This window comes from Polypterus senegalus, chromosome 1 (genome assembly GCF_016835505.1).
Source record: "Polypterus senegalus isolate Bchr_013 chromosome 1, ASM1683550v1, whole genome shotgun sequence".
NCBI classification, from domain to species: Eukaryota; Metazoa; Chordata; class Cladistia; order Polypteriformes; family Polypteridae; genus Polypterus; species Polypterus senegalus.
This window is the reverse complement of record NC_053154.1, coordinates 309,311,257-309,383,345: the sequence shown is the minus strand read 5'-3', so window position 1 is coordinate 309,383,345 and position 72,089 is coordinate 309,311,257. Positions and strand designations below refer to the sequence as shown.

Here is a 72,089-nt window from a genome sequence, read left to right as displayed (position 1 = left end):
AGATATGACATCAATACTTAGTTGAGCCTCCTTTTGCTCCTTTGATCCTCTAGATGCTGTCCTCCTATAGCCTGTGACGAGTGTTTGGATTCTGGATGGAGGTATTTCTGACCATTCTTCATACAAAATCTCTAAATTCAATTTGATGGCTGCCGAGCATGGACAGCCTGCTTGAAATTATCACATAGATTTTTGATGATATTCAAGTCAAGGGACTGTGACGGCCATTCCAGAACATTGCACGTCTCCCTCTGCATGAATGCCTTTGTAGATTTCAAACTGTGTTTTGGGTCAATGTCTTGTTGGAATATCCAACCCCAGCGTAACTTCAACTTCGTGACTGATGCTTGAACATTATCCTGAAGAATTTTTTGATATCGGGTTGAATTCATCTGACCCTCGACTTTAACAAGGGCCCCAGTCCCTGAACTAGCCACACAGCCCCACAGCATGATGGAAGCTCCACCAAATTTGACAGGAGGTAGCAGGTGTTTTTCTTGGAATGCGGTGTTCTTCTTCCACCATGCAAAGTGCCTTTTGTTCTGACCAAATAACTACATTTTTGTCTCATCAGTCCAAAGCACTTTGTTCCCAAATTAATCTGGCTCGTCTAAATGAGCATTGGCATACAGCAAACGACTCTGTTTGTGGTGTGAGTGCAGAAAGGGCTTCTTTCTCATCACCCTGCCATACTGATGTTCTTTGTGCAAATTGCGCTCAACTGTGGAATGATGCACAGACATACCATCTGCAGCGAGATGTTCTTGCAGGTCTTTGGAGGTGATCTGTGAATTGTCTGTAACCATTCTCACAATCCTCTGCATATGCCACTCCTGGATTTTTCTTGGCCTGCCAGACCTGAGGTTGGTTTAACAGCAACTGTGCCTGTGGCCTTCCATTTCCTGATTCCTTTCCTTACAGTTGAAACTGACAGTTTAAACCTCTGAGATGGCTTTTTGTAGCCTTCCTCTAAACCATGAGACTGAACAATCTTTGTTTTCAGATCCATGGAGAGTTGCTTTGAGGATCCCATGCTGTCTGTCACTCTTCAGAGGAGAGTCAAAGGGAAGGAAGCACAACTTGTAATTGACCACCTTAAATACCTTTTACCACTCATGATTGGACACTCCTGTCTGTGAAGATCAAGGCTTAACGAGATAATCCAACCAATTTGGTGTTGCAAGTAATCAGCATTGAGCAGTGACAGGCAGACCAAACATTTGTGCACAGCCAGTTTTTCACATTTGATTTAATTTCATACAACTAAATACTGCTTCACTAAAAATCTTTGTTCAGAAAACACAGCAGTACTCAGATATTCCTAGGAAATGAAAGACATACCACGGTTATCTTTTTTTGTTGAAAGTAGAGTCAATTATTATGCAGGCTGAGAGGGGTTCCCAAACTTTTTCATATAACTGCATAACATAAAGCACCTAGCCGTGTAGTCTCCAATTTCAAACCTTTGTCAAACCAAATGGGTCATTCTGAAGAGCTCATTGACGTCAAGTATGGTGCTGTGATAGGCTGGCACCTTTGCAATAAGACAATTTGTGAAATTTTACCCCTGTTGAATATTCCATGGTCAACGGTACGTGGTATTATTGAAAAGTAGAAGTGTTTAGGAAGCTCAGCCATAAAGCAGAAGACCACATAAAGTCACAGAGCAGGGTCAACGACTGCTGAGGTGCATGCTGCATAAAAGTGAGCAACGCTCTTCTGCTGATTCCATAGTTGAAGAATTCCAAACGTCCACTGACATTAATGTAAACACAAAAAAACTTCATGGAATGGGTTTCCATGGCCAAACAGCTGTATTGCAGCCTCACATCACCAAGTCCAGTGCCAAGTGTCGAATGGCGTGGTGTAAAGCACAACACCACTGGACTGGATTGGAAACGTGTTCAAGGGTGTGATGAATCAGGCTTATCTGTTTGATAGTCAGATGGGTGAGTCTGGATTTGGCGATGCTGGGAGAATGTTACCTACCTACCTGGCTGCATTGTGCCAACTGTGAAGGTTGGTGGAGGAGGAATAATGGTGTGGTGATGTTTGTCAGGGTTTGGGCTAGGCCTTGCAGTTTCAGTGAAAGGCAATCTTAATGCTTCAGCATACCAAGACATTTTGGACAACAACTTTGTGGAAACAGTTTGGCAAAGGCCCTTTTCTAATCCAGCATGACTGTGTCAAAGTGCACAAAGACATGGTGGGATAAGTTTGGTGTGGAAAAACTTGACTGACCCACACACAGCCCTGACCTTAACCCCACCAAACACCTTTGGGATGAACTGGAATGAAGATTGCGTGCCAGACCTTCTCGTCTAGCATCTGCACTTTACCTCATAAATTCTCTACAGACTGATTGGGCACAAATTCCCACAGGAATGCTCCAAAATCTTGTGGAACGCCTTCACAGAAGAGTGGAATCTGTAAAAGGGAATATTCTAGCTCCATATTAAAGTCTATGTATCTGAATACAATGTCTATCTAATCCTGTCAACTATGCTAAAATTATCTATCTATCTATCTATCTATCTATCTATCTATCTATCTATCTATCTATCTATCTATCTATCTATCTATCTATCTATCTATCTACACTAAACAGTGAAAAACCCTTTACGTAACATTTTTAGTCTGTTAATCTTTTCAGTTACAGTGACCCCAACCCCACCTATCCTGGAAGTTACATTCCAGACCCATCAGCGAGAGGTGAAAATCCGTGATTTAGAAAGACCATATAAATAAACATTTTGTTTATAGTGCCTTAAAATACCCTCCTTGTATACATAATGGAATATGTAAAAATAAAAACATTTTAAGCTCAGTATGGGTACTCACCAGTAAAGATACACTCCATAACTTGAATGATGATGATGATGAATTAGCTGTGCAGTAGACAATGAAGTACTTATGTAGGTGATGAAGGGTGATGAGTACATACTGCACAGCAAAGCAGAGCATTTACAGCTCTTCTGAAGGCTTGCCTTCAGGAAGTTTAGTAGGGGTAATTTCCGCTGAAGACGTAGGCGTGTCTTCTTTGTTTGTTGGGGTAAGGAACATTGTTATAGGCAGTTGGTGGTGTTGTTTCTTCTTTTGGGTGAGGAGGTTTTTATAGACTTCAATGGCTGCATCAATAGCATTGTGAAACTGCAACGCCCGAAGTATTTTGGGATCCCAATCATCGATCATTGCCTGCAGTTGTTTGGCCACTCTCACAACTACTGCCAGATGTTCAAGTGATAGGCCTTCGTTTTCTTCCTTCCATGGACCCATAAAAAACGATCACTATAAAACTGCAGATTTCCGTGATATAACGGGATTTCTGCGACAGAAAATTAGATATGGTCCACAAAAAAATCTGCAATATAGTGAGGGTAAGGGGGATCACTGTATATCGCCTTTTGTCTAAGTGCTCTAAGTAGGATGACCTCATCCAAGTATGCAGCCCCTTTAGCAAGTACTCTGGAGGCATTAGGTACCTCGGTGTACCCTAATACAGAATGATCTAATGTCCCATACACAGGATGCACCTACGTCTGTTAGATTAAAACAAATCAAGTCACTTTATTGTCATACCATTCATACAGCGTATTGCAGCTTATAGTGGCACAAAATAACTGGACCACCACTGTGCAACATACACAGAAACATAGGACAAGGGCAAGACTGATAAAGAGCTATATAATGCTATAACAGATAAATAAATGATTAAAAATAAAGAATAGGTAAGTGAATAGTAATAATTTGAGATTGATAGTAAAGAATAAATATTGCAAATTATAATTGCAAAACTGATAATAAAAACAATAACAGTGGCAAGTGTAACAAATGTTCTACACATAGTTCAGAGTCCGGACCACCAAGGGGTAGAAGCTGTTGTAGTACCTGACAGAACTAGTTCAGATGCTTCAGTACTTTCTGCCAGATGAGATAAAGAGTCTGTGAGTATGGAGCGAGTGGTCCTCCATAATGCTGTAAGCTTGGCAGATACAATGCTTTACAAAGTTGTTTTCATTGGAGGTTAAAATGGACCCAACAATCTTTTCTGCAGTGTGCCCTATCCATTGTAGGACTTTACAGTCAGTGGCATTGTGATTCTCAAACCAGACGATGACACAGCAGGTGAGAACATCCTCTGTGGTGCCCCTGTAGAATGTGCTGACAATGGCGGCAGGTAGGATTGCTTTCTTCAGCCCCTGATGGAAGTGGAGACACACACTGAACACTGGGATTGGTTATATGATGAACTACACACCAAATCGTTTACAAAAGTGTTTGATGGTGTTCAGATTTCCAACAGCCCATATCTATCCTGCATTAATTATCCATCCATCCATTTTCCAACCCACTGAATCTGAACACAGGGTCACGGGGGTCCGCTGGAGCCAATCCCAGCCAACACAGGGCAGGAACCAATCCTGGGCAGGGTGCCAACCCACCACAGGACACACACAAACACCAAGCACACACTAGGGCCAATTTAGAATCGCCAATTCACCTAACCGGCATGTCTTTGGACTGTGGGAGGAAACCGGAGCGCCCAGAAGAAAACCCACACAGACACGGGGCGAACATGCAAACTCCACGCAGGGAAGACCCGGGAAGCGAACCCAGGTCCCCTAACTGCGAGGCAGCAGCGCCACCACTGTGCCACCGTGCTGCCTGCATTAATTAGCAGGTTATTATTTATCCCTTTTGTACGATTATGTCAATATGTATATTCTGCTCTATCGTTCTTTGGCTGTTCAAATGTTTTAACAGCCCATCTTGGTCATGCTTATCATTCTTGGTGCAACAAGTGGTGCAAGAGGAATCACTCAAACAGCGAGCCTAAACCTCACAAGCAGTGCCGATGCTAGGCTAGTTAGTGCCCTAGGCCAAGCTTATTATAGTGTGCACCTTGTTTTACAAATAAGTTACTTTTTTTTTACTTGAAATTATAGAAAAAGGAAACAAAAATTTAAATTGACATGTTTATTACACAAAGAAATTACGCACAGATTACAGAAGTCAGTCAGTCATTGTCCAACCCGCTATATCTTAACACAGGGTGGAAGACTGGGGAGAACATGCAAACTCCACGCAGGGAGGACCCGGGAAGTGAACCCAGGTCTTCGCAGATTACATAGTCATCCATCCATCCATTATCCAACACGCTATATCCTAAGTCAGGGGTTCTCAAACTTCGGGCACTGAAGCTGCACAAGGTGGGGCGTCGAATAAATGAACAAGACATCAAAATGAATTTTTTACATTTTTATTTCAAATTTAAATTTGCAAGCATATAATCACAACAAATGCATTAAAATTAATATTAAATTAAAACATTTCGAAGGCATAGATCATGACTAACTAACGAGCGCCGCTGCTGCTGCTGCTTTTATAGTCACGTATTTTCAATCCAGAAAGTTCGAGACATATCGGTATCTGTCGCGAACATTTGGGTAACAGTAGATCAGGTGATAATGCGGCGCGACTGCACCACACTGGCAGCGTAACCAATATTGCCAAATTGAGTTAAATAATTTACTGTGTATTGGGTTATTTTCATGATACAACTAACAGTGGTATAATATTTGTCGGCCGAAAATACGTTCGTGTCACGTAGATTGAGTTCATCGGTGTCCTCGTTTATGATATTTTTAAAAATTAAAACATATTTAATCGTATCTTTACATAAAAAAAAAATTAAATAAGAATAAATAGTTTATTCTTTATTTTTGGGATTAGAATTACTACCAAAAACCACACAAGGCATTTTAACAGTTATTAAAGCACTTTAAAAAATGTAAATTGCAAATATTTCATCGAAGTTAGCTGAACACACGCAAATCTTATGGAAGTAAAAATGATAGGATACTGCGACACCGCACGAGTATCATACCTTTGTTAGTTGTATCAGGGGTTATTCTCATTTATCTTATATTATGGAGGGGGCAGATAATTATTCCAGGTAGAAAAGGGGTGAGCAAAATACAAAAGTTTGAGAACCGCTGTCCTAACTACAGGGTACCGGGGGTCTGTTGGAGCCAATCCTAGCCTACACAGGGCGCAAGGCAGGAAACAAACCCTGGGCAGGCGCCAGCCCACCACAGGGCACACACACACCCACCCACCAAGCACACACACTTGGGACAATTTAGAAACACCAATGGACCTAAACTGCATAGTCTTTGGACTTTGAGAGGAAATCAGAGTACCTAGAGGAAACCCATGCAGACATGAGGAGAACATGCAAACTCCACGCAGAGAGGACCTGGGAAGCAAACCCGAGTCTCCTTACTGCAAGGCAGCAGCACTACAACAGCGCCACCATCCTGCCCGATAAAATAATCCGAATTTTTTTTTTTTGTCTTCTGCTTTGCAAGCTTTTTCACTAAAACCTTCAAATCCAGTGTGGAAGCTATAGGTCAAATTTAACTGAAGTCTGTTTTGCAACACTGTTGGGTGCAAGTAAATTTTGATAAGTTTCAACTGTAAGAAACGACGTTCACCAGTTGCCTCTGAAACTGGAAGTGTTTAGCAGTATTTGTAGGACAAACAAAACATCAGGTACACAGTGGACCAGGCGGGACAGACGGACAAGACATCTGTGCAATCTGATTGCACAGAAAAGATAAGAAGACGGAGACACAAAGCCTTTAAAATGTTTTGAATGGTAGCTGCCATATCTGTAATATAAATCGGGAATGTATACCTTTCTCACCCTGTCACATTTTATTTTATTTTATTATTTTTGAATGTTTGGTTTATAAATAAATATAAATACATACCACTGCAGATGTCTATCGAAAAATGACACTGAAGTCTAACCTGTACGGCTGTGTTTTTCACCCCCTTATGCTCTGCAGCCTTGGCAGATGCCTAATTCACCTTAATGGTGGCCCTGGCCCCGTTCACAGGTTTACATCAAAGCCAGCCAATGGTATGTCTTTTGAACTTCTAGTGGAAACCAAAGAGGACAAGAGGAGAACATACAGACTTCACAGATTAGGCATCCTAGCTGAGAATAGAGCAGGGCTCAAATGCCAAAAAGCAACAAGGCGTGAAGAGCCATTTAGGGGGAAATTAAATAAGAAGAGCACATGCAGAATTCAGTAGATAAGATAGGAAGCCTGGAGGCTCTGTAGCCTCTTAATGAAAAACAAGGAAAATAAAGGGAATGGTTAAATACGAGAGATTTCATAAACACACACCCATTCACTATATACATTTGCTTATTTCTTATAGTGACTGTTAAGTAAGTAATGGTACACACTGGAAACTGAGCCCAGATTTCCCTTCTACTCAGTTTGCTCACTGGACTCTTCTTCCACTCGTCTGTGCAGCTCTCTTTTGTTTCATCTTACTGGTCACCTTTCTTCCCCATATCTGCCTCTTTGGAGCGCACATCATAATCTTCAGCGTCTTTACAAGACAGCAGCTATAAAACAAAATCAAGATGATGAGATTTAGAATAATGGCACAGCCAGTAGTTCACTGCCTTCCTGCCTATATAAATTGCCCATACTTTATTCTGTACTTTATTGTTTTCAATCAATCAGTTTTCTTTTTTCTTTATTATGATCAACTTTTTATTAAGCAAAATCAAATTGACAGGAATAAACGGACATAACATACAATGTAACCCAAGCCTGAGCCAAGTGACTATTTAAAAAAAAAATTAAACAATTGAGTCACAGCAGATCAGGATTCAATTGCATTACTGTAAACACCGTTAATCCACACCACAGACAACTCCAAATGTATTAAGTTGTACAGTAAATGGAGGACTGCCAGTTGTCAATAGTGACACATTCAGGGTTCTTCTAGTGGGAGGCGATAATGAGTTTTGGTACCCAGACAGAATAACATGAATTCAGAGAGTCCAAGTGGAAGCCTAGAAAGGCCTAAAAGAAGAAACATTTGAAGTAACAAAGGAATACTGCAGGAAAGAAAAGAAGACAGTCGGTGACATAAGTGTGTCCAAAACGAAAAGGCAGGAGTTTGGGGGCACAGCGGCAGAACACGAAGAGAAAAGTGCCAGGTAAACCAACGGTCGCATAACTGACAGAGAGGATCAGCAGTGAGGCCCATCAGGAGTAGGCATCAATCAATTTTTTGCACTCAATTCATCCACCAGAGGATCATGGGAATGCCAGGATAAAAATCAGGAATCAACATAGGAAGTGATACCAGTCCAGCTAAGGACAATGCAGAGTGGGACATTAATATCGATGTGACTGCTAGATATGGAGCAGTGTTTCTGATTAAAGTTAAATAGATGTATAATGTGATATGTAAAAATAAAAACATAATAAAATCTTCTTTTGGCTTCTCCCATTAGGAGTCGGCACAGCAGATCATCTTCTTCCATATCTTTCTGTCCTCTGCATCTTGTTCTGTCACATTCATCACCTGTATGTCCTCCCTCACCACATCCATAAACCTTCTCTTAGGCATTCCTCTTTTCCTCTTCCCTGGCAGCTCTATCCTTAGCATCCTTCTCCCAATATACTCAGCATCTCTCCTCTGCACATGTCCAAACCAACGCAATCTCGCCTCTCTTACTTTGTCTCCCAACCGTCCAACTTGAGCTGACCCTCTAATGTCCTCATTTCTAATCCTGTCCATCCTCATCACAGCCAATACAAATCTCAGCATCTTTAACTCTGCCACCTCCAGGTCTGTCTCCTGTTTTCTGGTCAGTGCCACCATCTCCAGCCCATATAAAATAGCTGGTCTCACTACCATCCTGTAGACCTTCCATTTCACTCTTGCTGATACCCGTCTGTCACAAATCACTCCTGACACCCTTCTCCACCCATTCCACCCTGCCTGCACTCTCTTCTTCACCTCTCTTCCACACTCCCCATTACTTTGTACATTTTGATCCCAAGTATTTAAACTCATCCACCTTTGCCTTCTGTTCTCCCTACATCCTCACCATTCCACTGACCTTTCTCTCATTTACACAAATGTATTCTGTCTTGTTCCTTCATTCCTCTTCTCTCTAGAGCATATCTCCAGCTCTCCAGGATCTCCTCAACCTGCTCCCTACTATCTACAGATCACAATGTCATCAGCAAACATTACAGTCCACGGGGACTCCTGTCTAATCTTGTCTGTCAACCTGTCCATCAGCATTGCAAATAAGAAAGGGATCAGAGCCGATCCCTGATGTAATCCTACCTCCACCTTGAATGCATCTGTCACTCATACCGCAGACCTCACCACGGTCACACTTCCCTCATACATATCCTGTACAACTCTTACATACTTCTCTGCCACTCCCAACTTCCTCATACAATACCACAGCTCCTCTCGAGGCACCCTGTCATATGCCTTCTCCAGGTCCACAAAGACGCAATGCAACTCCTTCTGGCATTCTCTATACATTTCCATCAACATCCTCAGTGCAAACATCTTATCTGTGGTGCTCTTTTTTGGCATATGTGACCATAAATTAATGTTGTGTATTTCTTCATGTATTTGTTTGTTTCTTTATTTACTTGTTTAATTGTCACCATGGATCGGTCCCCTCCTCCTTAACTATCCATTGTCTGCACTAACACGGCTGTGGCCAATGCGCATACACCACCTACCTGGAAACTGCTCTGTACTGATGACTTCTCGCTCTCATTCTATGATCTTGAGTATCGCAAGTGTACATGAGAGACACATTTGTAAAAAAACAAAAAAACAGAAGGTATCCATTTTTGGGTTTTCACATTTGTTTTTCAGATTTCTGCTTGCTAGTGATCTTTTTCTTCTGCTTTAAGGTGCAGTACGATTTTGCTCTTCAATTGATTTTGTTTTCTTCTGTTGGTCTTCTACTTTTGCTTCCTTTGGTTTACTTGTAAATCCTCAATGAATCCATAACTATTTAAAATACTTTGCTTTGTTTTTTCTGGGCCTGAGGTTTTACAGTTTCTCTCTCTTCCCAATTTTGTGAACTGTTTAGATTTTTAAACCTTTACCCCACTTCTTTGCTTGTATTGTCTAGGCTGCATGGAGTGGTGAGGCCTACACTCTTAATCCAGGCTTATGTTGCAGTGTAGGCCTGATTTTTCTTTTCGAGGCCTGAACCCTTTTTGAGAGTTTTTTTTTCTTTGGTGCAGATAAATCAGAACAAAAATGCCCTAAAATGCATGATGCTTATTTTTCCTGTGTCTATGCTTGCAAAATGTGCAGCGTGCCTCATTTTAAAATGATACATATGTTATGAGCAGGGTCTAGAGAACATGATTGATTTTACTGTTTTACTGAACATTAGTTGTGTTATGCTAAAGTGGAAATAATACAAGGGGAATACAATAAAAGCCTTTATCTTTATTCATTTTTCATAAGTTGTACTGGACCAATTTTCAATATGCATGGGGGTTTTGAACTAGTGATGGGCAATTTGCGAACAATTTGTTCTTTTTAAGGAATCTTTTGAACCAATTCATGAACACGGACAAATCAAATGAGGGAAGCTCAGCGAGGGGTGCTAAAAGACATGTGTGTCCTGTTTCATGTTGTCATTTTGGTGTTACAAGTGCATGTGTAAGGCCTGTCAGAATCACCAGTCTTAACACATTTGATTCACAAACAAATCACTACCTGGGAACCAGTCTTGTTCATTTCATTTGCAAATGAATCGTTACAATTTGAACAATTCTCATCTGCTTGTGATTCAGTAACGAAACATCTTAATTATCCATTCTAAATATGCTGGCATGCTTTTGTGGATGGAAATGGGACAATTGTTTATGAGATACAGTGGAACCTCGAGATACAAGTTTAATTTGTTCCAGCACTGAGCTTCTCGTATCTAGAACAAACTTCCCCATTGAAAATAATGGAAATCCTGTTAATCTGTTCCGCACCCCCAAAAATATCAACATAATAATCAATTTTCCTAACAAATAACACTAATAATATATACAAGTGGAACCATGGTTTACGAGTGTTTTGCAAGACGAGCTAATTTTTTTAATTAATTTTGACTTGATAAAACGAGCGATGTCTTGCAATACAAGTAGTATGGATACACTTTGTCTGCCTCTCTTTCTCCTTATCTCTTTCACTCGTGCGCACGCCTCTCTCTCTCTCTCCTCTTGAATGCAATTGTCTCTTATTCTCCGTCTGCATGTCCGCGATATTTTTGGATACAATATTATAAAGCGAACAGCTACAGCGAAACAATGAAATCACAAGTGCAGAAACACGTAGATCCTCAAGCTACGGGAGAACAAGGAACACTGAGTGAGCTTGGGTGAATCCCCGAGTCGAGGCGGATTGGGAAACGCGTCACGCATAACCAAGGCCTGGCTAATGGCTCGTTACGCGAGCCAATGCTCGTATTTAGATCCAAATTTTTCGCTCATACTTCCCTCTTATCTTGAATTACTCGTATGCAGAGGTGATCGTATCTAGATGTTCCACTGTATATATAAATTAATAAATAATTATTTGTTACCTACTCACACGCGCACACACACATATACTGTATACATACCAAAATAATGTCTCTATATATAAAATCCAGCATCTGTTTATTTGTATGTCTGTCCACATTTTATGAAAGAACTACTTTTTTTCTATAATTTGCTTGAACATTCCAGTTGATTTTATGAACTCTATCATCGTGCTTTATCATAGTTCGCTTGCACTACCAATTTATTTGTGCAAATCGAAGAGAGAGGCAGTGGGCCGAGGCCCTCCTCACTCACGTTTCAGCCTCAGCGTGTATCTTACATCTACTTAGCTAGCGAATGAGAGAACTACTTAACGGATTTAGATCATTTTTTTTTCAAGAATTTGCTTGAACATTCTGGTTGATTTTGTGACTTCTCTCATTGCGCTATGTATCATAATAAGTTTGTAGTACCGATTTATTTCCGCAAATTGAAGAGAGAGGCAGCGGGCTGATGCCCTCCTCACTCACGTTTCAGCCTCGGCGTGTATCTTACATCTACTTAGCTAACGAATGAGAGAACTACTTAATGGATTTAGATCATTTTTTTTTCAAGGATTTGCTTGAACATTCTCGTTGATTTTGTGAACTCTTTCATCATGCTTATCATAGTTCATTTGTAGTACCGATTTATTTGCGCAAATTGAAGAGAGAGGCAGCGGGCTGAGGGACAGGGCCCTCCTCACTCACGTTTCAGCCTCGGCGTGTATCTTACCTCTACTTAGCTAGTGGATGAGAGAACTACTTAACGGATTTAGATCTTTTTTTTTTTCAAGAATTTGCTTGAACATTCTGGTTGATTTTGTGAATTTTCTCATTGTGCTGTGTATCATAGTTCATTTGCAGTACCGATTTATTTCCACAAATCGAAGAAAGAGGCAGCGGGCCGAGGCCCTCCTCACTCACGTTTCAGCCTTGGGATGTATCTTACATCTACTTAGCTAGCGAATGAGAGAACTACTTAACGGATTTAGATCTTTTTTTTTTTCAAGAATTTGCTTGAACATTCTGGTCGTTTTTAACCATAACAGTCTCCATAATACCAAAGAGGGACAAAACAATGGTAGACACAGAAACAAAGAGAAAAATTATTAACACATAGAAAATGGGCAAATGGACACAGAGTAAGTAGAGAATATCATTGAGGTTTCACAGCAGCAGAAATACAGGATGACACAGAAAAACGGGAACTTTTGAAATGCGTAGTGGCAGCCATGTACAGTTGGCAGCACTGCAGAACAGGGACATTGAGCTGTAAACAATCTTGCCATTTAGTAATTTAGTAATCAATTGAAAGGCAATCAATGGCAGCTGTGTGAGAATTGTTCGGTAACTGTGTCACCTCAAGATTCAGTGACATTCCCTGGCCCTCAAGGTCACCGGATTTGTCCGTTTGTGATTTTTTCTTGTGGGGCTATCTTAAGAGTCGGGTCTACACGACTCGGCCAAGGACACTGAATAAATTGAAACAACGAATTCAAGACGAAATTCATGGTATCCCAGCTGAGATGTTGCAGCGATCAATGGGGAACCTCAACAGCAGATTGGAAGAATGCATACATACAGGAGGACGCCATCTACAGGACGTATTTTTCAGACATTGATAATTTGGATTACTGTCTCTTAAAAGGCAAGTTGTAGTTGGTTCAACTGCTGTCAATAACATTTTTTGTTGGATTTCTTCTATTTTTATTGGGTTTTTCAAAAGTTCCCATTTTTCTGTGTCACCCTGTATCATGGTGGGTAAAATTAGAAGTTGAATTGTTATTGATTCTTGGACACCAGAAGAGACAGAGAAGCCGTGCTGTTTGGCCAATCAAGAAAGGCAGTCCTAAGCACATAGAACTCACACCCCTAGATCTGACTGAGAAGCCCCCCCAGTGACGACAACCACCATCATCTATACCTGAGGATTGCCTTCTGGATCCATCGTACCAGGGTCATCCTGAAATGAAAATAAGACCATGTTAGCCATTTTGGTCGTGTCCTGCTAGTTTATCCAACACAGAGCTTTGACCAGAAAACAAACTAATTTTCAAATGATATTATCAAGCAGTTATTCCAAAATGAATGGAAAAAAAATGTAACTATCTGTAAAGCCCATTTGATCCTTGATTTCCTTGTCATCCATCACAATATTCCATGTTCACCCTGCCCAGAGAGCAACTTGTCGGCCTCTACAGCTTCAGTGCTGTACATTACGAATGGAGAAACCGCCACGCCATTCCATTCATTTGGCTTTAGCGAGGATAGCATGAGGTCAAGTGAAGTCAATTTGTGTTAGTACAGGTCGTGCTCAGGAGCGGACTGGGTGTCAAAACCGGCCCAGGCATCCTTCAATGAGTGAGGTGACGAGTTTGGCCCACTTGGCCCATTTATAAAATGTGTGATGAGTAGGCAGCTCACTACTTGCCATGAGCCTATGATATGAACTCTATCTAAACTGTTGTCAAACTTAATCTGTACACTGTTGTTTAAACACAACTTAAAATTTGACGCCATGCTAAGAAATAAAATTTAATGAAAAATAAAAATGTAGTAACACGGCTTACATGTTATTAGAGCACATGTCAAATGTCAATGTCATGTCCACTTTTCTCCACCAACATCAACATGAACACCTTAAGATGTTCTTGCGTCATTGTGCTTCTCAGGTGGCTTTTGATTCTCTTCAATGCAGAGAATGATCTTTCACACTGCACTTGCGACACAGCCTTCTGAGCCCCACATTTTCTCCTCGTCTGTTTTGCTTCATCCATATTTGGAAAAAGACGCTGAATGGATGAAATGAACGACAATGATACGAGGTCAAATGAGGACGAGGTCATGAGTGGCTGTTAATAGAATTTTACTTCATTCAGTGCCAAAAAATTACCCATATAGGCAGTTAGGCTGCCTAAAGCAAAGTTTTTGATTACAGGTATGAAACAATTATTTTCAATTCAATAATCAAACTGCTCATTTACAATGAAATAAATTATAACTGAGGTTATAATGAAAACCTCACATGATTGAAATGTTCCATTAACTTAACGATAAACTAGAAATGTTCCGTCCTAATAGGAAAAATTCCTATGCTGTGCTTTATAACTTTAAATTCATCATACTAATAATCACAGCTGAAAACCACTAATTATCACTCACACCGACGACCAGAGAACAATAAAATGCAATAAAACATAATCTAAAGTAATTATTAGTACCGAAGAATTTAAATACTAGATATGAGATCAAATAAATTGCAATAATGTATATGCAAACCGAAACGTACCGGTATCGAAACAGAAATCGGCAAAAGGCATCATAACATGATGTACTTTAGGTCACATAACTCAGTTGAGGGTCATGAATGGAAAATGCCTACTGTGGAGATTTTGGGCACCATCCCATGACAAGCCACCAGGTCATGTACAGTGCGTCCAGAAAGTATTCACAGCGCATCACTTTTTCCACAATTTGTTATTTTACAGCCTTATTCCAAAAATTGATTAAATTCATTTTTGCCACAGAATTCTACACACAACACCCCATAATGACAAAGTGAAAAAAGTTTACTTGAGGTTTTTGCAAATTAATTAAAAATAAAAAAATGGAGAAAGCACATGTACATAAGTATTCACAGCCTTTGCCATGAAGCTCATCCTGTTTCCCCTGATCATCCTTGAGATGTTTCTGCAGCTTAATTGGAGTCCACCTGTGGTCAATTCAGTTGATTGGACATGATTTGGAAAGGCACACACCTGTCTATAGAAGGTCCCACAGTCGACATTTCATGTCAGAGCACAAACCAAGCATGAAGTCAAAGGAATTGTCTGTAGACCTCCGAGACAGGATTGTCTCGAGGCACAAATCTGGGGAAGGTTACAGAAAAATTTCTGCTGCTTTGATGGTCCCAATGAGCACAGTGGCCTCTATCATCCGTAAGTGGAAGAAGTTCGAAACCACCAGGAATATTCCTAGAGCTGGCCGGTCATCTAAACTGAGCGAATGAGGGATAAGGGCCTTAGTCAGGGAGGTAACCAAGAACCCGATGGTCACTCTGTCAGAGCTCCAGAGGTCCTCTGTGGAGAGAGGAGAACCTTCCAGAATGACAACCATCTCTGCAGCGATCCACCAATCAGGCCAGTATGGTAGAGTGGCCAGATGGAAGCCACCCCTTAGTAAAAGGCACATGGCAGCCCACCTGGAGTTTGCCAAAAGTCACCCGAAGGACTCTCAGACCATGAGAAATAAAATTCTCTGGTCTAAAGAGACAAAGATTGAACTCTTTGGTGTGAATGCCAGGCATCACGTTTGGAGGAAACCAGGCACCGCTCATCACCAGGCCAATACCATCTCTACAGTGAAGCATGGTGGTGGCAGCATCATGCTGTGGGGGGCAGGAACTGGGAGACATCCTGGATGAAAACCTGCTCCAGAGCACTGTTGACCTCAGACTGGGGCGACTGTTCATCTTTTACCAGGACAACGACCCTAAGCACACAGCCAAGATATCAAAGGAGTGGCTTCAGGACAATTCTGTGAATGTCCTTGAGTGGCCCAGCCAGAGCCCAGACTTGAATCCGATTGAACATCTCTGGAGAGATCTTAAAATGGCTGTGCAGCGACGCTTCCCATCCAAACTGATGGAGCTTGAGAGGTGCTGCAAAGAGGAATGGGCGAAACTGGCCAAGCATAGGTGTGCCAAGCTTGTGGCATCATATTCAGAAAGACTTGAGGCTGGAATTGCTGCCAAAGGTGCATCAACAAGGTATTGAGCAAAGGCTGTGAATACTTATGTATATGTGCTTTCTCAGCTTTTTTATTTTTAATAAATATGTAAAAATCTCAAGTAAACTTTTTTCACATTTTCATTATGGGGTGTTGTTTTAGAATTCTGAGGAGAAAAATGAATTTAATCCATTTTGGAATAAGGCTGTAACATAAAAAATGTGGAAAAAGTGATGAGCTGTGAATACTTTCCGGATGCACTGTAAGGACAAGCACCTACACCACTCATAAATTACTCTTAAGAATGTGGCAAAAAAACAGAATACCTGAGAAAAACTCATTCAGACACAGGGATGATGAGAGAACAGTATATACGCATTGGCCAGGCCAGGGCTTGAAGTGTTAGACACCGCACCCATTAGGCAGCAGCAGTAAGCAATGAGCTATCATGCTGAAAATATGGAAAGAATAAAATCTGAAGGCCACAAAGTGTAACATGGCATCTGAAAGGTGCAAGTCTTTCACCGTGAAATTAGTAGGATGACTTTGTGGCGCAGATGACTTTGTATCAGTTTAGGTCTGCAGACTTCTGAAAGGAACCATAGAGTATCCATAAAGCAGGAAGTCAAAGGGAGTGACAAGGAGCATGAAGAAGCCTGCCTTATGGCCGCATCACCAGGCACGAGGGTTTAGGTCTTCTCATCTTACAAACATTCAGCCAAATTGTAAAGAGAACCCAGCGACTGTCATGGTAGCCTCCATACAGAGCTGCCCACAGGACCAGAATGCCAAGCATTCTGATCGGTCTTTGCATCTGCCAATCCCATGCATGTGGTCTGGCCTCTGAAGCAGTTCCTCTTCCATTATTAAACAAGAAGAAGCTCTGAGAGCAAACGAGGTAAAGCAGAAATGAAGTTGTGACAGTAAAAGATCAGCAACTACTCAGCCACTTTAAAATGGTGATCCTCTGGTATTAGTGAACAGAATATCCAGGAAGGAATGCAGCCACGGTGACTCCCAGATTTATGCTCTTCATTCATGTACCCTCACTATTAATGGTACTATATCAAATGCAGGTTGACTTGCCACAGTGAACTGTTACTACTCACCTCCAGCTGTTTCTTACTATCTGTTAGGAGACATTAAACATATTATCATCAGTGTCCAACTGCACTTAACTTGTAGACTTTTAACCTTCATGAAGATGGTGGTGGTCTGCACCAACATACCTTTACTCTTCAGGACGTATGCTGTATAAATAAGGGCATGGCTGAGCATCAAAAGAAGAAGACCTAGTGCAATGGAAACCATGACTGGCAGTGTGCAGCTGCATCTCTCAGGTAAGGCTGAAATGAAAGGGAAATCAACATTCAGAACCTGGGGATGGAATATAGCACCTCTCACAGTACAGGACAATGCTAGTACAATACATTCATTCAAATGGTGTCCAGCCACTCCACGGGCTTTTTTTGTCTTTTAAATTAAAGATCTCTACTCTGAACTTAAGGAAAGTTGTCTGGTAAAGTGAGCTTTTGGAAAATCTGCTAGGGTTCCATGTTTGGGAGTTGGTGCAGTCAGGATGTGGGTTGTGCAGGTCTCATCTCAATCCTGGAATGTCAGATATCATCACACGGAAGGACTAAAGGTCTGAAAGACAACATAAAAATGGAGTCACCTCTGATGTTGGGGTCAGCATCCATTGTGGTATCTGAAAATAAGAGACACATTTACTACTTTTAGACCCAAAGAAGGACTGACAAACTCAGTAGTTTCTATCTATTTTATAGTACCTTTGTGGTGATGCCCTGAATTTGTACTCATTTTTATTGCTTTTGCGTTAGCTTACTTTTCTTAAAAGGACTGCTTGTGCTAAGATGGTGACATTGTGGTCCTTGTGGGTTTGTCTTCTTGTAGGCACAGCACCATGGCTGATGGTGAAGCTGCTTATCTGAATGATGGTCTGCCAGATCAAACCACCGTCTCTTCTGGCCTTGACACTGCTTCCATTGTCATGTCTTCTTCCAATTACAATTGTGCCCCTCTTAACTATCTATCTAGTATATAGTGCCTTTCCTTTTATACTGTATAGCACCTTTCACATGTTTCTCTCAGTTTACTGCGGCCTTTTCCATCCATCATATAGTGCCATGGATATCTACCTTTCACTCTGCAATAGAGTGGCTTTATAATCTCTTGCTGCATCGTACAGCAACTTTTCTATCGATTAAGTAATGCATTTCATATCTACCAATCAATCGCCCCAAAGACAGAGGAGATCGTTCCTCCCCAACACTATGCGACTCTTCAATTTCACCCTTTAGGGAGTGTGGGTAAACGTTAACATTATATAAAGTTATTATGCCTTGCATTCTCCACCCTGCATTTTTTAACTTGCGCTGCATTTTTATCACTATTTAATTAATATAATTTTTATCAGTATGCTGCTGCTTGAGTATGTGAATTTCCCCTTGGGATTAATAAAGTATCTATCTATCTATCTATCTATCTATCTATCTATCTATCTATCTATCTATCTATCTATCTATCTACTGTATCTATCTATCTATCTATCTATCTATCTATCTATCTATCTATCTATACCACATTATTTAAAGTGTAACTTAACTCCTGCTTGTCTTTTACTACACCTAATTGACTGAGGTTATAAACGTAGAAGGGAAGGTGAGGAGAAGTAATATGGTACAATACCTTATAAACAGTGGTAAGTCTGTGAGATTTGAGGGTTTCTGACAAAGGCTACATATTAATAATACAAAAGGGGAAAGTAGAGTAATATATTACCGTACCAAGACAAAACAGTGATGAAAGATATATAGCCTTGTTTGAGACACTAATTATCCATATAGCCAATTTAAGAATGAATGATTTAAACCATGAAAGGAACATCATCACCTTATGAAAGCTGAACCCCACCATCTTATCATAACATTTGACAAAACAGAAAGTGATGACTGTGTGACAGTGTGAACCTTGTTACTGCAATTTGATCTTCTTTCAGGACATATGTTTGTAAAGTGTTACTTTTTATCGTGCCGTGTACAGTAGATGCTTTTTGAGTTCTCATACTGTTTTCTTTACTTCCACAAGGGCAGATATCTCTGTGTCAGCAGAACCATGTGAATATTTTTCAAACTGAGATTTCATTTTATGTACATTCCTGTCTGTAGTTTTTCTTTATTGTTTTCTGATCTACTTAAGCAATTTATGATACTCCATTTGAATGTGTACTAGAACATGTAACACAAGTCATTTTGAGAGACTTTTTTCAATTTTCAAATAAAGCAAAACAAAAATAAAACGTTTTGGGCTGAGTACATAGCCCTGGGGGGAAACCAGTGCTCAGCATGATGGTGCTGGAGATGGCATTTCCGACATGGTATGTCTGGGGTCACCCTGTCAGGAGATCCAGGATCCTGTTGAACAGGGAAGTGTTGTAGTCTAGCAGACCCAACTCCCTTCTGAGCTTCTGAATAGTTTAAAGCAGTTTCCTTAAATAAGGTGCAGCATTCAAATGAGACACAAAGAGAGAGAGAGAGATTGAGAGCGTACGCTGACAACACATTGCTGCACCCACCACACGATGAACCGCCTGGATTGGGACCCAATTGCAGTGGGTGACACCAAACACAGCCCTGCACCAAAGCAAAACTGTCTGCATTCAGAAGGTGACACGATCAAACAGAAAACAGAGTGAGGCACAGTTCACAAACCTCACAAAACTGTCAACAATCACTCGTGATTACGTAACCCACATTAAATGCAATTACAAAAAAAAATGCAGTAGGAGGAGAGCAGATTAGGTGTGTCAAACTGACCTCCGGCTCCTATCAAGTGAGATCGGTGTAAAACAGGGGTGTTGAAATCCGGGGCCCGGAGGGCCGCAGTGGCTGCAGGTTTTCATTCTAACCCTTCTCCTAATCAGTGATCAGTTTTCACTGCTAATTAAATCCTTTACCCTTCATTTTAATAGCCCTGTGTTTAAGGATTCAGTGCTCTGAATTGATTCTTTTCTTTATGAAATGGCAGCCAAACAGAAATAAGACGTGAAACGAGCCCAACAGATGACCAACTAAATTGGAACATCAAACTCCAGCCAATTTCACTACAATCACTTTCTTAATGAGAAACTGGTACTTGCTGTTAATTAAACAGAGGACGTCAATTCCGGTTCTGGCCCCGAGGACGTCACTTCTGGCTCCTACCTGATGACATCATTTCCCGTCTGCCACATATATAACCACCATGTGTGAGATATTGTTTGTTCTTGTGCTATGTACTAAAATGTACCAACTTGAAGCACCTTTGCAACTATTTGGCAGCCAAATTCAAGTATACAGGTGACTGCCCCCAAACCACTTTCCTCTGTTTGCTGAATCATTTCACAATGGAGTAGTCGGCAGGAACCGGAAATGTCATCTTGATACTAGACCCGGAAGTGACGTCATCAAACCCAAGTGGAATTTCCCGTGACCGTTTTTTCCTCTGGCGAGGAATTACTGTCTTTTAGTCTCCCATGCGCACGTGAGTGACAATGAGTAGTCATGTCTGTGTGTGGATTAGTGGTGTGTGTGCAGAAATCCACATCCTGCTGCTCTGTAATGTCCTGTAAAACCTCATTAAATGGCTGCTGTGTGGAGTTCTCTGAATTCTCTACTAGCATTCTGACTAGAAATGTGCAGTGAACACCGAAATCCTTTACAGTCCTACAGTTCGTCCTTTAGCAGAGGGTGGGAATCAGTCCTGAATGGGACACTAGTACTCTACTGGGCACACTCACTCCAATTTAAAGTTGTAGGTAAGTTAGTATCAAATTACACTTAACATGACTAGAAATGCATTACAAGCAAGGATGGCCCAGATGTCATATTCATAACCCCTTTCAGAGCTCAGATGAAAGTTAAAATTTAAAAGAAACATCATAAATGAAACACAAGCCTTACCTTTCCGTTTAGGTTTACTAACGTTTCTAAATAAGATCTCGCCTGCTTGGTCTTTCGCCGCACAGTAATAGTAAAAGTTCTCGTCCTCCTCACTCGCATTCCTAATGACCAGCGTGCCCTCTGATGTCACTGAGACTCTGTCTGAGGTCCCGGGGTAGCGGAAGGCCGAGTCGTCTCCCGGTCCATAGGTGTGTAGAAGGGGCACTGGGACCTCTCCAGGGTGCTGCTGTCTGAACCAGTAGAGTTGGTAGGATTGGTGATTACAGGACACCGACAGATCTGAGCCAGAGGCCATTGGCACCTCAGGACAAATAACAGCAACAATCCAAAAGAGGAGGCAATCTGCAAAGAGAGAGAACTGAAAGCTTTATGACACACTGGTGAGGCCTCATCTGGAGTCCTGGGTGCAGTTTGGGTCTCCAGGCTACAAAAAGGACAAAGCAGCACAAGAAAAGGTCCAGAGAAGAACGACTAGGCTGATTGCAGGGGCTGAGTTATGAAGAAAGATTAAAAGAGCTGAGCCTTTATAGTTTAAGCAAGAGAAGATTAAGAGGAGACTTGAGTGAAGTGTTTAAAATTCTGAAGGTACAGTGGATGAAGATGGTAACTTTAAAATGAGTGCATCAAGAACATGGGGGCGCTGTTGGAAACTTGTTAAGGGGAAATTTCACACAAACGTTAAAAGTTTCTCTTTACACAAAGAATGGTAGACACTTAGAATAAACGACCAAGTAGTGTGGTAGACAATAAGACGTTAAGGACTTTTAAAACTGGACTTGATGTTTTTGTGGAAGAAATAAGTAGATAGGACTGGCAAGCTTTGTTGGGCTGAATGGCCTGTTCCTGTCGAGATTCTATTAATGTTCTAAAGAAATAAAAAGGAGTGCAAGGGACAGGAAATGAAGAATGAAAATTCCCACCAGCTCTTCTTTAAGGTATTCGTTGGTGTTCGTCTATCACTGTTACATAGTGACTTTCATACAGTATCTATTTATCTTTGTTATATACTGTTATCTGTATTTGTTGTATAATGCCTTTAATATCTACAGTATCTCTCATTATTATATAGTGCCTTTCAAATGTATCTATTAATACTGTATATTCTCATTTAACATGGTGCTGGAGAGTGGAGACATACTGCTTGATGGTCACTCATACAAGGAAGAACCTCACTGGACCCTGTACATCAAAAAATATGAATATTACGACTGCTAAGATTACTAAGGACCAAAACAGAATGTGAACCAAAGTATGGAATCCAACATTATTTACTTCTATGGCCTCATTTCACCCAGAAAGTGTACTTCAAAGTAGTGTTGGGGAACATTACTTAGCAGGGCCATCTTAACAGCATTATAGGCCACCAGCAAAGCAGTGCATTGGGGCCCCTACCTACACAACCATTCATAGGGATAAAAAGGTAAATGGTCGATGAAATATACATGTACTGTATATTTATTGTATTGGTACTTTCAACATAATCATTCAAAAACATGCAGTACAGAAAAGATGAATCAACACAAACATTTGAACAATAAAACATGAGCCTTGAAAAACACATAAAATTTCAACATATTAATGATACTCAATTGGTAAACCATACAGACGGTAGATGGCATAGCATGAAATCACTATGAACTATTTATTATGAATCAAGTGTTCAACACAAACATTTGTGAATTTTCTTTGCAAAGAATTGAGTTGAAGTTACGTTAACATGTCCACTTTTACGTTATGTAGTGGGCGAGATCCGAACACAGACGTGTACGTGAGGTGGCAGAGGTGATCGTGATACTAAATCAGAGTTGAATGCCAATGTCCACTTGTAACACAATAACAAATATTTATAGTTTAGTATAGCATTGTATTTATTTATTGACAGCAAGTCACAACATGGGTGGCACAGTGGCGCAGTGGTACCGCTGCTGCCTTGGTGTTAGGAGACCCGGGTACTCCAGTTTCCTCCCACAGTCCAAAGACATACAGGTTAGGTGCATTGGCAATTCTAAATTGTCCCTAGTGTATGCTTGGTGTGTGTGTGCCCTGCGTTGGGCTGGCGCCCTGCCCGGGGTTTGTTTCCTGTCTTGCGCCCTGTGTTGGCTGGGATTGGCTCCAGCAGACCCCTGTGACCCTGTAGTTAGGATATAGCGGGTTAGATGATGGATGGATGGATGGATGGATGGATGGATGGATGGATGGATGGAAGTCACAACATACATGTGATTAGCTTAGCATGGGGCCCTTATGCTCGTGGGGCCCGGGCAACTGCCCAGCATGCCTTTGCGTTAAGATGGCTCTGTTACTTTTTTAGTTAGTGATGTGTAATGTAACAAACTCTGTTAACAGTTAATGACTATAAAACCTAATGAGTTACAAACAATGTGCTACTTTTTCTGTTGTAAGAAGAACCGCACGTTTGACTAGCCAGCACTTGTTATTAAGTGCACGTCCCATGTGAACCTTTCTGAAACTGCTGTGAGGTAAATCACATGTATCCGCTTTGTACATCCCCGACCTGAGCCACCGATGATTTACTGTATATGAATGTCACCTCATCATGCTGTTTCAACATATTTATAACAAATAGCTGGATTAAAAGTAGAGGGGCACTTTATTAATATTGTTCTGTTACCAGACTGCATGCCGCGCACTCTTTTCTGGTTGGCTATGCGTTTGAGTTCTGCCCTGCATTGCCGTTCACTATGTTTGCTTCTTGCCTTACACCTCATGCTGCTGCTGTGATAAACTGGCCCATCTAAATTTACTATATAATAAATATATACCCAAAACTTTTATTTATTTATTTATTTTAATGGGGGGAGCAATTTTCTTTATCAACGTAGTTCTTTATTTATTTTTTATTTAACGCAGGTATTATTGCTTCAATAAAATAAGTATTGTGTTACATTAGTCGCCTACGAAGTAACCTGAGTTCACAACGCACGTTTCTTATAACATCTTAGCCCTAACATTGACTCTGAGTGCTTCACAACAACTTAAAGATAAATAGTAAAACTTTTGATCAGGTACTACAATTGCAAAGTGAACTGATAAACCTCATGAAATATATTAATGAAATGCATAGACGTCTAATTACACAATATGAAATACCATCCATCCATCCATTTTTCAACCCATTGAATCCGAACACAGGGTCACGGGGGTCTGCTGGAGCCAATCCCAGCCAACACAGGGCACAAGGCAGGGCAGGCAGGGCACCAACCCACCACAGGACACACACACCCACACACCAAGGACAAGTTAGAATCACCAATCCACCTAACCTGCATGTCTTTGGACTGTGGGAGGAAACTGCAGTACTCGGAGGAAACCCACGCAGACATGGGGAGAACATGCAAACTCCACACAGGGAGGACCCGGGAAGCGGACCGGAGTCTCCTAACTGCATGGCGGCAGTGCTACCACTGCGCAACCGTGCCGCCCACTATGAAATACAGTTATTTTTATTTTGTTTCAGTAATGTAGTTAGAATATTCTGAAGTGAACTAACTTTAAATGTTCTTCCTTCCTGAACAGAAATGACTCTTTTCATGTTATAATGATTAAACGTTCATTTCAGAATACCTCTTCTTGTGATGGTTTCTTTGCCGCTGATCAGGACCACCAGACGGCCCCTACAGCATTTCTATCAATCAATCAGTGTTTCCTGAATCTGTTCTTAGGAGGCCAAACGCCATCAGTGCTGCTTTTCTTGCACTCAGCATGCAAAAAATATGAATGCAGCAACAGTCACAGCAGCTTGTTTGAAAGGCAAAAAATAATCTCTGTACACTGTACATAAAATCCAACATCTGTCTGTCTATCCGCTTTTCATGAGAGAACTACTTAACGGATTTAAATCGTTTTTTTTCTATAAATTTCTAGAAATTGCTTGAGTACTCCGGTTGATTTTTTCTCATTGCGCTATGTATCATAGTTCGCTTGTGGTACTGATTTATTTGCGTGAATCCAATTGACACGCAGCGGGGCAGGGCCCTCCTCACTAACACGTCTGCCTCGGGGCGTGTACCTGGCCTCTGATTAGCTAGCGAATAAGAGAACTACTTAACGGAACATTCCTGGTGATTTTTCGACTTTTCTCATCGCGCTAAGAATCAGAGATCACTTACAGGAGCGATGTAAATTCCTGCTAATCCCAGACAGAGGCCAAAGGGAGTGGGAAGCGTGATGTCAGGAGTGGGAAGCCCATAGACATAGAATTACTAGACGCCGCATGACCAGCAGCTTGTACGTCAACGTCGCCGCCATATTGTGAGTGGCACTGCTGTGGAGTGAAGTAATGGATAAAGATGCCTCAAGAATTTGCTGCTTAGGATTGTACAAACCACTGTACACTCCAAACGAGATCCCAGGGGATTACATTTCATAGGTAAGGCTGAACAATTGTTTTGGTAATATTTGGCCATTAGAAAAATCCCGTTTTATAATCTTAACTTTAGCTACGTCAGGCTAAGCTAGCAAAGCTATGCATTTATGTGCTCAAGTGAGCCTCCAAACAACGTTTTGGCTAAATGTATTTAGACCCTAACTATGTAGATTGTTGCTAGCTGTTAACATTTCTCAAACTTTGAAGGTTTCCCAAAAAAATCCACCTCAGGAAGCAGTGGGAGGTCAGGTAGCCCTTAGATAGGATTTTGAGAAAGCTGTCCTGTGACGTGTGCCATGCTAGTTTGGTAAGAGATGCTGTACCGGCATCATATGATCAAAGCTACCACTCGCTCACATTAAAAAACAAAGGAGGTTTGATGATTCGTTCTGAGGGCCCAGTCAAGGTGGTCAAAGTAGCTGAGCGTGTTATCCGACAGTCGACATTAGGGCAAGCTGTCAGTGTATCTTTGATCAGTCAGTTTGTTCGGGCTGAGATTGGTTCAGATGATGAGTTTTTTCTCAAGGAGCACATCGAGGAAACACAGTTTGAAATTGACAACCATCATTTTATGCTCATGTCTTTAGTTGTGTCTGTCTTTCACAAACTAAGGCTGCACCATATTGCCAGACAGAATACTCTCAAATCACAAGATCAGAGTGAGCGAGAGGAGTGTCAGTCTGGAGGAGATCAGTGAGGTTGTGAAGAGCTTTAAATGTTCAGAGCGGTATTTAGTATTGTATTCTGTAGTTAACAGGGAGCCAGTGAAGCTGAGAGAGAGTAGGTATAATATGTTCAGTGGATTTAGAACAGGAGGTTATTATCCTGGCAGCAGGATTTTGAAGAAGTTGTAAGCGATGGATATGTTTTGTGGGATGCCAGATAGAATAGCATTACAGTAATCTATACGTGAGGTGACTCGGGCATTAACCGATACTTCAGTACTGTGTTCCGTAAGAACAGGGTGATGGAAGAAGGCAATCCAAGAAATGTTACTTATATGGGAGGAATTATTTATTATTTAATAATTGCCATTATTAGTGTATAAATGGATATATAATTGCATGTAAACGATTCGCCAAAATCTGTTGTATGTAAACGATACTGTTTTAAACGTTATTGTTTTTTCATCAGAAAACTCGGTTTCACACATCTACCTGTATTAGTTTAAATGGCACTTTTGCCACTCGCAATATGGCAGACGCGCTGACTTTTCATGTCAACTGGGAAACACTGTGAATGCGGCGTCTATCTATATATGTCTATGGGGAAGCCGGGCAGGGCCCTCCTCACTCATGCATCAGCTTCCGTTCGAGTCGGTCTAGCCCAGTGTTTCCCAAACTCGGTCCTGGGGACCCCCTGTGGCTGCAGGTTTTTGCTCCAACTAGATTCCTAATCAGTGACAACACCTGATGGCAGTGAGCTCATTTAATTAGCTGGTATTATTTTTTATTTTATTTTACATTTAGAAAAGCATAGTAGCATGATTCATTCCATTTATACGACATTTAGAAATACAAATATTTCTGCTTTTGCTATAGACTGAAATGCTTAACTCTCTTTTGTTGATTTCATTATATTTTGCCCTTTCTCTGTGCAGTTTTTCCTCCTTCGTTGTATCTTAATAATGACAATTTAAAATGAGTACAGCAGACAACACAGAATAAACAAAGGCTGCAACTACTTTAGAGTCATATCCACTAATTAGTAAAAAATGGATTAATTAAACAATTAGAACACCTGGAAAAGTAAAATGAAAATCAAGATGAAAATACTGTTAAAAAGAAAAAAAAAATAAACATTATTCCCACATAACTGCTTGGTACATTTTATATATATTTAGCAAATTTAGTTTTCTAATTTCTATATTGTTCCCTAAACACAGAACTTGGTAAATATCAGTTCACTTAATTAGTCCAGGAGTTCAATTAAAAACAGAAGCTGGTGGGAACAAAAACCTGCAGCCACAGGGGGTCCCCAGGACCGAGTTTGGGAAACACTGCTCTAACCTCCGCTTATCTAGCGATACCTGTTTGTTTATTAATCTTTAAAGTTTGTCCTGTTTCACTATTTCACGGGCGGAGCCGCAGGGGACGGCTAGTTTAGTATATAACTGAAGATTATTACATAAGAATAAATAATTGAAATAAGATTATTGAACACATAATGCTCTTTGAAGACTAATGGATGATGTGGTGTCTGAGCACAGAACCCCAGAATGCAAATGTTCATTTTGTGATTGGTCTGAAAAGTGGAATGGAAACTTTTTTTTTTATGTACAATGCATCCTGGGTGCTTATCGTGGTGAAGAAATAAGAAAATGGAAGAGTAAGCATCTCTGAGGTCTGAGAGAAATAAATGTTTATTTTTGTTACCTAAACGCTGTGCGTGTTTTTGGCATAAAAAACTGTCTTGGTGAGTAAGGAAAGACAGAACAGATGATATATTGGAAATGCTCGGGCTGATTAAGTGCTTTTCAAGGTGTTGAAGAAGTCACCAGCATTGATTAGGTGCCGTGCCCACATAGTGGTGCCCATGAAGATGCCACAAAGGCACACTTTTATGCTGAATGCCAGCAGCTGGTGATTCCAGGTGATATGGGACGGCTCTGGTAAAGGGCTGCAGTCTCAAAACAAAGAGGCTGAGATTCACATCCCAGGTGCTGCCTGTGTGGCGTTTGCATGTTCTTCTTGTGTCCGTGTGGGTTTCCTCCATGGTACTCTGATTCCCTCCCTCAGTCCAAAGACATGCCAGTTAGGTGGATTGAAGATGACCCATCTCAATAGACTCTGGCTGTGTGTGTGTGTGTGTGAGTAAGAGTTCACCCTGGCACACTGCCCTCGTGTTGTTCCTGTCTTGTACCTGATGGTTACTGGAATGGCATCCAGCATCCCATTCCTGAACTAGCACGGTGGATGGATGTGTGGATTGATGGATGGCGTTGTCTGGTTAAAGATCTGGTTATCTACCTGGCTTTCCAGTACACAGTCACTTTATCTCAAAATTAACATCATGTGCCCTCCAAAAAGTCCCAAGTATTGCACGTAAAGTCTTAAAAAATGTGAATAGTTTTGTAAGGCAGCTATGCTAACCACTATAAGAAACCAAAAAAAGAGGCCAATTTAAGTCTCTTACAGCAGATGAAAAATGTGTAAATTAAAGTTGGATTTTCAGTTGGTGGTCTGATGCTTGTATGTCAGGAAGAAGCAACTTTACTTCCAAACGTGGAAAGGAATGAGTGAAAAAAAATACATAAAATGTGCTCTGAATATAATTTGGAATGACAGTCAGATAGCAAAGATAGCAGACCTTTGCTGTGGTTATGGACGTGTTGAGCTGTGGGATTAAAGACCAATCCCCCCGGTGCAGGCTTTGTGTTGCGTAACACCACAGGTACTCAGTAATTACATTTAACGTACTTGAGACAAAATAAAACGATGAAATTACATTTCCGAACACATAAGTAAGTTTAACGGTGCGTCGTTGCACAAACTACAGTCTCGTTATTCGCTGCGTTATTTCATTTCGTAAACGGAGGGATTTTCCATTCGCACGCTATTAAGTCTCACCGCCTGTTTTGAACCACAACCAAGCAGGATGGATAAAAACCGAATATTTATCAATGACCGTTTCAACTACTCGTCACTACCGTTCTTTATGAAAGCCTTTAGTTTTATCAGTCAAAATATAAAATTCGTTCGAAATCAAATTAAACAAACTGACAAAAGACGACCGAGAAATAAACGATCAGGGTAACAGACAAGTCGAGTAACATTGAAATCCAGGGGTCTGATGCCCACTCAACTTACAGTAAACTACGAGCAGCTCCATGCAGGAATTGCCATGCAGCCTCACACCTTCATCAGAAATTCCTTTCACTTGATTATTATAGCGGCTCATTAAGCTCTGGACTTAATAATACCAGAAATGAAATTAAAAAAGCAGTTGAGTCAAGCAGATCATTGCGGTCAAAGCGACTCAAACATACGGCTTAGGGAACGGAAGCGCCTGCGAGCCACTGAGACCAAGATGGGTCCTTGATTAGAATGACGCTGGAGGGGTGGTGGGTGGTGTTTGGGGGGGTGGGGGGATTTTTGTGTCACACCTTGTTCTAACTATTTAGAGCACAGAACCCAGCTATATCCGGTGTAATTTATAAATCATAAAAATAACATAACTGAAAAGAAAAAAATTGTACAGTGCATCCGGAAAGTATTCACAGCGCATCACCTTTTCCACGTTTCGTTATGTTACAGCCTTATTCCAAAATGGATTAAATTCATTTTTTTCCTCAGAATTCTACACACAACACCACATAATGACAACGTGAAAAAAGTTTACTTGAGGTTTTTGCAAATTTATTAAAAATAAAAAAACTGAGAAATCACACATACATAAGTATTCACAGCCTTTGCTCAATACTTTGTCGATGCACCTTTGGCAGCAATTCCAGCCTCAAGTCTTTTTGAATTTGATGCCACAAGCTTGGCACACCTATCCTTGGCCAGTTTCGCCCATTCCTCTTTGCAGCACCTCTCAAGCTCCATCAGGTTGGATGGGAAGCGTCGGTGCACAGCCATTTTAAGATCTCTCCAGAGATGTTCAATCGGATTAAAGTCTGGGCTCTGGCTGGGCCACTCAAGGACATTCACAGAGTTGTCCTGAAGCCACTCCTTTGATATCTTGGCTGTGCAGCTTAGGGTCGTTGTCCTGCTGAAAGATGAACCGTCGCCCCAGTCTGAGGTCAAGAGTGCTCTGGAGCAGGTTTTCATCCAGGATGTCTCTGTACATTGCTGCAGTCATCTTTCCCTTTATCCTGACTAGTCTCCCAGTTCCATCCCCACAGCATGATGCTGCCACCACCATGCTTCATTGTAAGGATGGTATTGGCCTGGTGATGAGCGGTGCCTGGTTTCCTCCAAACGTGGTGCCTGGCATTCACACCAAAGAGTTCAATCTTTGTCTCATCAGACCAGAGAATTTTGTTTCTCATGGTCTGTAAGTCCTTCAGGTGTCTTTTGTGAAACTCCAGGCGGGCTGCCATGTGCCTTTTACTAAGGAGTGGCTTCCGTCTGGCCACTCTACCATACAGGCCTGATTGGTGGATTGCTGCAGAGATGGTTGTCCTTCTGGAAGGTTCTCCTCTCTCCACAGAGGACCTCTGGAGCTCTGACAGAGTGACCGTTGGGTTCTTGGTCACCTCCCTGACTAAGGCCCTTTTCCATTCCATTCCCTTCTTCCACTTACGGATGATGGAGGCCACTGCGCTCATTGGGACCTTCAAATCAGCAGAAACTTTTCTGTAACCTTCCACAGATTTGTGCCTCAAGACAAACCTGTCTCAGAGGTCTACAGACAATTCCTTTGACTTCATGCTTGGTTTGTGGTCTGACATGAACTGTCAACTGTGGGACCTTCTATAGACAGGTGTGTGCCTTTCCAAATCATGTCCAATCAACTGAATTTACCACAGGTGGACTCCAATGAAGCTGCAGAAACATCTCAAGGATGATCAGGGGAAACAGGATGGACCTGAGCTCAATTTGGAGCTTCATGACAAAGACTGTGAATACTTATGTACATGGGATTTCTCAGTTTTTTTTTATTTTTAATAAAATTGCAAAAACCTCAAGTAAACTTTTTTCATGTTGTCATTATGGGGTGTTGTGCGTAGAATTCTGAGGAAAAAATGAATTTAATCCATTTTGGAATAAGGCTGTAACATAACAAAATGTGGAAAAAGTGATGCGCTGTGAATGCTTTCTGGATGCACTGCATAAAGTTTATAAGACATTTAACAACCTATATGCAGAAGAGGGAGCAACAACTAAAGTAATTTCTCCAGGCTAAAACAGAAAATAAAATAAAACCTCAAGTTTATTCTAAACAAATCAAATATAAGAAAATTATGTCTTTCTAGCCCCTTATAAGAAGCCAGGGTTATAGATATCCACCCGCTCCTGTCACAGGCACAAGCAAGTGGCTTTTCAGTTATATGGTTAAAATCACAAGCCCCGGCACATGCTGCGTTTCACTTACCAGGGAAGTCGGATGTCTGAGCTGCGAATGACGTCCCACCCAACTCTCCAGTAATATGGTAAACCGATAAGGACGCGTCCAGTATTGTGTGTCTGACTGATTTAATGAGATACAGAAGTACTAAGAAGCAGTTTAATATTATCGCTTTCAATAATGTTTGCTGTGTATACCTCCATTTAGGATTGACGTCATGATCCGAAGTTGGACAAAACTGGGCTTAGCAAACCAGCCCAGATTTTCTGACTTGGAAATCTGACTTATGTGAGGGAGCATACCAGTTGAAAAGTCCCACTTCAAATAGAACACAACATTAGTCCTCGTCACATACAGTCCAAACCAATGGCTCTTTGGGCACAATTGAAACCATACGCCCCAAAGCCAGTGGCTCTTCTGGCAATGGTTGAAACCATAAACCCTGACTAAGTCCTTGCCACGCATAGAAGAATCACCCCCTTCGAAATATTCACATTTTGTTGCTTTGCAGCCTGAAATAAAGTCACATACAAAAAAAATATTCTCCAGCTGCATTTACTCAACAGCCAAGTCAAAAATATTAATAAATTAAATCACTAAGATGATTGAAGGGTCACCTCCATGACAGTACTTTGGGGAACCCCCTTTTGTTTTGATTCCAGCCATGAGTCTGTTAGGATTCTTCTCTACCAACTTTGCCCACCTAGACTGTATGATATTTGCCCGCTCGTCTTTACAGAACTGCTCAAGGTCAGTCAGATTGGACGGTGACCGCTGTTGGACAACAGCTTCAAGTCACGCCATGGATTTTCAGTCGGCTTTAAGTTTGGGCTCTGACAAGGCCGCACAAAGACCTTTTTCTCCTTCAGCCACTGTGTGGTCAACTTTGCTGTGTGCTTCGGGTCATCGTCATGTTGGAAGGTGAATCTTCTTCCCATTGACAGCAGTCTGGAAGAGAGCAGAAGGTTTTCCTCAAGAATTTGACACTGTTTTGCTCCATTATTTTTCCTTCTGTCTTAACAGGAGTCCCAGTCCCTGCTGCAGAGGATCCCCCATAACAGGATGCTTACCCCTCCATGCTTTACTGTAGGCCTGAGGTGTTCTTTGGATGGCAAATTGTATTAGAAGTGAAGACAAATGGTTTGATTTTGGTCTCATCTGACCATAACACCTTTTTCCATTTGGGCCTCAGAATCTTTAAGGTGTGTTTTTGGCAGAGCTGAACTTGATGTGGCTTTTACCTTGCAAGCCACATTTGTGCAGTATCAGTGATATCGTTGTCACCTGCACACAATGGCCACTCTTTGCCAGAAATTCCTGTAACTGCTTCAAAGTTGCCATCGGCCCCTTGGTAGCCTCTCTGACCAGTTTGCTCCTCACTCTTCCATACAATTTGGATGGTCTGGGGAAGGTCCTAGTAGTACTTAACACTTTCCACTTCTTGATTGTGGATTTTACTGAACTCCTAGGAATTGATAAAGCCTTTGAAATTTTTTTGTTCCATCTCCTGATTTGTGCCGGTCCACAACTTTATCCCTGAGATCTTCTCACAATGCCTGGTCACCCATAGTTGATTGTTTTCTTTCAGTTGCCTTTCCAATCACTAGAATATGCCAGGAGTAGCTGAATTAATCCGAAGGGTTTTTAAACCATCTCAATGATTCTTTCTTTCTTTCTTTCTTTCTTTCTTTCTTTCTTTCTTTCTTTCTTTCTTTCTTTCTTTCTTTCTTTCTTTCTTTCTTTCTTTCTTTCTTTCTTTCTTTCTTTCTTTCTTTCTTTCTGTTCTTCAATTAAGATGACAGTGTAAGTCAATGTGAGGTCAAAAGACCTGGCTGTGATGTTCATGAAAATTTGAATTGCAAAATGTCCATTCTGCGTAAATGATGTGTTACATCCCGACAACAGGACTGCCGTTATATAGGAGAGCTGATAGAGAAGAGCCATAGGAAGTGAAGACTGCATAGTACTGGAATCAACAAATCTGCCTAATGACACCAGTGGAAGCACAACGAGGCTGCACAGCATCCATGAGTCAGCCATTACTATCCCTAAAATATGAGCTGATTAGGCGAACCTGCACCGATGATGGAGCATCACGGGACAGTTTGTATTGCAGTGTGACAAATGAGCCTGCAGGCTTTGTGTATCTTATACATTTTCAAAAACTGTTCACTATTCCTACTAAAGCCAGACTACACATTTGAATTGACTTTAACTTGAATGGTTCTACAATGTTAACTATAGTTTTTTTTTGTTTGTTTTTTTAATACTCTTAATTGACTTCCTACACCTTGGGTATTTTCTTTTTGGTCTGAAAGACCCAGAGATGTGTGGTCAGGGGAGGCTCATGAATAGTAAAAAAAAAAAAATAATAAACTAATAATGATAACATAAAATAAATTTGTCCACTGGTCTGTACTATAAATTTGTTTACTGTATGATTCCAATAATTTTTGATCATTTTTATATTCAAAATTGCTGATTTGGTGTATTTCCTGTTCAAATATAGGGGAGAAACGTGAGGTGCAGCAGCGATGATCCTCACCTCCCCTTGATGCGTTCAATTGGCCCGTGCCTGTCGCTGTCTCTCTGTATGTCACCAATATAATGTTTGCAGACAGGCTTATTATACACCCTGACTTTCCACAGTCTGGCTAATATCTTTAATGAATGTGTGTGACATATTTAGTCTTGCTGATCAGACACAAAACCGCAGTGAAAAGGCACATGGTGACTTAAACAGACAGTAATATGTCGCACCGAAGGGGCGCATGTGAGCCCAACAGGTGCTCATTGCTGCTGTTCTTCTACGCATAGGTGCAAATAAGTTAGCAATATCAGAAAGTCAAGTGCACTGTAGCGGGCTGTTTATTTTTAGTTTTTGTTCTGACTGACTTACTACTTATGGTTTACAAAGCCTTCAATAATCTGCTCCATCTTATATCTCAAAATGTCTGTCACCTGACACTCCAGATCGTAACCTTAGATCTTCAAATGAGTGTCTGCTTATTATTCCAAGAGCTAAACTTAACAGAAGTGGTGTGGCGGCCTTCTGCTATTATGGACCTAAAATCTGGAATAGCTGACCAATAGGAATTCGCCAGGCTAATACAGTGGAGAACTTTAAAAAAACTGCTGAAAACTCATTACTTTAATATGGCCTTGTCATAACTTCATTTTAGTTTAATCCCAATGCTCTGTATATTCAATTAATCATCATTATCATTCCTGGTGGCTCCATAATCCGTACTAACCCTTACTTTCTCTTCTGTTCTTTTTCCTGTTTTCTGTGGTGGCGACCTGCACCACCACCACCTGATCAAAGCACCATGATGTTCCTACATTGATGGATTAAAGCCCATGGCCATCATCGTCAAGTTCTTCCATGAGAACCCTGAACACATTGAGGACTGATTGAGGTCATTGATGTTAAGTAGAATGTCTAGAGGGGGCTGGGTGGTCTTGTGGCCTCAGAACCCCTGCAGATTTTATTTGTTTTTCTCCAGCTATCTTGAGTTTTTTTTTTTTTTGTTTTGTTTTTTTCTGTCCTCCCTGGCCGATCGGACCTTACTTTTATTCTATGTTAATTAGTATTCCCTAATTCTATTTTCTTATTTATTTTGTCTTTTTTCTCTTTCTTCATCACGTAAAGTACTTTGAGCTACATCGTTTGTATGAAAATTTAAGAGGTTTACCAAAAATATTGTATGAGCCGTATAGGAATGACAGACATTTATTTGCATTACAAAGGTTTCTCAAAAGTATTTGGGCATTCGACTGACAAGCTGTTCCATAACCAAGTGTGTGCAGGTCCCTCATTATTTCATTAACTATTAAGCAGGTAGAAGGTTTGCAGTTGATTCCAAGTGTGAAATTTGCATTTGGAAGCTGTCACTATAAACTCTCAATATGAGGTCCAAAGTGCCGTCCATGCAAGTAAAAACAGGCCATCATTGAACTGAGACTGAAAAGGAAAGTGAGGTACCAACATTAGCTGATTGGTCCCCACTTGATCGTGGTGCTGAACACATTGGTGTAGCTGAATGCAACGTTTGCTGGGAAGACCACCACTTATGACAACAAGAGGTGCAAACCAGATTGCGTCACACTGCACCTGTCACTGCCGCTCACCTGCCCTGCTGGCCATTGAGCCACCCAGAGACACAGAAGATGACCTGAGAGCAGCCACGGCACACAGCAACAGATGTTTTATGTGGATTTATGCATGAAACCATTGATTTTCATAAAGCTGAGTTTTTTGGCAAACATATTCACCTCTCAAAGAGTTAAAAGAAAGCCACAGTTGGCAGCTTTTCTCAAGTGACAGTTAGAAGGATGGGACAGAGCCACTTTACAGTTCAACATCAGACAAACCAGAGGCTAACATTAAAGCTGACAGGCTGAAGGTGAATGACTATGATGGAGGAATAAGACCAGTAGAAACCCAGCGGTATCAAGAGAGACGTGAAGATTATTACACATCATCTCCAGGAAGTGAACACTTCTGAAATAGGCCCACAATGCCATCAACCTTAACGTCCACTGGTCCAAGCCACCCATTCATTAGCTTTTTACTAACTCCAGGAACTTTGTTTTCAGAAACCAATGATTTCTGACATGATGTAGGTCCTGGCCCTGGCCCTGGCCCACCACACAACAGAAACTGTAACCTTTATGCAAAACATATGATGAGCAAATTAGAGTGAAGTGAGGTGCATTCTAGGGGTTGTCACAGGGGACACCGACACATCATTGCTTTGAAGCAATTGCAAATTCTCAGGGATGATTATTGCTTCAATGCGGTGCATGTCACGCCGCGCCGTGCCATGGAGGGGACTATGAAGAGTACTGTGGATCAAAGTGTGGCACAATCAGACATTTACGGAGGACAACACCAACTTAAAGCTTTGAAGTAATCGCATGTTCACAGGGGAGATTATTGCTCTGATGTGGTGTGTATGACGCACTACACCAGAAGGGCAGCTATCAAGAGTGATTTGGAGAGAAGTACAACACAATTGGGAGTTTGTGGGGAGACCACCTCACTTCATTGCTTTGAAATGATCATTGACTTTACAGGGGGAGATTATTGCTTCAATGTGGTCCACCAGGGAGGTGGTGATGAAGAGTGATGCAGTGTGAAGTACAGTGCTCCATCTTCAACAATAACTCTTCTCCAAATAGAGATTTGATAAGATGGTGGCAAAATTCATTGCCTGAGCCAAACCCATAAGTTACTGATTGAACAAAAAATACACACCCTGGAGTGGGAGTTAATAAAAGTATCAGGAACTGCAAATGGCCGAAGTTCCTGTTTTGGAAATGCTGCAAATGTATTCAGCTCCTGGTTCCTGAGAAAAGCACCCGTTGTTGCCAACTTCTGGCCGGGTGGCCATTAAATGAAGAAATAAAACACACAAGATGACAAATTAACACACAAAGCTATAAGTGATAATTACAAAGGAGTCAAACTTTATTGAAACATAAACTGTGGGATGTCAACAGATCTTTTCAGAGCTCATCATCTCCCATAGTTAGGGAGTTGGTGACAAAGCCATCATTCGCTGCTGCTCCCATTAAGACACAGACGTGAGTTGGTCAGGAGGCACTTGGTTGCAGAGTTTGGGGTTTTTCAATACATATTTATTGCACATTTAGACATGTTGAGTTTCAGAGTGTTATCAAAAATCCAAAAAAATGAATCACTAAATGCAAGGGCTGGGTCCCTGCTTTCCATAAAGTGAATTCCCTTTAAATTTTTAAAAAAGGCATGCTGTAAAACAAGGCACCTCTCCGCCCATAGACTTAATCGGGTGCCGGACCCTAAAAGCCGTTCTCCAATATTAAGTGATGCTGAACCGCACCTACAACAAGAGGCATTTGTCATGACTCCTCATTAGATTTTATGGCTACTCTGGTCGGACATTCGCTGGTTCAAGGCAGCCAATTTGAAGTTTTTTCAAGGATGGACATGAGAATATTTACTTTGCCAATCTACAGTTTGTGGACTTTGGGGGTTTTCTACGATTCCAGACATATGTGGGAATCTAAAACCTGAGGAGTTTTATCATGTCTGGCTGATGTGATGAGTTGAGCAGCAGTTACAAGGCACACAGATCCATTAGTGCTAAGCACAATGCACTGATATCTGATTAACGTCTTATCTGGAGAACTTAATGCTGCATGGTGTAGATCAGAATGGCTCCATAGCAGAGAACGGCTATTAGGACTTCACATAAACTTTCTGCTAGAGGTGCCCTAAGGACATGTTTAACAATGGCACACCAGACGGCGGTACCGGCTTATGACACTATGTCCTCTAGATGTCTAAACTGGACCTTGAAATAAAACCCAAACCCATTGTGCTCAACCAGTGCAACCCTTAACCTCAAGAGCCATATTTCTGACATGCAGTCGATGGTGAAGGTCCAGGGACATCAAGCTCTTCAGCATTCACCGGGAGAGGTTTCTCAAATGCCTTCTCATCTTTTCCTTTACCTGTAAGCAGAAATATATGAGATTAACAATAAAGTGAACTTCTAAATGACACATCATCCATTCATCCATCCATTTTTTGAAACTCTCTTTATGCTGAGCAGGGTTGTGGGGGGCGTTTACACTCCATCCCAGAAAGCATAGCGCACAAGGAAGGAACAATCCCTACAAGGGTGAGCACAAACACCTAAGCACACATATCAGGGACCAAAATTTAACAAGGACAAACCACCTAAACCTGCAGGTCTTTAGACTGTGCGAGGAAAACGGAGCACCTCAAGGAAACCCACTCAAACATGGAAACCGCACACACATTACATTTTTGTGTAACTTGGCTGAAGAACAAGAAGCCTATATTCAATTTAGAGAAAACAATGCTGCCTGAATTTACCAAATTGTTAGGGTTGTCATCAGAAAAGGCATCCACTCATAAAAATCACACCAAAATGTATGGACAACTAGTACATGAAAAGTCTATTCAAAAATAGAGACCCCATAGATGAATGGGAATAGCTAAGTAAGTAGACGAAGATGAGGTTAATATCATACTGAAATGGTAAGCAGGCCAATCAGAAATTACCTTTAAATGGCCACAGCTTGCATTGTATTTTCCTAAAACCCCTGGGACTGTCATGTCATATAATGTGACACCTCCAATGACTCAATCGTAAAACTCTGTGTCTCACTACAGCAAATTCAAACAGACTTAATTTTTATTGTAGCGAGTCACTGGCCGTTGGGTTGCACTTTTCTATGAGATAGAGAGATAATAGCCAATATATGGAAAACCATAAGAACATTGCATACAGTACTTGCTAATAGTGAGGGACAATGGTAATGACTGCAAGGAAATGAATATTATAGATCGGGCAAGTGGAAGAGAGGTTAGTCAAATTTTGGAACCAGCACAGACATCTGATTGTTCACAAACTGAAGGGCTGAAATTAGAACTTCAACTAAACTGAACATGTAGAGAACATCTATTGGTTAACTACAGAAGTTCATGCTGATCATAACAAAGTGATCTACACAGTAGTCGAGGGTTGTGAGACAATCATGTAATCACTCAGTCCATGCAACTCCTACTAAGCCACATGAGCCAACAAAGTGCAGCAGCTATAATGACATCAATGTAAATCACAGGGTATATGAGAGCATGACGGCAACCATTAAGAAGGATATTAGGGAGGCTAAAAGACAGTTGGAGAGTGTGAAAGAAAAAATTAACTGCTTTGCAAGCTACTTGGGGTTAATAGCTGACAAAGCCATTTTGATATAATGGTACGTTATTCACACAGGCTTCTTACATAAGATAGGGAGCAGTAAGCTGACCGAGGGCAATTTCCAGTTTCTTAAGGAATGCATCTATTTGACACAGGAAAGATGACCTTTCCTTCTTTAGGGTCTATCTGACAAGTAAAAAAAAAAAAAGAACAGATGGCCTATTAGTGTAAAAAAATAAAATGCTTAAGTAAACGATATTATGCTTTTTGATTAAGTAAGGGGAAGGGGGAGGAAGAAGAAATTATAAAAAGCCAATCGAAAAATGTGACTTTGCTCTTCTGCTAATCTAATTGATTGACCTAATTGATTTTTCCTCAGGGGTTTACTTCCACAAGATGAACATAGCAGATAAGGCAGAAGATGACCTTAAGAGATTTTTTCAGTATTTTAGCAGTAAAAGAACAGTTAAGGAGGAGGTCAAGTGCATCAGAAATAGTAAAGGGGAATTAAAAGATACAGACAGTGAAATGGCGGATATCCTAAATTTACATTTTTCTGAGGTGTTCACAAGTGAGCAAGTGGATAACCTCAGAGCAGTAACAGGGACTACTAAGGAGGTACTGAGGGATTTGGAAATTGTAGAGAGAGAAGTGCTGCTCAGATTAAATAAGATGAAATCAAACAAATCACCAGGCAAACATAATATTTATGTTTCGTGTTCTTAAGGAGGCTAGTGAGTTCATATATAAACCCTTGACACATATTTTTAGGAAGTCACTGAGCACTGGAGAGATTCTGAAGGCCTGGAAAATGGCAAATATCATCCCATTATATGAAAATGGTGACAGGGCAGAGCCAAGTAACTATAGGCCAGTAAGCTTAACGTGCATCACAGGAAAATTAATGGAATGAATTATTAAGGATAAGCTTGAGCAACACATGGCAAGGACAGGAGTTATTCTGAACAGTCAGCATGGGCTCAGAAGAGGGAGGTCGTGTTTTACTAACATGCTGGAATTCTATGAGGAGGCAGCAAAAGGATACGATCAAAGTGGAGCTTATGATATTATTTATCTGAACTTTCAGAAAGCATTTGATAAGGTGCCACATGAGATGGTGGGCATCAAGTTAAAAGAAGTGGGAGTTCAGGGTGATGTTTTTAGATGGGTGCAGAATTGGCTCAGACACAGGAAGCAGATGGTGATGGTGTAAGGAACCTCATCAGAACTGGCCGATGTTAAGAATATATATATATATATATATATATATATATATATATATATATATAAATACATTATTTAGATAGGAATATAAGTAAAAAGCTGGTTAAGTTTGCAGATGATACCAAGACAGATGGATTAGCAGATAATCAAGAATCTGTGGAATCATCACAGAGGGGCTTGGGCAGCATGCAGGCTTGGGAAGATTTGTGGCAGATGAAATTTAATGTTTAATGTTAGTAAATGTAAAGTATTACATGTAGGAAGTAAAAATGTCAGGTTTGAATACACATTGAGAAGTCTGAAAATGCAAAGTGCACCTTATGAGAAGGATTTAGGAGACATAGTGGACTTGACACTACCAGCTGCCAGAAAATGTTCAGAAGCCATTAAGAAGGCTAACAGAATATCAGATTATATAGCGCCTTGATGTGTGGAGTACAAGTCACAGGAGGTTCTGCTCAGTCTTTATAACACACTGGTGAGGCCTCATCTGGAGTCCTCTGGGCAGTTTTGGTCTCCAGGCTACAAAAAGGACATAGCAGCACTAGAAAAAGTCCACAGAGGAGCGACTAGGCTGATTTCAGGACTTAGTTGAGGATGAGTTATGAGGATAGATTAAAAGAGCTGAGCCTTTACAGTTTAAGACAAAAAAGATTAAGAGGTGACCTGAGTGAAGTGTTTAACATTATGAAGGGAATTAGTCCAGTGGATCAAGACGGTGACTTTAAAATGAGTTCATCAAGAACACGGGGACACAGTTGGAAACTTGATAAGGGGAAATTTCAAATTAGGAAGTTTTTCTTTGCACTGAGAACAACAGATACATGGAATAAATGAGCTTTGTTGGGTTGAAAGGCCTGCTCTCATTTAAATCTTTCTAATGTTCAGATTATAATTATTCAATTTTACACAGACTGTGTCTAGAAACTGTGTTCAGTTGTGGAGTGTGACACCAGCTTAAGAAATATGTTTAGTATATTTGAAGTCAATGTTATTTCTTCACAATCGCGGTATATATGAATTTGCTACATAAAACTGCATTCTAAAGTGAAGAATGTTTTATACACTTAAAAAAAAAATTACTAGCCTGCTCTTGCGCTTTATAATGGACCTAATAAGTACTGGTGTCTCAATGTAAAAAATTAAGCCTTAAAACTTACCAAATACATTGAAGTAGCAAAGCCTGCAATTTAACAAAATGAGCCTTCTGTGTTTCTGAGACATGTTTAGGTTAGTAAAAGCAAATTGGAAATAATAATAAAAAAAAGGTCTCTGTACTTTTTTCTTGGGGTGAGAACACACACTTAACTCGCTTGTCTGTTTGCAGTGGGCATCATGAGTGGAATTATGACAACCCCACCCCACCCCTTTATGCCAAGCTCTCTTCAACTTATCCTACTTTTGCTTCTGCAGTTCTGTTTTGTCTGCGGTGGTTTGTTTCCTGCCTTGCACCCTGTGTTGGCTGGGATTGGCTCCAGCAGACCCCCGTGACCCTGTAGTTAGGATATAGCGGGTTGGATAATGGATGGATGGATGGAGTTCTGTTTCTTCAGCAGTTATGTTCTGTCATGGCTTATGATCAGAGCTGGCTCTTGGATTTTTGCTACCCTTGGCAAAGATGTAAATGGCTTGTGCAAGAAGACCTGGAGACAGGACTGGGGAGATAGCAGCGTCTGTTTACACAGCTGCCTCAGAAAAGAGCCATTTCAGAAAATAAGTAGGAATTGGGCTGTATTAGTAGTCTCTATTATTTCTTTTAACGTTTCTCTAAGGAAAAAAAAAATCTAATTATTACTAAAACAGTGAATTATTTTTCTGTAGTTCTTTATTTCAACCACCAGCACAACATGTGTCTTTTGATGATGGTAATATTCTAGATATAATAATGATAATAATAATAATAATAATTTTTAACTAAGACATCACTGTAACATATACATGTCATTTAAATTAATAAAATAAATTGATAACTTAGCGTAACAACAAAATTCAGTGAAACTGAGAATCACTTATCCTACCGTCGCTTATCCAACATTCTGTATTATCCAACGTCCCACCGCAAAACAAAAAAAATACGCATCAATCGGCAGCAAGAATTGCAAGTTGCGAGCGTGAGCGTAGTCTAGTCTGTCTCAGCTAATTACAGTGGAACCTCAGTTTGTGAGCATAATTCGTTCTGGAAATGTGTTCGCAGTCCAAAGCACTCGTACAGTAGATCAATGCGAATTTCCCCATAACAAATAATGGAAACTCAGATGATTCGTTCCACAACCCAAAACTATTTATATAAAAATGAATAATACAAAATATAAAGTAAAAATACATCAATCAAATTAACCTGCACTTTACCTTTAAAAAGAATCATGACTGGTGTGAGTGAGTTTCTAAACTCTTGTGGGATTCCACCCAATGGGACGACTTACGGAAGAGCGTCTCAAAGCATTGCAGTCTCCCAGAGTTGTAGCAGTTCGATGTAAAAGCCAATCCGAAAAGATCACAGGCATGCTATAAGCGCCTGCCGTTGAAGGGTGATACAAGGAACAAGGGACATTATAAATGCGCTGGGCTCAGTATTACTTTCCCCCCAACCCTGCCTGTCTGCTGAGTCCGTGTATAGGAGAATGAAAGATCCCGCTACATTAAATAACCGCGCTGTTGCTGTTTCAAGCTTAATAAAGCTGTTGTTGCTAAAAGTACTGAGACTCAGCTTCGAGTTTTCGGGTGCAAGATGGGGACTCGCACGTCACAGTACAAACACACATACACGCAGTCACAATGCTGTAGTAAACAGTATACGCTCGTACGGATGTTGACTATATTAGTGACAGAGTTAAGGCTCTAGAAACTGCAATTAATTACATTGAGCAACAAGAAGAAGCTACAGGAATCGACATAATGATGCTGCAAAGATGGCGAGACTTGACAGTGAAGAAACAGCACTCATCAGGAAAGCAGACTATGATCAAAAATGTCTTTAAATCATCACAGGACTGAATTTTAAGTACAGTACATACTGTTTTTAACGTCAGACAATTCTGTAACTGTAAGTTCATTTTTTCATTTCATTTATTCTGTTGTTTTGTTGTAAAACATAATTATTAGGTTTGTAACGTGTAAAATTATAACATAGTTTGACGTTTAATAGGTTTTTTCTTAACACCTGCCATTATCCAACATTTTCGCTTACGTCCGGCCGGCCTGTTTATGTCGGATAAGGGAGACTCTACTGTTCTCTTTAAATAGGAATCATTACCCACAATTCCTAGATACCCTATGCTCATGTATGCAAATGACGTAATCTATCCATCCAATCAATGCATGGGTTTTTCCAGCGATAGACGGACTACACACAACTGCCTCAGCGTGCCCAAATGGTGGCGAGTGACAGAGGATGACATTTGCTTGGTTTAAACGCACGTTTTAATGTATTTGACGTTAGCTGGTACTGTGCTTAAAGGGTCAGACACATTCAAATAAATAAACTGTACATTTACCTTTGTCTCTTTAGTTGCAGTTATTGGGGGGTCACACCAGATACTGAAAGCAAAGGTTCACATACTTTTGCAACTCAGAAATATGTAATATTCGATCATTTTCCTTAATAAATAAATGACCAAGTATAATATTTTTATCTCATTTGTTTAACTGGTTTCTCTTTATGTACTTTTAGAACTTGAGTGAAAATCTGATGATGCTTTAGGTCATATTTATGCAGAAATATAGAAAATTCTAAAGGGTTCACAAACTTTCAAGCACAACTATACAAGCAATTTCAAATAACAGCACGGCCAGCTAAACAATCGGTAGTGTAAAGGCACCTAGCACACACAGATCCAGGGCTCTCAGGGCATTTAAGCATATAAGGACAATACGTTATAGTGAAACGTCGATGACTGAGTGAAGAAGAAAGCAGAAAAAAGAGACTCAAAAGAATTGGAGAGAAAAAATGCTAAAAAGTAAAAGAATAATCTAGGTTTAAATTCAGAAACTAAAGAAAGGAATAATCTGCCCGGAACAGGTGGAATTGGAAGAAAAAAAGCACGTCCAATCGGGCTCAGAATTAAAAGACAAAGAGTAAAAGACAAAGTAGAACGTCATAAAGACGTTCAAAAACGTTGGCGCGATACACAAGCCTAACTTGCTCCCAGCTCTTAAAACAATGACAAGGGACAAGCAAAACATGCAGCTCACCAGCAACAGAAACCCAGCAGATGATCCAACTGCTTCTCCTTGCGTGCGTTTAGTCCCCCTAACCCCCCCCATCACAACGTGAGCGGCAGACACATGAAGTGGCAAAAGGACAGCGGCTGAACAGGGTTTTATATGATTGAAGGGCAGCATGACAGCAGCGGAAAGACAGCAGATGATCCGACGGCTTCTCCTTAGCATGCGTTCGGCCACACCCCAAAAATGACAAAGCGAGCAGCGTTCTACGTCCTGCGAGAAAGAGATTTAACCACGCCAGGGGCTGGAAATAAAGGACAAGTGTTGGTTTTACAACATCACACGAGACAAGGCAGTGAGCCATCATTTAAAACAAGTCCATAGACATCTAATCTAGCAGTTGTTGGATTGCTGTTGGCAACACGCTTCATGTGCTCCCACCTCTTAAAACAACGGCAAGAGACAAGAAAAACACGCAGCTCGGCAGAAGCAAAATGCAGCAAATGATCCGACTGCATCTCCTTAGCATGCATTCACAATGCGATCAGCGTTATACGTCCTGCGAGAAAGAGATGTAACCACACCTGGACTCGGAAATAAAGTATAAGTATTGTTTTTACAAAAGTTTTAAAGAAAAGTGAAAAATTATGCATATGTAACAATTCCCATGAAATTAACAATCTCTTTAAATTGTATATCCGGTAAACCAAACCCGGGGGTGGGCGAACGGAGTCCCCTAGTCTTTATAAAGAATTCTCTGCAGAAAAGTGTATCTAGCAAAAGATTATAGTTTTTGGGAACCTAACCCTCTACTTCCCATTGGTTCAAAGTACTAACATTTGTGTTTGTCTTTTGCAGCATTTTCCAGTAACGATACCCCCATGAACATCGACTTAGATAGTTCTAATATAATAAAGAAACTACTTTTAGAGAAAGTGATGCAGGAGTGATCTCAAGTTGACCTATTATAATTATTTCAGATAGTTAATTGTAATGGAGCCGATTATGATTTTTGAGTTATTCACTTTTGTTAATTATTTCCTTCTTACGTGCCCAGTTTATCCATTCATTTTTTTTAAAATCTGCCTGACTGCACGGATTCCATCTACTTCAGTTACACAATAAAATGGCATATAATTAAGACGGGAGGCTCTGCAATGATAAAAATCTACTGTACACCTCTCAGTTTAACTCAATTACGCCACCGGTGTCTTTTCACGAGCAGGACCCCTCACCTTTGAGTTTGCATGATTCCTTTGAGGGGGCTTCAGGTGCCTCTGTATTCCCAATAGACGCTCTGATCTTCCTGGCCACGAAGATGCAGGCTGAAAGGAAAGAAAGCATAAAATGCATTACTACCAATGTTTACAATGAACTATCTGTTGGGATGCAATGTGTATGGCTCTGTTTATTGACATTTGGTATGAGATTTGTAAGGGTGGCCTTAATGTTTGTGATGCACCATCTGTCGGAAGGATAAGAGACATAGCAACTGGATGGACATAGTGATACACAGACACCTACCTTTTTATCATCCCTGAGCGAGATCAGGCAGTTAGGGACTTGTGCTTGTCAGTGCCTCCTCTTTTTAGACACAACAATTAAAGTGGTCTCTTCTAAATGGTGTGTTTTATGTTTAATCACATTTTCCCAGATTTTTCCTTACCGTGACTTCCCACTTATCTTGAGCACTTTACATTCCACGTCAAACTAAGATTTTTTATAATCTTGTATTTATACTACTGTGCTGCTCTAAGCAAGCTCCTTGTGGAGAACACTACAATTAAAATAATCACGGGGGACAGACAGTGACACATGTTGCATGTTGATTAGAACAAGCAAACAAGATACTCGCTGTGTTCTCTACACGTCATCAATCCCTAAAGAATAACAACTATTTACACAACATTTACATTGCATTAGGTATTATAAGTAATCTGGAGATGATTTAGAGAATACAGGTGCATAAGCATAAGTTATACACAAATACTATGCTATTTTACATGAAGAACGTGATCATTCACTCATTTTAGTATCTGAGGTGTATCCTGGAGCCAAAACCGCCACGGATGTCGAGGGACAACTTGTGTACATTTTTGTAATCATATACCAGTATAAGCAACATATTCAAATCCTCCAATTTCAAGTTCTTAGTTTTAATTAAAATGTTAATATGATTCTAAATGCATCTTACTAATTCAATGGTACACTGACCCTTTTATATTTTATTAAATATAATTTTAAATATAACTAATCATGCTAAGGAAAAAAAAACCTCAAAGCAACTGCCTGAAATTCCAATTCAACTCTTAATTCCTGCACTTTTTTTTTTTTTTTTAAATTTCAGTTCAAATTCTGTTTTCTTGGTTGAACTGGAATGGAATTGTTAATTCATAAACTGACCCGAAATGTGCCTATGAACACTCTTTGTTGATATACATGGCACCAGCATGTGGGTTTCCTATAGCCATTATTACTGTATTAACATTATGAATTATTAATATCATCATCATCATCATCACTACTATCATTACTACTACTATTTATTTTTCTTCTTCTTATTATTATTATCGTTGTTGTTTATTAAATAGCCATAGGTGTATAGTTGGGGGTAGATTTACATTAAATTAGATTAGAAAAATAAATTAATTTAATTAATTACATTAAAATTTTAAAATAAAAAAAATAGAAAATTGAAATTTGACTATGTATATATTTTATGACTGTTCAAACTGCCTAATCATTTTTCTGCAGTACGGTGCACATTATTGCTGCTGTTGTTGACGACTCGAGTGGCCATACAGGCCAGCGGGGCGCCCGCGTAACACCTGGCCGTGGCACACAGATGGTCATTTCCATAGGGTGGGACTGGAGCGCATGTCCGGGGGGTAGCGGGGCTGGGTTGTTGCCAAACTGGATGCCGAGCTATTTCGTCATGTGGTGGGTGCAGTAACGTGCTGTTCCACTGCATGCTCTCCACACTTACCGGACCTGATTATTTGTAGACTTCCTCATTCCTCCATAAAAATGACTTCCTGACTACTTCCCTGTAAACAGCTATTTTTATTTGTAAGGATGACTCTGCGAATTTTTGAATATAAGCGCTCTCAACACAAGCAAGTCCTGTTTCGAAAGGAGGTCTTCAATATAACGCCGGCTTGGCTCTCAAACCTACAGTGTGTTAAAATGTAACATTAAAACCCAGTCTTGATTACTCACGTAGTAGAAGTTCCAGTTCTGCTTATGTTAAAGTGTACGTATCGAGTTGTTGACAGGCTTTCTTTATCAATACCAGTAATGAAGTAGCCCCAGACTCTGACGCCCGATGTTGTGGTTTCAAATGCCGCTGCTGACACCAGTGTGTGTCCATGAGGAAGTCACTTCACGTGCCAATTGGAAAGTAAGTAAAGAGCTGGACACGACTGTATCGCTAATTTTGTACACGTAAACCAGTCTATAACTTTATACATGCATTTATTTAAATTCAAGCAGGCTATGGCGATTTCCCGTATCTCGTTTGACAGTCTTTCACTAAAGGATGCGAGGCAGTCAAGAAGACGACACGACGACATCCTTATTGATTTCCTTGACGGTACAACTTAAATCCAACCGCCTCGCAAACTGAAAACCAACGGGATGAACTCCACGATCTCTCCTTTCATTACTTACTTAATTGCCATCATTCGAATTACATTTAATTTGAACTGGTGACGTTCATATAAATAACACTTAAACTCAATGATCAAAATTCCGCCGCATTTGGATCATTGTGGGTCTGACACCGGTCTGAACGAACCAAAGGCAGCAGCGCAAGCAGAGCAAAGAGCAGACCCCCGCAACCGGGGAAAGGCGTGGTCTTATGTAATCTCGTTTTAACGGCGGTTACCCAGTGTAACTCAACCCTCGTATTAAACATTTACATCTCGAATCAATTGCCAATAAGCACCTACCGTTAACGATCAGTCACACCATATCCGCGTTTGATGCACGACCAGGCACCTTGCGACGGGCTACTCCGAGATGCCAAAAATCCACACGTTCTCTTCAGCAGATTTCTTGTTTTGACGGAAGTTAGCATTGAGAGACCGTAAAGAGGCAACAGAAGAGGGGAGGAGCTGCACCGTGAGACCTGACGTCACTGAGGCGCTGTCCAAATGCCCCGCCCACACAGCCCTGCATGCCGCTTCTTAAACACCGGAGATGTGCAAATGATGATGTGCAAGTGACAGTGGGAGGGCGCTGCCGGGCGACATCAAACAAGTCACACGGGTCTCATAATATGCTGAGTCAGGCCAGGACCGGCTCTACCATTTATACAAGCTAGGCGTTCTGCAAGGGTGGCATAATCTGCGCGGACACTTTTTTTTTTTTTTACCATAACAATACAAACCCCGATTTGCGATGGCTCGATCACCATAACTGCATATTTTAATGTTTTATATTATTTTCGTGTATTGGCGGGTGGAATGCCTTCTTTCTCCTTGTTAATATAAATTACACTTGTAGAATAATCTACCCAGTAACATCCATCCATTATCCAACCCGCTATATCCCAACTACAGGGGCACTGGGGTCCACTGGAGCCAATCCCAGCCAACACAGAATCTAAGAATGTTATTTTTAAACAGTTTTTCTTAGTGCATTTTAAAACATTATAATGTCTATGCAGGTAGACGCAATAAAAGGTCTGACATTCTGAATTTACCGGGTAAGTTAACCACATTTACTGTACTTTCTATCATTTTTTTTCTTCAAATTTATAAACCCAAATAAAGAGCTACTTTTAAACAGGCTGAGATAGATGTTTTGGTTATTCTAGAAAGTAATATGAATATATTATTCCAAAATGTTTTAGAATAAGTGCAGGAGTAAAGAGGTGAGAGAGGAATTCGTTTTTTAATCTGTACTAAAATTACACTTTGTTGATATATTATACTTGTTTCATTAGTTGGGTAAAAATGTATAATTTTGAAGTGAAATTCATTAAATGATATGCGGTACAGCCCAGACTGTGTTCCAATGTACGTATCCAGCAATGGAACTCCATCTAACGGGGACATCACAGGTGGGATTATCCGATATAAGAATTGCATTTTGAATGTGAAAGTTGGTACATTCGTGGTCTAAAAACGGAATCCCATTTACTGAGTTTGTGATGATCTGGGTTGGCGCCACAGACCCCGGTGGCTCTTGGACCTGAAACCATTGATAACATGTCTGATGAGGAAGGGCCGACAAATGAAGACACGCACAGTCAAGAGTATAGGTGCAAGTGCTAGGGCTTTTATTATAACAAAGTTCAAAAACTGCAGCGCAATGATCCACAATAAATATTCCAGAAAACCAGTGACTTGTATGGATGTTGAAATCAATCCATAAATGAAACAATTAGTCCTTAAAATGAGGTTAAAATCTTAGGCAGAATCTGAAATCAATATACGAGGGGCGTTCAAAAAGTTTCCGCACTTTTATATGTTCGTTGGAAACGGTGAAAGCGGGAGGAGGAGTAATTGGGCATTAAAAAGTTGGCACGACGCTGGGAAAATTGCACCGGAAACGAAGGTGACTATGCAGAAAAATGCACTAAAAAGTTAAAAAAAAAAAAAGAACCGTGTTGTTATGTGACCAAAAATCAAGTTGTGGGGCGCCCATAAAAATATTTATTTCAATTAAAATGCATAGATTTATTAAATGACTCCAATAAATAACTAATCCTTCATATTTTAATTAAGTTTAATACGATGTGTCATTTTCTTTCCATAGTTAAGCAGGTTAGAAATGTCACTTTAACGAATGTATGCATTTTCATGAAATTAAATTATTTTATCAAGTTGAATAAACTCGTGTATAATAATAATAATAATAATAATAATAATAATAATAATAATAATAATAATATCGCAGTTAGGAGATCCGGGTTCGCTTCCCAGGTCCTGGCTCCGTGGAGTCTGCATGTTCTCCCCGTGTTTGCGTGGGTTTCCTCCCACAGTCCAAAGCCATGCAGGTTAGGTGCACTGGCGATTCTAAATTGTCCTTAGTGTGTGCTTGGTGTGTGTGTCCGCGCGCCCTGCGGTGTGTTTGCGCCCAGCATGGGGTTTGTTTCCTGCCTTGCGCCCTGTGCTGGCTGGGATTGGCTCCAGCAGACCCCCGTGACCCTGTGTTAGGCTATAGCGGGTTGGATAATGGATGGATAATAAACCATTGTGAGCCACTGTGCTTACTTCCTAAAACCGACGTCTCCTCCGCTTACCTCAAGAGGACGTCCACCTACAGACGCTGTCGGCCACTAATCCTGCATGTTCATTATGTTTCGGGTTCCGGTCGCCAGTTCTTACAGGTGCCGCACTGAGTCTTACTCCACTGTCGCCTAATGACACCTCTCGTCATTGCGCGGGTGTCCACCCCAAGTTGTAGGTCGCTCTTCGCGCCGGTCTGAGTGCTTCCTCTTCTTATTAGCATCAGCTCCTTCACGAGTTCATTTATTTATTTATTTATTTATTTATTTATTTATTTATTTATTTATTTATTTATTACCTCCGCTCTTTTCTCCTTGCTTTCATTTTGGTTCAACCTTGCTTCCTATCGGGGTCCCCTTTCTATCTTCCGCGGGCGCAGTGTGTCCAGTACTACCTAAAGAGACTCAATGAGGCACCCACAACTAATCCAACATTAACACGCATGCAGGCTCCTCCAGCCACAATCACCCCGTTAAGAGTTCGGGGTGGGACTTCAATTTGCCGCCCTGCAACCTATCTGAATATGTTAACCTATTTAAACAGAAAATTAAAATGACGTATAGAGAAAAATTAAGATACATTTTGCATAGATGTATTTATATATAGAGAAACAGCAATAATTGTTCCCATATAATTATTTATAAGCATCAGCTACACCAGAAAATAGTAAAGACGCTCTGATAAGCCGTGTTCTGATTATTAGTTTAAAGTAATTATGCTGCGAAAATCAGAACCAGTCGAGTGTACAAGTGATAGGTGGGGATCTTTTCTGTGCAGAGCAAGAACGCATTGATAACGAAACAAAATTATAATTTGTAAATTAGTTGTTTATCTTCTTAGAAATTATTATCCGTGCAATGCTTAAGTTTATTTTTGTTATTGCCTCATTAATTTCAACTGCTGTGCCTGATGCTATCGCAGAAGGATAGTCGGAAATAATTTTTGAACCATTTCATTCATGAGTGATATTTTTTCCGATCCTTGGTGCTTACACATGAATTGTACCGAGTCTTTGGGCCAATAATGTCGCCCCCAAAAATGTGCGTCCCCTCCACCCGCCCCTTGCTACGACCCTCGGGGGCCGCACAAGCACACACACCCACAGAGCCTGAGCTGCACTTCTTTTATTTTAAAAGGTTCGTCTCTTCACCGAGCCAATGTGATTATATAAGCAATAAAAATGATTGTGAATTACAAAATAGCCTTAAATAATTCTTTAGGCTTAACTACAATATTAAGCTGGTCTGTACATTTTTGGTTAGAGCATAAAACATACTCCTTATTAAAAAAGTTAGACACAAAGCCCCTTTATTGTATTTTTTTTTTCTTTTATGAAAACATGTTTATTCTCAGATAATATGTATTGATTGGTTCAGATGAAAGGTGAGTGAGGTTAGAAGTTGTGCTTGTAAGCACAAGAGACAAGGGCTTGTTTGTGAAAATTATAGAAAAGATCGGGAAATTTGCTACACTTAAAATCACAAGAGAATTAAACAGCCTAGGCAATCCCATTTTTTTTTTAAATAAATGTTGGGATCCAAAACCTTGGGGCGCCGTCATTAGAGAGACATTTCTTGATCCAGTTAATTTAAATAAAAAAAAAAGAATTTATAGTGGGCAAAATAGGAACATTTAATCCCCTTTCTAAGCAGGGCTGCAGAACAATGTTTTGGTAAAGGGGTGCAGCCGACTATAAACACTATAATTACATTGGCTATTCAGGGGTGTCCAACTCCAGGCCCGGTGGGCCGCAGTGGCTGCAGGTTTTCTTTCTACCCCTTTTCCTAATCGGTGACCAGTTTTCCCTGCTAATTAACTTATTTTCCCTTCAATTTAATAGCCATGTGTTTAAGGATTCAGTCCTCTGAATTGATTTCTTTCTTCATGAAATGACAGCCAAACAGAAATGAGATGTGAAACAAGCCAACAGATGACCAGCTAGGGATTTCAAACTCCAATCAATTTCACTCCAACCAGTCTCTTAATGAGAAGCTAATTCTTGTTGGTAATTAAACCTGTTCTTTAATTCCATGGCTTGTTGCTGCTCAAATTCTGTCACAGCAGACATTTTCAAAAGTGTTTATTTTTCTGTTTTTTCTAAGACCATCGTCCAAGGGGTTGCGGTGACCTGAGAGATCAACCTTACCAAGACCATCACCTCTTTTTAATTTCAGATATTGTGCGATGGACACAGGGGAGATGGTCATGTGGTGGCTTGTTTTGTGTCTCATTATTGTTTGGCTGCTAATTAAGGAAAAAGAGACAACTAAAGGGTCTGAGTCTAGTGAATTAAAACTAAAGAAAAAGAAGTTAATTTGCAGCACAAACTGGTCACTAATGAAGAAGATGGTTAGAATGAAAAGCTGCAGCCACTGTGGCCCTCCAGGACCAGAGTTGGACACCCATGGGCTATATAATCAGAATTAACTTTTTTTGTCCCCACAGGGGGAAATGTGACTTTTTACAGAAGCTTTTTAAATAAGCACATACATGAATACACAGATAAATAAATACATATGCACATACACACAACAGAATGACTAAAAAGGAAGAAAATAAAAAAAAAAAATAAATGAAAGCTTCTGACTTGTCAGCCCCAGTGAGCCATGTTGCTGGTATTTGCTGTTGGTATGAAGGACCCCCAGTCATATTTCTTGACACACATCTACTGAATGATTTGTTGGCTGAAAGTCCTCGGTGTTTCTGTGTCACAGAGTAGATGTGCAGTTTTGCTCATAAAGGCACTCAGTTTTGTCTTCATTCTCTCCTCTACTACCTCCAAGGGGTCCTGAGTGCATCCTATAACTGGGTCCACCCTTTTAATCAGCTTGTTAATTCAGTGGGCTTCTCTTTGTTACCAGCCCAGTATGCCACACCAGTGGTCAGAGAGTTGTAGAAGATGTGAAAGACGTCACTCCTCAGATTAAAAGAACGCAGTCTCCTTAAAACAAAGAGCGTGCTCTGCCCTTTCTTCTCTAGTTCCTCCGTGTTCCAAGACCAGACCAACCTGTCATTGATGTAGACCCCCAAGTACTTGTAAGAGTGGAACACCTCTACATCCAATCCTTGAACAGCGAATGAACACAGAGGCTCTTTGGTGTGGTGAAAGTCAATAAGCAGTTCCTTGGTTTTGCTGATGTTAAATTGCAGATTTTTCTCAATGTTCTCTCCCTGTCTCCTCTCCTCAGTCTCACCCCTTATCAATAACCCCCATAAGTGTAGAATCATCTGAGGATTTCTCCAAGTGACCTGACCTGCTGTCCTATTTCTAGTCTGAGGTGTGCAGAGTGAAGAGTAAAGCAGACAGGCCTGTTCATGTGGTGATCACACAGTCCCTGAGCCTCACAGATGGTGGTCCACTTGACAGAGAATCCATCATCAGGACCCCACAGGCTCATCCACCTGCCTATCACTGAGTTTATCCCATAACAGGACATTGCTGGATGGGACTGAAGATGCTGGAGAAATCAAAGCACATAATCGTCACAGTGCAGCCACATGAGAATAAGCTTAGTGAAGCAGATAAATAATTACATCCTGCACTCCAATCTTTGTTAGGCAAGCTGCCGAGGGTCCAGGTGGTCTACCACAAGAAGACTACTATAGTGCAGGAGCAGCCTCTCCAAGGTCTTCATGACGTGAGATGTAAATGTCACTGGTCTGCAGTCATTAGGTGAAGACACATACGTGACTTACATGACACGCATGACAAACAACTTTTTGTGTCTTGCCAGTTTGGAGACTCTTTTGTCAAACTCCCAATTAACTCTACCCAATGTTCACATAGTAGACATAGTGCCAGTTCAGCATGTGGCATTGCCAAATGACCTTTTGAATCATAAATGATTTATTAACCATCAATGAATCTCAATCAGTGCGTCAAATAAAGGGCTTTATTTTCAAAAAAGGATTTCTCACTTCTGGGCACAGTAACAGGCAGAGCAAAATTCAAACACCTAACCAGTAAGCTGAATGGTCTTCCAGTTTTCTGGAGCGGTGCATCTCAGCCTCAGCCTTCTCAGTTCTATACACTCCTTGTAAATGAAAGCCAGCAACAACAACAACAACAACAACATTTATTTCTATAGCACATTTTCATACAGACAGTAGCTCAAAGTGCTTTACATAATGAAGAATAGAAAAATAAAAGACACAATAAGAAAACAAAATAAGTCAACATTAATTAACATAGAATAAGAGTAAGGTTCAATGGCCAGGGTGGACAGAAAAACAAAAAAAAAACTCCAGACAGCCGGAGAAAAAAATAAAATCTGTAGGGATTCCAGACCATGAGACCACCCAGTCCCCTCTGGGCATTCTACCTAACATAAATGAAACAGTCCACTTTGGATTTAGGGTTCTCATGGAAGGACTTGAAGATGATGGTCATGTAGACTTCTGGCTTTTAATCCGTCCATCATTGTTGGAGTATCATGATGCTTTGAGAAGGTGGTGGTGACGCGGAAAAAGAAACAGAAGAGAGAGTAGGGGTCAGTACGGATTTTAGAGTCACCATGAATAGTTATTATGATGAATTGAACATACAGAGTATCAGGATTAAGTTAAAGTGAAGTTATGAGAAGGCCATGTTAAAGTAATGTGTTTTCAGCAGTGTTTTAAACTGCTCTACTGTATCAGCCTGGCGAATTCCTATTGGCAGGCTATTCCAGATTTTAGGTGCATAGCAGCAGAAGGCCGCCTCACCACTTCTTTTAAGTTTAGCTTTTGGAATTCTAAGGAGACACTCATTTGAGGATCTGAGGTTACGATTTGGAATATAAGGTGTCAGACATTCTGATATATAAGATAGAGCGAGATTATTTAAGGCTTTATAAACCATAAGCAGAATTTTAAAGTCAATTCTGAATGACACAGGTAACCAGTGTAGTGACATCAAAACTGGAGAAATGTACTCAGATTTTCTTTTCCTAGTTAGGATTCTAGCAGCTGCATTCTGCACTCGTTGCAAACGATTTATGTCTTTCTTGGGTAGTCCTGAGAGGAGTGCGTTACAGTAATCTAGTCGACTGAAAACAAACTAGTGAATTAGTTTCTCAGCATCTTTCAGTGATATAAGAGGTCTAACTTTACTGATATTTCTTAAGTGAAAAAATGCTGTCCTAGTGGTCTGATGAATATGCGATTTAAAATTCAGATTACAGTCAACAATCACCCCTAAGCTTTTTACCTCCGTCTTGACTTTTAATCCTAATGCATCCAGTTTATTTCTAATAGCCTCATTGTATCCATTATTGCTAATCACTAAGATTTCAGTTTTCTCTTTATTTAACTGGAGAAAGTTACTATTCATCCATTCTGAGATACAAGTCAGACATTGTGTTAGTGAATCAATAGAATCGGGGTCAACAGGTGCTATTGATAAGTACAGCTGTGTGTCATCAGCATAGCTGTGGTAACTCACGTTGTGCCCTGAGATAATCTGACCTAACGGAAGCATGTAGATCGAAAAGAGCAGCGGACCCAGGATAGAGCCTGTCTCTCGTATTCACGCAAATAAATCGGCACCGCAAGTGAACTATGATGCATAGTGCAATGAGAGAAATCGCAAAATCAACTGGAGTGTTCAAGCAAATTATTTAAAAAAAAAAAGATCTAAACCCGTTAAGTAGTTCTATCGTTTGCTAGCTAAGCGAGGTCAGGTACACACACTGAGGCTGGCGCGTGAGTGAGGAGGGCTAAGCCCACCTCCCCTCAGACTGCTGTGTGTCTTTAGTATTTATGCAAATAAATCAGTACCGCAAGTGAACTATGATACATAGCGCAGTAAGAGAAGTCGCAAAATCAGCCAGAATGTTGAAGAAATTTTATAAAAAAAAAAGATCTAAACCCGTTAAGTAGTTCTATCATTTGCTAGCTAAGCGAGATCAGGTACACACCCTGAGGCTGGCGCGTGAGTGAGGAGGGCTAAGCCCACCTCCCCTCAGCCTGCTGTGTGTCTCTCGTATTTGTGAAAATAAATCGGTACTGCAAGTGAACTATGATAAATAGCACAATAAGAGAAGTCGCAAAATCAGCAGGAATGTTGAAGCAAATTATATCTAAATCTGTTAAGTAGTTCTCTCGTGAAAAGTAGACATACATACAGACAGACAGATGTTGGATTTTATATATATATATATATATATCGAGATAACTCAAAGATTAAGTATTAAAATACTTTAAAAATTTGAATATTCAGATCATGAATCTTAAACCCACAGTAAAGTGCTCTACCAATGCAATATTCTTTATAACAGCATTTCTCAACCTTTAAGTATTTGCGACCCGAGTTTTCATAACAGTTTTAATCACGCCCCCTTTTATATTTTTTTGAAATGTAGATGCATATTTTATTATACCTACTTAACTTTTATCGACATTTATCTAACTCTATATTTATTGTTCTAGTATCAGAATGTAGTTTATGTTCATTTGTTTTGGTTTCAACAGATGTTTTTTCATATTTTTGATTCTTGTTTTCTGTTTTTCACATCTTCGTGCCTCCCTTTTTGTTACTTTGCGCCCCCCTAGGGGGGCCCACCCCACAGGATGAGAACCACTGCTTTATAACATTAGCAGGCGGTTTTTCATAATTTGGCAGCCACATCCCCATCAGATGAAGTCGTTCTTGCTTTCCATGAGTGAACAGAACTTTATAGTTGATGCAACTGTAATCTCCTTATCTCACACACTCCATGATCCTGCTTCATCAGACTGCACTTCTCAAATCTTAAATTGGTTAACTTTATAGAAGCTGTTTTAGCTTAGTAAAACTTTCTAGGTTAGTCAACACTATGTGTCTGAATATAGGAGATTTTATTTTTCTAATCAAGTCAACATTTGTCTCTCTAAATTCACCCATTAAGCAGCAAAATTGACCCAACACCTCAAAAAGGTCTTTAAATATAACCCGTGGCACAACTGGGCACTTCTGACCAGAACAACAACATTTATTTCTAGAGCGTGTTTCATACAAATGATGGAGCTCAAAGTGCTTTACAAGATGAAGAAAGAAAGAAGAAAAATGTAAAAATAAGATTTAGGCAATGCTAAGTAACAAAGAATAAAGTAAGGTCCGATGGCCAGGAGGACAGAAAAAACAAAACTATAAAAAAAAAAAAACTCCCAAGGGCTGGAAAAAAAAAACAATCTGTGGGGGTTCTGAGGCCACAGGACCACCCAACTCTCACTGGGGACACAGTCTGATCCATCGTACTCCCACCTACAAGCCTTCATTGGCCAGGCCAGAAGTTCTTGTGTGTGTTCTGGGAGTAGTTGTAGTTATGTGTAAGCCAGGGTCCCCCCCACCTGGCCTAAGTTGAAATTCTTTTTCATGTAATTTTCAATCATTTTAAAATTTTATGGTGATTCCTATGTATTTGTGTCAGTTTTTCTAATTGGTTGGCTCCTTTGTGTTTTCTGCCATTTCTCTTGTGTTTTGTGGGTGGTTCCCTAAGAGGCGGGGCATCCTTTCAATCTCCACTGAGTGGCTGCTCTCAGCCCTGTAAAGGATCCTGGGAACTGCAGTCCTTTTTCAGTAAAAGTTTGAAATCATTTTGACCTTTTCATTCATTCATTCATTTTCCACTACTTGTCTGAGACCGGGTCATAGGGGCAACAGTCTTAGCAGTGAGGTCCACACATCCCTTTCCCCAACCAACTCATACTGTTGAATCCTGAGGTGCTCCCTGGTAATCTGGGAAATATAATCCTCCCAGTGAAGCCTGAGTCTTTCCCAGGGTCTCCTCCCAGGTAGTCATGCCTGTAAAATCTCCACAGGAAGGCATCTGGGATGCAGCCATATCACATTCCCAAACTATCTCATTGGGCTCCTCTCACTGTGGAGGGTCTTGATCATTCTGATCCTGTAGGTAGGATTTACTAATGGGAGTATATTTTATTGAAAGGTTGGGAACAGAGCTTCAGTTTTGCTGGGGTCCTTCTTATGTAAGTGTGTACACTACAATATGGATTATAGGGTTTGGACACACAGAGATCAAAAATGTAAGAATGACCTGGCATAGTGGAGTGAAAGCCTTATTATTAATTAAATAGTTCTGCTATCAACCAAGACTGGGCTTTTAATTAAGAAAATTAGTTGGAGCCGAGATCTGCGCCAACCATGTCCCAATAAAACTGAACTTGAGGAATCCTGATCTACACCCTCATTTCTGCCTTATCGATTCTGAGTCTGTTTGGTGTCTGCACTTAACGCTGAAGTGACCACTAGAGGGAGCCAGACATTCACTTTTATCCTGCTGGCAGGTTGCCTGGCTGGTAAAGAAAGGCTAGGGTACAGAAATGGGCTCAAGACATGGTCCTGATAGGGGCAATTTAAGAAGAGAGGCACCCACAGTGGCATCACAAGATAATATGGAGCAGACTACTAGATTTTTGCAATCTTCATATTTCTTCTATACAACTGAGCATCTTCTCCTTGGGTAACATTGTTTGCTAAATTAGCACATGCCTCTCTCATTGATAAGTCCCTGTCTCTCTTTTCTCCAAAAGCTTTCTTTTTACAGCCTGGTACTTTTTAGCTCTCTGTGACGTGGATGAATAAGTCATTTATGGAGGTTCAGGCACAGTCATCTCTGCTAACATCTTCCTCACATGGCTGGATGAAATTAAAGATGCCAAAGGTGTTTTTTTCCCTGTTTTACCTCTTGTTCCATCAAGGATATTGATGCTTGTTTAGTTTGTTCTATTTTTTCTTCTTTTTATTTAAGAAACAAGTGATACAATTATATATATTTTGGCACCACCAGGGGGCGTACCAGCCACCCTATTCGACATAGACAGATACTGGAGATACAAATACCAGCACACAAGACTTCATTGTTCTTTTTCTTTGTGGGAAACGCCTTCCCCATTCCCCACAAGTATAACACAGTCCCACCAGCACAATATAGCACAACACACAATTCTTCTCTTTTCTTCTTCTCTCTTCTTTCTTTTGTTCTGTCTTTATTTCACTCTCTCTCATTCTCTTTTCTCTCCTCTATTCCTCCTGGTCAAGCTTCATCTTCCTCCTCCCAACTCTAGCTCACCGAGTAGTGTCTGCTGGTCCCTTATATAAGGCACCCGGAAGTGCTCCAGGTGTTCGATGATCTACTTCCGGGTGTGATGGAAGAACAGCCCAAAAGGGCTCAGTAATTGCTGCACCACCCTTTGGTGGCGCCCACAGATCCCAACAGTGCTGCACCAAACTCCAACTCCCATGGAGCCCTGCGGGAGTCCTAGGCACCACTACAACCCAGGGGGGCTGCCATCTCTCGCTCCTGGGGAGGTAACACTCTGGCCACGCTTGCTCCCCTGTCCTCCCAGCATGGAGGCATCCCAGTCGGGCAAGAGCAACAGCCATCCACCACAATATAAAGAAGTCACATGACAGGTTCACCCACTGAGTTCATAGTGGAATGCAATGTTAAGGAAAGTTTTGGGGAGAAAACGTTATGGAAGAAGATGCAGAATGTAGCTGTGAGCAATTGGAGATGATATGAGAAGAACCTTTGATGTCTGGGAAGAATTTCTTATTCTTTAGTCTACAGCAAAAAAAAACTTAATTAAATATTGTACAGCTTATCTAGAGCTAGAGGGGTTAACTGAACCACTTTCCTAGACAGCCATCTTGGTTCATGGAGCTTGTTGGCTATCAGGAGACTTCCTCACCATTGTGAATGAACTAAGGGCAGAGACGTCTATTTTCATAGTTTAATAAGTCTTGCAATCAGCTGAGAATACCGATAATCAGAGGTGCCCAATACATCTTGGAACACATCATGGAGGAATTGTATGAGGGATAGTCAATATTTGTCTGCACTGCCATCCATCCATTATCCAACCCTTTATATCCTAACTACAGGGACACAGGATTTTCTGATTATTTTGCTTGGTCTGGGTTTCTCCATGCACATGAAGATTATGTCATGTCTGTGGTCACTGTGGTCAGTTTTTGACCTTGACCAGTCAGTTTCTCTTTCTATTATCTTGGACATGGCTGCTCTGATTCCTGTTTGTACCAAAGAAGAGCAGCGAGCAGTAATCTTCTTTTAATGAGCTGAAGGTGTACCAGAGGCTTAAATCCTTATTGTGTTGTCAGAATCACATGTGAAGGCTAGTGGGAGCCAGTGAATCCCAAACCCCAAACACTAACACACAAGCTCAGTTCTGGGTACAAATGAAGGGTGGTTATTACACAAAGTACCCTTTAAAAAGCCAAAAACAAATTGTCTCTTCTCCTTTGTCTCCTGCACTTTTCTCCTCCAGTCGAATCTTGACTTCCTTCCTCCCAGCTCCAGCTCACCTGAAGAAGGGAGTGCAGCCTGTTTTATTGAGAACCTCTGGTGCCAGGGCTTTTGTCTGCTGGCAGCTCTTCTGGGTCACACGGAAGTCTTGAATAACGGGGAGTGCATCTACCTGCAGCACACTCATGTGGCACCCAGGGACCCCAGCAGGGTTCAACTTCAATTCCCAGGATTTCCTGCTGGTTGTTAGGGTAAGTCATCTTCTCTCTCGTCTGTCTCTCGATCAGGTAAGAAACCTTCCTCTCTCCTGGTCACGATGCCCGTCCATCTTGTATGGCACTCACACACTGTACAGACTTACTCAATGTGGTCGATGGTAGTGGATGAGAGTCTTGCTCCTTCACTGGCTGAACACCTTGTCCAATCATTTTTGAACCTCATCATTCATTGATAAGCTCTCTTCCATGGTACAACACTCTGTCCCTTTTGTGCAGAAGGCCTTCTATGGATTTTGTCTCCTGTTACACCTTGAGCCTACAAAAAGCTGCTCTTCTTTGGTGCTAATAGAGAGTGGAGCAGCCATGTTTCTTTCTGGGAAACAACAGGAGAACTTGACTGACCAGGATTGAAACTTGACCACTGTGACCACAGACACATCTTGTTTCCAAAAGTGTGAGATGAAAGCTCTCTAGCCAACACAAAGAAAATTATTCTAAAAGTACAGATAATTATTGACTTACCCTTGTTTAATAATGTAACATAACGTTATCAAATCTACTTAATCCTCTTAAAACAGGAAAGATTTTAGGAAACAGGCAATATCTACAGTATATCTATATCTCTATATATATAAAATCCAACTTCTGTCTCTCTGTCTGTCTGTCCGCTTTCACGAGAGAACTACTTAATGGATTAAGATTGGGTTTTTTTGTATAATTTGCTTGAACATTCCGATTCATTTTGTGACTTCTCTTATTTCGCTAAATATTGCAGTACGCTTGTGGCACCGATTTATTTTCACGAATCCGAGAGAGACACACGAGGCCGATGTTGTGGTGTGGTTTAGGGCCCTCCTCACTCACGCCAGCCTTGGGGCGTTCCTTACCTCCACTTAGTTAATGAACGAGGGAACTACTTAACAGATTAAGATCGTTTTTTTTCCTATAATTTCCTTGAACATTCCAGTTAATTTTGTGACTTCTCTCATAATGCTAAGAATCATAGTTTGCTTACAGGAGAGATATATTCACACTAATCTGAGACTGAGGCTATGGGCCCAAGGAGAGGGGAAAGCATGACATTAGGAATAGGGAGCCGGACGAGACCCTCCTCACAGTCCTGTTTCACTACTACACGGGTGGAGCCACAGGGGAGAGCTAGTATCTATACTAATAAAAGGCAAAGCCCTCACTGACTGACAGACTTACTGACTCACTAACTCACTCACTGACTCACTCATCACTAATTCTCCAACTTCCCATGTTGGGTAGAAGGCTGAAATTTGGGAGGCTCATTCCTTTCAGCTTACTTACAAAAGTTAGGCAAACAGTAACAGTCATAACTGGAACCTACTTATGTACATATATACCGGCCATAGCTTGCAGCTCCGTCGCCATATGAGGCGGAGTTGCGTCTCTCATGTAATTGAGTGCCTGCCCATGTAAGGCTGTCCGTCAGCGGCAATCCAATAGAAACACTCTACCACTAAATATTCACGGGTTTAGGGCTGTGCTTATGGAAAAGAAGATGAAACGGTCAGGGTGGTGTTTGGCACAAACTCAGCAAAACTGCAAAAGAAACTTTTAAGTGCCGGGTCTTAGCTAACATTAAATAAAGCCGTGGACATCACACGAGATAGCACAAGCAGAGCTCAGAACCTTCGATGCATGTAGTCCGAGCGGCTCACGTGAACTGATTGTGAATGCAGTATGCACACAAAAAGCAAGAGCTCCAAAGAGCACTGAACAAAAAAGCATTACACAATTGAGAAGGCAGCAAAAGAATATGAAGCGAGTAACGGATACAAGCATATTCATAAGTGCAGCTACTGCAGAAACAAAGCACACGGTGGAAAAAGTCAATGTCCAGCTAAAGGAAGACAGTGTAAAAATGTGGTAAATTGAACCACTTCACTAAAGTTTGCAGGACTGGGAAAAGTAAACCTGTGCATGCAGTGTGTGATGTCTCAGATAAAGAGGAAGACGAGCTGTTTATTGATGTAGTAAGAAAGGAATCGATGAATAAAACCTGTTATCTTTACAATGGTTGACAAACACGGAATGTAACTTGAACACAACACATCCTCCAAATATGAACCTGATTGAAAGAAATAATGAGAATCAAATCCTTGATGACAGCAACACTCATAACAGTCACAAAACAATTACATTGACAATCATGTTACATTATTTTTAAAATGTTCCCTTTTCTTTTTCATAACTTCTTTAACACAATACTTCTCTGCTGCGAAGTGCGGGTATTTTGATATATATATATATATATATATATATATATATATATATATATATACTGCTCAAAAGAATTAAAAGAACACTTTTTAATCAGAGTATAGAATAAAGTCAATGAAACTTATGGGATATTAATCTTGTCAGTTAAGTAGCAGAGGGGGTTGTTAATCAGTTTCAGCTGCTGTGGTGTTAATGAAATTAACAACAGATGCACTAGAGGGGCAACAATGAGATGACCCCCAAAACAGGAATGGTTTAACAGGTGGAGGCCACTGACATTTTTCCCTCCTCATCTTTTCTGACTGTTTCTTCACTAGTTTTGCATTTGGCTACAGTCAGTCTCACTACTGGTAGCATGAGGCGATACCGGGACCCTACAGAGGTTGCACAGGTAGTCCAACTTCTCCAGGATGGCACATCAATACGTGTCATTGCCAGAAGGTTTGCTGTGTCTCCCTGCACAGTCTCAAGGGCATGGAGGAGATTCTAGGAGACAAGCAGTTACTCTAGGAGAGCTGGAGAGGGCCATAGAAGGTCCATAACCCATCAGCAGGACCAGTATCTGCTCCTTTGGGCAAGGAGGAACAGGATGAGCACTGCCAGAGCCCTACAAAATGACCTCCAGCAGGCCACTGGTGTGAATGTCTCTGACCAAACAACCAGAAAGACTTCATGAGGGTGACCCAAGGGCCCCATGTCCTCTAATGGGCCCTGAGCTCACTGCCCAGCAGCATTCGCCATAGAATACCAGAATTGGCAGATGCACCACTGGTGCCCTGTGCTTTTTACAGATGAGAGCAGGTTCACCCTGAGCATGTGACAGAAGTGAAAGGGTCTGGAGAAGCCATGGAGAACATTATGCTGCCTGTAACATCATTCAGCATGAGCAGTTTGGTGGTGGGTTAATGATTGTCTGGGGAGGCATTTCCATGGAGGGTCACACAGACCACTACAGGCTTGACAAAGGCACCTTGGCTGCCATTAGGTATCAGGATGAAATCCTTGGACGCATTGTCAGACCCTATGCTGGTACAGTGGCTCCTGGTGCACGACAATTCCTGGCCTCATGTGGTGAGAGTATGCAGGCAGTTCCTGGAGGATGAAGGAATTGATACCATTGACTGGCCACCACATTTTCCTGACCTAAATCCAATAGAACACCTCTGGGACATTATGTTTTGGTCCATCCAATGCCACCAGGTTGCACCTCAGACTGTCCAGGAGCTCAATGATGCCCTGGTCCAGATCTGGGAGGAGATCCCCCACAACACCATCTGTCATCTCATTAGAAGCATGCACCGAAGTTGTCAGGCATGTATACAAGAACACAGGGGCCATACAAAGTGCTGCGTACAATTTTGAGTTGCTGCAATTCAATTTGGGCAAAATGGACTAGCCTGCCACATCATTTTTCACTCTGATTTTTGGGGCGTCTTTGAATTCAGGGCTCTGTAGGTTGATCATTTTCATTTCCATCAAACGATGTGGCATCCTTTCGTTCCTAACACATTACCCAGTCTATATCAGTATAGATATCCAGGAGGATTTCTTTTTCCCATTGAGATCTGATGTGTTTTCAAAGTGTTCATTTAATTTTTTTGAGCAGTTTATATATATATCTATATATATATATATATATATATATATATATATATATATATATATATATATATATATATATATATATATACCCCGATCTACATACTGTCAAATTATCGAACCACATGCCGTAGCGCAATGCAAAAGGATGACGTCCAAGGTTCAATTACCGAGAGGGGGTGCAATGAGTGTATATGCCTGATAAGCCCAGAATTAGCATTATTTGACAGTAAAACTATTTCAATATATATACACACATATATTATATATACACACATATACATATATATAAGCGCTTCCCGATTCATTTTACCCTAGCACCCCTTGTGATATATGAGGCCGATTTCGCCCCCCCTTGGTTTGAGAAGAAGTATGAAAAAATATTATATACACAGAAAAACAGATCACCAATTGAAGCTTTATAAATAATGGATACTTTATTCGCCATCAATAATTGTTTTTTTAAAGCCATACTCAGTGTAATCCTCCTTCCATTTTCAAATTTTTTCATGACTAGCCATGTTTAATTGAATGGTAAAAGAGTAAGAGCGAAGCGACGGTGACTTATTGAGGCAGGCAGGCAAGAGCACAATAGCACGCGGGCTCGATGTAGTGTGCGTCAAGTCAATCTAAAATGCGTGGTCAGATTCGAAAAAATACATCTTTTCAAGTTCTATTTGGATATAAGTAGGTTCTATTTAGTCGACAGAAATATCTTTGGTAGGAATGTAAGTTGAATTTAGTCTTTACATTTCTATGGTGAAAAAAATGTATGCAATGATGACTAAATTTAACTTACATTCCTACCAAAGATATTTCTGTCGACTAAGTAAAAATTCCTTATATTTAAAATTTAAATAGAACTTGAACAGATACGATAGTTCATAATATCCACGCAGACTTGCACGTAAGCGCGGAAGTCATCCGTTTTAACAAGCAGCGTATTGCACTGATACGAAATAGCCTGCCCATTTAATTATTTAGGAATGGATAGATAAATTAAGATTTTGTACAAATAATGTTTTTCATTTATCTTCCTTGATGGATTCTGGCACCCGCAGCAACAGCTGCTCGCACCCCAAAGAAGATATATAGAAGTCTGCTATAAGGAAACTCTGGTCTGATAATGGGAAATACAGAACTGAAATGCACAAATAAGATCCTGCCATAAGTAGTTGGGAAATCTACGTAAATGCTACATGTTAACTACACCTTCAGCTGACTTGTTGGTATTTTTATACAAACTGTAGTCGGTCAAGGAGACAATCAGTGATGAATGTGAGACACTGAAGAATCAGATGTTCAGATGACTTTATTATTACAGAGGCCTTTAATAATTTGGATTGTACAGATTTTGTTTCTTAGGCACGCAAATGATTGTGGATTTTCAGAAACAGGCATTGAGCCAAAGACTGTGTTAAAATGTCTGGCAATTCGGGGTTTAAGTGTGGAGGGGAAAATATGAGGGGACTTTCTTTTTAATCATTGATCACTTGTAAAAAGTTTCCAGACTGAAGAAGAATCATCGGTGGATAAATTCTGCTCCACCCTGACCTTCTGTCTGCTTTTGGCATCCTTCGTGGCCTTGTCTGGTTGATTTTTTTTTAGCTCGTTTGTAAACAGCCTGATCTCCTCTTTTGAATGTTTCCTCTTGACTTTTTCAGAATTTTGAAAACCATTGCCTACCATTTTTGTATTTGATTATTTGAACTGGAATACAGATTTCTTAACAAAAGCTAAGGAGTGTTTATGAATTCTTCTTTTTTTAATATTTTCTCCCGTGAAGCCATATTACTTTCAGACATTTTTATTGTGCAATTTCTAGCCTGTTGTGAGGTGCACATTATGTCAGTGGTTCTCAAACTGTGGGTTAGGCACCCCTAGGGGGGCGCGAAGTAACAAAAAATGGAGCGAACATGTGAAAAAAAGAAAACAAGAATCAAAAATATGAAAAATACATCTATTGAAACCAAAACAAATTAACTTAAACTACGTTCTGATACTAGAAAAATAAATATACAGTAGAGTTAATAGAGATAAATGTCAATAAAAGTTAAGTAGGTATAATAAAATATGCATCTATGATATATTAAAAAAGAACAAATTGATATCAGTGGGCTCCTTTCAAAAAAAGTTAGGAGGGCGCCATTAAAACTGTTATGAAAACTCAGGTCGCAAACACTTAAAGGTTGAGAAATGCTGCATTACTTGATGCTCTTAGTTATTAAAAGCTTGTTGTCAAGTTTACAAATGAGGTGTGAAAGCACACAGCGATATTTTGTCTCTGTCCATTTATATAAATACACCATCTGTTGTTGTGTGCCTTTCTAACTGCACTGAAGAATGGAAACTGAAAGATGGCTGTTTACCAACCATGGACATGAGAGCAGGGTGCACAGCACTGTCAGAACAAACTCACCGTGGGGCGATTTAGTGCTCAATGCCTTCCAACATGTGTACCCGAGCTCTCAACTCAACACAACTCAACTCAATTTTAACTTTATTATTCCATACAGTGAAATTTGTTTGTTTTGTGCATCTACAATAAGCTTTCATAGACATCGGCTCTAAATCTAAAATTACAAGGAATCACATACATTCATATATTAAACATATATCAGGGAAAACAAGTATTGAACGAATGAAGAAAAGGAGGTGTAAATAGGCATGGAAAGCCAAAACAGTAGCTGAAATCTGTCAGTATTGAGAATGCAATCCTGATAGCCCCCTATCAGTGCAAATATCAGCTGGTTTAGTCCTAATTGATGGCCTATAAAAAGCTTTCTCATTCCCAAGTGTCACACACGTGCACATGGGAGGCAGCTAAAGGGCTTGAGTAAGGGCAATTCTGAATCAGACCGGGATGTGGCCGAGTGCACTGACTCTTTTTCTCCCTTGCCTACAGACCAATCACGGGAAATCCCACCTGGCCCTTTTGAGGTCACTTCCAGGTACGAGCCTATGGAAGAAAACTTTGCTGGTTCCGGCCCCTATGATGTCACGTCCAGGCTCGAGCCTATAGTTGAAGACCCTTATGAGCCAGACTCCTCTGACCTCACTTCCTGTCTTCCCCTTTAAAAGCCTCCACCTTTTCCCTATTCCCTCAGTTCTGTTTTGATGGCATTGGTGACAGACATATTTCTAAACTTCTGAATGCTTAAGTGAGTACCATTGGGGCCATAAACTGGAAGTGGAAAGAGCACAATTCCACCATAAACCAGCCAACACTAGGTGCTTCTCGCAAGATTTCTCTCAAAAGAATAATCAGAAGAGTTGTCCAAGAGCCAAGGACCATTCATAGAGAGAGCTTCAGAAAGACGTGGAATTAACAGGTCTAGTAATACACCCCACGGCCATGGCCTCTTCAAATGCTCACCGTGCAAGACTCCACTGCCGAAGAAAAAGCATGTTGAAACTCATTTAAAGTCTATGCACAACATTTGGACAAGCCAATGAAATACTGGAGGAATGGAGTCTGATCAGAGGAGACCAAAATTGAACATCACCCCAAAAACACCACACCATCAGTGAAGTTTGGAGGTGGGAACATCATAGTGTTTTTATGCACATGGCACTGGCAGACTTCTTGTAATTGAAGGAAGGATGAATGGAGAAATGTAGAGGGACATTCTTGATAAGAATCTGCTGGTATCTACCAGGATGCAGAAGATAAAATGAGGAGGGACATTTCAGCAAGACATGGATCCCAAACACACAGCCAAGGAAACTCTCAATTGGTTTCAGAGAAATAAAGAAAATGCAGCTGCTAGAATGGCCCAGTCAGTCAGCCAATTTGAATCCGATTGAAAATCGATAAAAGATCTGAAGATCAGAGTTCATGGAAGAGGCTCCAGAACCTTCAAAATGTGAAGACAATTTGTGTAAAAAAATGGGCCAAAAATCACACCTGAGCAATGCATGCAACTCGTTTCTCTGTACAAGAGGCATCTTGAAGCTGTCATTACCAACAAAGGCTTTTCTACTAAGTGTTAAATAAATTTCAGTAAGCGCGGTCAATACTCTTTCTCTGCCTCATTCCATTTTATTACACACTAGCTGTGTAAGCCCGTGCTGTAAAAAGCCCAGGGCTCCTAGAAACCATGGATTCTGGCACTTCAATTAATCAGTCTCATCAATTGTGTATTAGCGGCTCCTCATCTGTTTCGTTTTGCCGATGTGCTCACCTCCATTGTCTATCAGCAGCTAAGTGAGCTTCTCTCTCCATGGAGGTTTCCTTTTGCCAGTATGCTTACCTCACTTGTGTATTAGCGGCAGCGGTTTCACTTTGGCGACAGAGTCACTTTCTTTGAGCTTCAAGCTGCAGCCTCGCACTTTCGGGGCCGGACAGACAAATGCACACACTTCAACATGTAGACGTTTATATCTAAGATAATTTAATTTAGGGACGTATTTGTATTGATTTCTTTATATGTGTTTTTTATTTGGGTTGTTACCAACATCTGGTGTAAATTTCAAGTTAATAGCCCCATTAGAACCATATTTCCTGAGAAAAACGTTGACACATTCGATACTTTTTTTCCCCACTGTACATACATATGCAAATACATTTACTAAAAAACTTTGCACCCATTTATATATTGCCTTATACAGTATAAATATGCCATGTCAGAGATGGCCGCATATTACACTGACCTGTTCTCTTTAACAGCCTAATAGCTGATGTAAAGGTCCTCAGCTCCTTCTTGCTCACTAAGGGCTGCCAGTGAATGGCATCTGGTGATGCCATCTCTGCACAATGTCAAATCTCTGTTCAGACTCTTTTCATACGTACCTCCTGTCTCTGTGGCCTGAATCAACTCGTGATTCATTTATTTTGAGGTAAAGTAGGTCTGGCAGACATGATGGTGCTGCACATGGTTGTTGGCTTATTGGTACGGTAACTGGCTGAACCCTCAGTGTTTCATATGGCCTGTACTATTCATTGTATCAACAATCATGCCATGTGCCAGGTGATGGTGTCTACCCATTCAAATTCTTCCATCTTTCTTGGACCCCTAGAGTGCCACACATGATATTGTGCTCTCAGTTGTGGAGCACAGCCTAATGCTCGTAAATGCAGGTGGAGGGGTCTTGATGTGTCAGGTGGGAGGCTGCTCTACCAGCCAATGAAGTTCTGCAGCATCGTGAATGTACAGTATATGTACTGTATGAGGCTGATAAACATTAGCTTTAGCATGTGAAAGCACATTCACAATTGATAGTGATTTATAAAGGCAAATTGTGCCAGGTTTTAAAAGTTCTATAAATGAGGCCCCATGAGTGCTGCTTTGAAGTACATCTTGGTCAGATAGAGGCTGCATCCCAAAAGTGTACCACCTAGAGTGACCAGAAGGCAGTTTAGACTTGTATTGTGACCAGGAGTTGTAAATAACTGGTGTCACACACACCAGTACATGAGGAGCATCCCCATGACAATGCTGAGGGGTAGGTAATGACATCAACACCAGTGTTTGATAAAAACGTAGTTTCTAAAGGAGTCTCTTCTTTTGTCTGCAGCCAAGGGTACGCAATTCACTGAGGTCACTTCTGCTTCTGTCCCTGATATTCTGCCTCTTCTACACTATGGGATGTTTAAAGAATAGGATTCCCAGAAGCCAGCGTTCAAGCCGATCCCAAGACAGATGAGTATGGAATTCTGAGACAATTGAAACATATTGATTAGCCTGAGAGGAGTTGCAACATCCAATAATACAGTGTCTCCGGAATTGTTTCTTTTGCCAGTTTTTCCCTTTTACAGTAAACAGAGTGCCTCTCTGCCTTAAAACCCTTTATTTTTTCCCTCTTATCTATTCATGTTACATTTGCCAAGGACTAAAAAGCAGGAAGTTAAACTAAACCAAAGAATGAAGCTAAAACACTGAACCAGAACTATAGTCAACAGAATGCAGTGGCAGAATATGAACAGGAAGGTTCAGTACGATGAAAGTACAAAGTCTTTTAGAGAATGCGTAAATCTCAGACAATCAGGAGTGAACAGCACGTGGTGAGTCACGTACTGTAAACTTCTAGTCTTCTTTTTATGGCATCCATATCTCAAAATTGCACCTCCCCGTGTAACAGAAAATGGTCCCAGAAAGGACAAAATACTTTCATCCATTTTGAAACATATTGAAAACTCAAAATCAATAAATAAAATAAATGAATTCTGCCAACTTAAAACCTTTAGTTAAATGTATGAAATCCTAAGCAGAGTCTTGAAGAACATGAAAGAAATTTAAAACAAATCTAATTCACTGCTATAAAAGTTTGTGCCATTGCTATCTCTACACTTTTTAACCAATAAAGCCCAAATGAAAGCCTTCAAGACCAATCCATGTCAACCAATGTCTTTTTCGTCTTCTTCTTCTTCTTCTTCTTATTCCTTGCTGCTGTTCTTTTGTCTGGGGCCAGCTTCTTTGCTGAGGCTTTTCTAGGATTGAAAGGGAAAGGAGGAAGGGAGGAAACTCGAGGCGGTCCCAGTAGGATTCATGTTATGTTAGGAAAATTCCCAACAGTCACATTGCGGATGGAGAGCAGCTAAAAATCTACCTTCCTTGTAACTGCAGGTCAAAAGACCCTCATTTACATTACAATATACGAAGTCCAAGAATCGGGGTGACTGGATTACCTGCATAAAAGTAGGCTGAATAACGTGTGGAGGTCCGTGTTAAAAATAGGAAAGTAGCCCGAAGTCAGAGGATTATGTGCGCCTGTAGTACCTACCTTATGGAGCCTAATATATAGGCAAAAAGTTGAAGGGAGCAGGCAGTCAGTTAGGAGAAGCCCTCTTTGCATCTACTGTAGGTAGCATCAAAGCAGGTCTTGTTGCCAGTAAAAAGGGCAGGATACATGTCCATTATCTATACTAATAAAAGGCAAAGCCCTGACTGACTCACTGACTGACTCACTCATTGACTGAC

At 40.7% G+C, this 72,089-nt stretch overlaps 1 protein-coding gene and 1 long non-coding RNA gene across 4 annotated transcripts; both read right to left on the bottom strand.

Annotated features, from left to right (window-relative positions):
- Positions 1–6,099: 6,099 nt before the first annotated feature.
- Positions 6,100–29,459, bottom strand: LOC120514821. 3 transcript variants are annotated; one of them, XM_039735422.1, is made up of 7 exons: positions 29,311–29,459; positions 21,115–21,456; positions 17,829–17,861; positions 17,383–17,499; positions 17,263–17,282; positions 13,350–13,388; positions 6,100–7,426 (listed from the first exon to the last, which is right to left on the bottom strand). In XM_039735422.1, the coding sequence occupies exons 1-7, from the start codon at positions 29,399–29,401 to the stop codon at positions 7,349–7,351; spliced, it is 720 nt and encodes a 239-aa protein (XP_039591356.1). In that variant the 5' UTR covers positions 29,402–29,459; the 3' UTR covers positions 6,100–7,348. The 3 variants fall into 3 exon arrangements, with proteins under 3 accessions (XP_039591356.1, XP_039591338.1, XP_039591348.1); XM_039735404.1 differs by lacking the exon at positions 6,100–7,426 and adding an exon at positions 13,996–14,217; XM_039735414.1 differs by lacking the exons at positions 6,100–7,426; positions 17,829–17,861 and adding an exon at positions 13,996–14,217.
- A 7,503-nt stretch (positions 29,460–36,962) lies between these two features.
- LOC120514815 lies at positions 36,963–48,710 on the bottom strand. Its single transcript, XR_005630525.1, has 3 exons — positions 48,570–48,710; positions 45,855–45,944; positions 36,963–38,011 (listed from the first exon to the last, which is right to left on the bottom strand). It is a non-coding gene; the product is annotated as an uncharacterized LOC120514815 (long non-coding RNA).
- Between the last annotated feature and the right edge of the window lie 23,379 nt (positions 48,711–72,089).

Coding starts and splice junctions, on each gene's coding strand:
- LOC120514821 (XM_039735404.1), bottom strand. CDS start 29,401: ATGAGCCGCTATAATAATCAAGTGAAAGGAATTTCTGATGAAGGTGTG. Junction 17,862..21,114: donor TAGTAAACCTAAACGGAAAG/GTAAGGCTTGTG, acceptor TCTTATTTTCAG/ATACCACAATGGATGCTGAC. Junction 17,283..17,382: donor ATACGTCCTGAAGAGTAAAG/GTATGTTGGTGC, acceptor GTCTCCTAACAG/ATAGTAAGAAACAGCTGGAG.